At 43.5% G+C, this 72,089-nt stretch overlaps 1 protein-coding gene, 3 non-coding genes and 2 pseudogenes across 4 annotated transcripts; 5 read left to right on the top strand and 1 right to left on the bottom strand.

Moving 5' to 3' along the window:
- Nucleotides 1-5,269: 5,269 nt before the first annotated feature.
- On the top strand, nucleotides 5,270-6,594 carry LOC120268540 (annotated as a pseudogene).
- A 22,253-nt stretch (nucleotides 6,595-28,847) lies between these two features.
- Nucleotides 28,848-28,954, bottom strand: LOC120269779. The gene has a single exon (XR_005539414.1). It is a non-coding gene; the product is annotated as a small nucleolar RNA R71 (small nucleolar RNA).
- Nucleotides 28,955-33,105: 4,151 nt separating this feature from the next.
- LOC120268538 lies at nucleotides 33,106-55,659 on the top strand. Its single transcript, XM_039275892.1, has 7 exons — nucleotides 33,106-33,276; nucleotides 43,757-43,848; nucleotides 44,288-44,459; nucleotides 44,577-44,860; nucleotides 45,132-45,205; nucleotides 45,839-45,984; nucleotides 54,571-55,659. Exons 1-7 carry the CDS (start codon nucleotides 33,106-33,108, stop codon nucleotides 55,657-55,659), a joined length of 2,028 nt encoding a protein of 675 aa, XP_039131826.1.
- Nucleotides 47,102-47,175, top strand: TRNAW-CCA. Its single transcript has one exon. It is a non-coding gene; the product is annotated as a tRNA-Trp (tRNA).
- Nucleotides 55,660-58,398: 2,739 nt separating the features above from the next.
- LOC120269647 lies at nucleotides 58,399-58,505 on the top strand. Its single transcript, XR_005539291.1, has one exon. It is a non-coding gene; the product is annotated as a small nucleolar RNA R71 (small nucleolar RNA).
- Nucleotides 58,506-66,600: 8,095 nt separating this feature from the next.
- LOC120268536 lies at nucleotides 66,601-70,393 on the top strand (annotated as a pseudogene).
- The last annotated feature ends 1,696 nt before the right edge of the window (nucleotides 70,394-72,089 follow it).

The following is a 72,089-nucleotide window of genomic DNA, read 5'->3' as shown; positions in this document are numbered from 1 at the left end:
ACCGTTGTATATGGATGAGCTCACGGTGTTTAGGTAGAGACTGACGTATGCAAGAGTTTAGGTTGAGATTGGTGTGTATGGGAATTCTTACCAGCAGGCCATCCAATAGGAGTGGAGGCCTGACTCTTGTCTAGGGTGTAACTCGTTTGGTTATGACAAAGATCAATGCCCGAAATTTGTTGCTCTGACCTTCCTGTAACCTGAGCCCTCCTAAAAATACATGGGTGAAAAAAGGGAGAAAGAAAGAGGCTGGTGATAGAAAGCAGAAAGAGAAGCCACCGGCTGAAGACGCAACCACTTTTTTATACTTGATAAAATGTTGCTCAATCTGCCTGCCCCTGCCCTTGTTCATGCAACCTCTGTGGTACCTAGTCCATGCCCCGGAAGATGATACAAGCACAGGGGCTGATGCTGCTGCAGCCATAGAAAGAAGATTTAAAGTCCCTCGAACTGAAAGATCATCGATTGGATACTAGGTCATTCTTTCGGTCAGGTTGACTCAATAATAAAATGGCAATTCCAGCTACCCGATTGATTAAGCACCCACAACGGGAAGAAGTTACTCACCTCATCTCCATATTTTTTTAGGTTCTGTCACCCTTATTCCTTCCACTGGTGCGATGATGGAGGAGTAAGAGCAATACGATATTCTTACCATTCCATTCCAGCTGGCTTCAAAGTTCGGGTAGGCAATGGGATGCAAGATTCGAAGATGAATAAGTGAATGGGACAAGAAAGGAATCTTCCCCTACCTCGCGTAGAATCAATCGATGAGAAAGAGCTCTTCGTCGTTACCAGCCGGCGTAGATAACAATGGATGGGAATTCCAGCTACTCGTTGAGCTTCTCGACCCAGTTTTGATGGGAAGGGGGAGTTGGGGAATTTTGAGCTAGAGTTTCCAACAATTTTTTTTAATGATGGAGGTAAGGGAGAGAACTGCTTCTAAGGCTGGAGATTTACGAGGGATCATTTCTTTTGAAATATTTAGGCCAGATTTTACTACACAGGCCACTGATCTGAATCATTTTTGTAGGACCTCTCACGTTTGAAGACCGTTGGCTGTTTTGAAAGTGATCATCTTTAGGGGCCTATCACTAATCAGTTGGTGGAGATCACAAAAGGCTTTCTTCGATGAGTGTAGTGAGCAAACTAGGTAGATGGTCAGGTCGGTGGTCTATAGGTCAAGCACTTTGACTGTCTACGAGATCTAGGCAGGATCAAATAGTAGTTTTCGCTGTGAGACTGTGGTAAGGTCAAAAAAACTATGATTTGCCTTAACTTTTCTTTCATATCGGCATTGAGAGATAGGCTTGACGATTTGGTAGGCGGCCTATTTTAAGACTGTCGAACTTGGAGATGATGTGAACCTCGAGACATGCCTATCTTTTCGAAAGCTTTGTGTTTCGGTTCTATGTCTCATTATAAGGAGATAAAATCAAGTCAGAGATGAGGCTACGTGATCCCGAGTTCCAATCCCTACTACCTTGAGTTGGAGGATGAAAGATCTCACAATGACATAAAGAAAGAAAGTTATCCTTTTGCACGCGTAACATAACATAAGTCCAAGCGCCACTTTGTATAGTTTGCACTTAGAAAGAGAGATAAGTTAGGCCAATCTCAACCACCCGAAAGTTTGAGCGCTATGGTTGATTGATCTCAAATGGCACTTAGAACAAGAGATTTCACTCACCTTTCCTTCTTCGTTATCTTAGGTAGGAAGAGCATGAAGGGAGGGAGGCTATGGAATAAGATCAACACTATGTCTTGCCTTGCTGCTACTCCGTCTCAGTCGGTATCGACAAGGGTTTTTGCCAGTGAGCTTTGCGTCTAGAACATTGACTATAAACCTCTTATTAGGGATTTGGAAAAGTCCAACTACTTCGATTATGATGATTGATTCGATATAACTGTTTAGATTCATGTCCAACTTCAGCACTGAGCCAGAGTCAACAACAGAGATGCCAAACAGACCAAAGTATGGAACTCACAATAGGTAAGGAGTGACTGTGTTGAAGCTTCAACCGTAGAGCTCGCGAAAACTTCGAGCGAACTCCACGAGTGTGCCGGAAAAGACTACAAAGAATCTTTGAGTTGTAAGCGCAGTAAATCGCAATTCTTTGTTTTGTGTGTGTCGGGTAGCGCGCGTTAAGGTTAAGATGGCTTCGTCGCATGATTGTACGGGCGAGGTATAAAGCCAAAACCTGTTGGAGTTCCCCGCCATCGCCTCGTCTAGATCCGGGGGTTTGTACCCTAAAGTAGCATAGATGCAAGTTGCAGAGACAAGTTCCCGCCAAGATGGGAGATCCATCATATCTATATGAACAAACCAGCACAGGTAGCAGTGGTTGATTGATGGCTCGAGTTATCCTTTTTTAACTATCTCGCCCAGTATATCTGTCGGGAGCAAGAGCATATCCCAGTCCCATATTCAATTGATTGAGATCTAGCGGTACTCACTACCGGGGCGAAGGAAGGTCTTCTTTGTTGTTGATTTGTGTTTTCGAAGAAGAATCTTTACTAATATAAGAAAAAAAGAGATAATTATATATCTTATCTTCTTCTTCTATCTTTTTTCACCGGGCTCTTCTTATTTATATTGTTGCTCGGAAGATTGCGAGTAGCAATGATAGTAGCGAGCATCATCTTAGCCGGATCGATAGATAGATTCCTTTGAAAGCCCGGCTTATTACTAGCTCGAGTTGGCTTGTCTTTCTTCTAGTCGCTTCGAGGTCAGTAAGCGAAGGCTTTGGCTTTGGACACGGCTACATTGAACTTTTGTTTTAGGCTTACGCCTTTTTCTTTTCATCGCCGGTGCCTTTTACTTATGGATGGCATAACCGAGTCGACTCGGCAAGCTGTAGTCTTGGAGCTCCGTTCGGCATCTCGGTTGAGTCAGGGTGGCTCACTGCGATCTTGGTACCACCGCTCGCCCCTTAGCTCGCTCGACTTTTTGTACCTATGCTCGTTTTTTGTCAGCTCAGTTGTTTATATATTTTTCTTTCCATAGTGTTAATACGCTAAAGCTCATGCTACTTATTTGTTTGGATTCGGTTTCTTTTTGATATGAGAATTGGATTGATATCACCAAATTTTTTGGTATTAGTCCTCTGAGACTGCCAGATCTCTTTCTTATATAAGGGTGTGTTGACCCTCATCACTAATCCGGAGTAAGAATGGAACTGATCTCAAGAGCGGCATGTCTTTGAAGAAGAAGAAGAGATCGATCGCGTACCACTTACTGGGATTAACGAGTAAAGACTACCTCACTTACCAAAGCGAAGAGACGGGCGACTTACTTGACTAAGCCTAAGCGGCTTACGAGACTTGCTTGACTACACTAGCGGGTAGACGGACTAGACTACCTTAGCGAAGAAAGAGACTACCGAGCGCAAGAAGTGGTATCATATATAAGAAAAGCTGAAGGCTCGAGTGCTTACGGACTCTTGAGTTACTCGGCTGTATCACAAAAGTCAATTCGAGTAAGAGATTTTGGATAAGAAACATATGCTTAACACATGCTTCCGAACTCCATTTTCGGGTAGGGAGGCGATGAAAGTGGTTCGAGTAGCTCAGCGAGTTAGAGCAAAGGGGTCGAAAAATCCTTGTGTCAGTGGTTCAAATCCACTTCTGAGCGGGCTTTTGGTCCAAAAGACACGTAGGCGAGAGCAAGCCTGATGAAGGAAGAATTCAAGTAAAAGAGGCTGATCGGCAGATTTCCAAAAAGTGGTGGTTCTCTTATCCGTGTACCCAAAGCGGGGTTGGTGAGTTCGGTTCGAGTGTTTATAGATCGGGTGGATCTATATGTTACGGGGGATCTGAAGTGTAGCGCATCTGAGTCGAGCATCTGTTTTGGAGTCTGAGGGCCATAGGTTCAAATCCTGTCACCTTGATGTTCTGTTTAGTCAGCTACAATGAGACCGCTGATTATATAAAAAGATATGCTGGACCTTTCTCGATGCTTTTGGGTGACTCACCAACCGATCTGGCAGTGATCGATGACAGAATGGTACGAACAAATCAAAGGATTTTGATGTTCTCCATTGACTTCTCTCTTTGCCCATCAAAGGCCTTAGCATATGTTCCGTCATGGGTGTGCACCTTTTTCCGGGACAGGAACCGGCCTCCTACTCTCTTATGCAGCATTTATTAGCTTAGCGGGTGGATCGTGCAATAAGCCTCTCTCGACCCTCCCTTTCTCATACGTCTTTATGAAAGCCTCTCGTCTTTCGAGATCCGGTCCATCATTAACTCGATCGGATCTTCTTGTTTGCCCCGCTTTGATTAGGCATCCTTTAACATCTTTGATCATCATTTTGTGCCCTGCATCCCTCTGATTCGACCTTTTATCATCTGGGCTGGTTGGGTAGTGTAGTTGTTGTAAGGTTAGAGGCTCGGGAAAGGTGTTAAAAAGCTCTTTGACAACGAAAATGAGAAAATCGAGTCCAAAAATAAAACCAAGTGAATATAGACTTAAAGGCTTTTAACAAAAAAACAAAAAAATGTAGTTGTGGATGGAGTGAAAGAAAGTAATCCGGTTCAATCAAGTTTGTTGAGAAAAAGGAATTACACAACCGAAGTCCGAGGGCCAAAAAAAGATATATCCACCCGATATTTCACACCTTTGGATGAGCCACTAAAAGATGTCCTGAGTTTATTGGACCAAGCCGGATCAGATATCCATGTATTAGATCATGGAGTAATGGTCGGGAAAAGTGAAAGTGGTCTAACGAAAATCAAGATTGTGCATTTACTTTCATAAAACGTTTTGTTGTTAGTTTGTGGTGGAGCTAGCGACTCAGAACATGAGCTTTTGCTTATAACTGCACTGCCGAGATCATCGTTGATTGGAAGATCGAAACCTTTTACACTTAGGCCCCTATCTCTGATGCCCGGGCTTTTGTCTCTGCATAACACCAGGGAGGGGCGTCGGAACATGGAGGGATACTAGGCAAAGGTAAGCCGGATATGCTATGAAGAATGATACTCGAGCCTACCTACTGCTACTAATGCGCCTACTATGAGACCACTACTACTAAAATTCCATCCCGGTGCATCAACCGCAGACAGGTCAACCTACTCTCTCACTCAAATATGGATCTAGAACATCTTCTTCAAACCTTGCTTCGACTCTCGAACAGCAAGGCAAGATCCCTCGAGCGAAGAATGGCATGGATAGTGACTGGCATTTTTTTAGATAGTGACTGGCATTTTTTTAGATATGCATCACACACCTCATGTGGATCTAGCTTTCAATAGTGTAGAACACGTTATGAGAGATGTTGAAGGGGCTGGTTGCTCCATTATATGCATGCTAATGGGGCAAGTATGTTTCTCATTGTGGTTCACCTTCATATTTTTCGTGGTCTATATTATGCGAGTTATAGCAGTCCTAGGGAATTTGTTCGGTGTCTCGGAGTTGTCATATTCCTTTTAATGATTGTGACAGCTTTTATAGGATACGTACCACCTTGGGGTCAGATGAGCTTTTGGGGAGCTACAGTAATTACAAGCTTAGCTAGCGCCATACCTGTAGTAGGAGATACCATAGTGACTTGGCTTTGGGGTGGTTTCTCCGTGGACAATGCCACCTTAAATCGTTTTTTTAGTCTTCATCATTTACTCCCCTTATTTTTAGTAGGCGCCAGTCTTCTTCATCTGGCCGCATTGCATCAATATGGATCAAATAATCCATTGGGTGTACATTCAGAGATGGATAAAATTGCTTCTTACCCTTATTTTTATGTAAAGGATCTAGTAGGTTGGGTAGCTTTTGCTATCTTTTCTTCCATTTGGATTTTTTATGCTCCTAATGTTTTGGGGCATCCCGACAATTATATACCTGCTAATCCGATGCCCACCCCTGCCTCATATTGTGCCAGAATGGTATTTCCTACCGATCCATGCCATTCTTTGCAGTATACCTGACAAATCGGGAGGTGTAGCCGTAATAGCACCAGTTTCTATATCTCTGTTGGCTTTACCTTCTATTCATCGACAATATTTTTCATTTCATCCAAGAAGGATCAGAAGTATCCACCTTATTGGGGAGAAGTGGGTTATCAACTCACCATTTGGAAACAAATAGGTTCTTTGCAAGAAAGAATGACTTCTACCAAAGAGGGATCTATAACTTTGATCCAAGCAGTTTATGTACCTACGGATGATTTGACCGACCCTGCTCCTGCCACGACATTTGCAAATTTAGATGCTACTACCAAACTATCAAGAGGATAGCTGCCAAAGGTATTTATCCAGCGGTAGATCCTTTAGATTCAACGTCAACTATGTTACAGCCTGGCATCGTTGGCGAGGAACATTATAAAACTGCGCAAGCAAAAAGTTAAGCAAAATTCACAACGTTACAAAGAACTTCAGGACATTATATTTATCCTTTGGTTGGACGAATTATCTGAAGAAGATCGTTTAACCGTAGCAAGAGCACGAAAAATTATTCATTTCTTATCACAACCTTTCTTCATGGCAGAAGTATTTACGGGTTCTCTAGGGAAATATGTTGTTCTCGCAGAAACAATTAGGGGGTTTCAACTCATTCTTTCTAGAGAATCAGATAGTCTTCCCTTCAGGAGCCCGTGAAGCATTAGATGAAATTCTCCCAAACTAAGTCTTCCTTCAAGTATTTAGATCTGATCCAATCAGCCCTAAGATCATTCTTACCACTAGCTACTTCCCAGAATAATCTATCCTGACTAGTAGTGTTCCAGTCTTTCAAACTTTAAATTTACAAACCACCCTCTGTTTTTTTGGTCTCTGAGACAAGTTCCCATCTCACCGCCTTTGCATTTTTTTGAGGGAGGGCGAGCAATTCATTCGGAGTAATGAGAGAATGGATTTAGATTGATATGCATAGAAGGTAGGCTGGGTTCGCCATCAACGGTGAGAAGCTTAAACGCATTCTTGGGAACCTGGTGTCGAACTTATAAAGCCTATCAAACTGCCGTTTAAGGGCCTGGTATTGAATGCGCTGATCATGAGACCAATCTAACCTATTAAAGTATGTAACCAAGTGGTCTATGGCATGTTGTTGGCTCTCGTCTAAGAGTGAAAGCCGTGTAAGCATTCAACATGCTGCTAATTCTCAAAAGTTGAGAAATAGTTGGCGGATATCTATCTCAGCCTCTGTCCTGTAGACCAAGGAAGATAGAGTTTGGGTACAAAATGTTGTGCGATAAACGCGTGTAGTATATAGTTTCAAATGTCAATCCTTATTTTTTTCCTTAGCTTAGGATACTAAGCGTGGTCTTGTTTGTGGCCTTAGCTTGACCGTAGGGGTGCTTAAATGATTAGTAATCCTAAACTCCGGTTGCATATATTCCCCCAGTTTGGGTACCGTTATCTAAGACTATAGACTTAGGAAAACCGATTCAATAAAGAAGATGAGTGCATATTAAGCATGTCACGCCACGCCTTTCCAATCGATTAAAGCCATTTGTCTTATTTCAACCCACTTGGTGAAGTAGTCTGTAGCGGTGATAATAAAATAGTGACCATGACTAGAGGAAGAATTAGACGGTCGAAACCGGGTGTGAAAGAAAGACGTTGAAGGGGCATGGATGAAATCTCCATGTAAAATCCTTACACCTACGCATAAACTCTATGCTGTCCTTCCCCCCAGTAAGCCAGCCAATAGTACCCTAAAGAAGTTCTCTTAGCTAGCGCATGTCTATTAATGTGACCATCGCATGCTCCTGCATGAGTTTAATGAATGGTTTGTTGAGCCGTGTCGTCACATCTAAGACAGGCATTGGAAGTCTTTTGCCTTACACCTATAATGCAAATCATCATTGAAAGACAACATGGATGTCTTGGCTACTGCCGGTATGAATCATTCTTCAAAGGAATGTTTGGCGAATGGATTTGAGATGCCTTACCATAAAAAAGAAAAGAGAAAGCACAGGGAATTAAGTAAGCTTGTATGTGCCCTATTGAGTAATGGCCAAGAACTTTACTTTCTCGACTCATATCGAGAATGCTACGAAGTTCTTGCATAAGAGGACATCGATATGGAAAGAATTAGTGAGGTGCATAAGGTCTTCTTTGTGCTTGGTTACCCGAAGCAAAGAACTCTCCCTTTTGTGATGATTGCATGAAAGGTGAAATGCATTGGTCCTCTGACAAGGTCCCCTTGCATATATCCCGCAAGTGCACGGGTTTTTCAAAGTAATAATCCCGGATGAGCGGGTATCGAATCCACAGGGAGTAGGGAATAAAAACACTTAATCCGCTTCTTAGCTATGTGAAAAATCAGTAGTGATAAGTGTGATAATCATTCAATTCCAAAAGTAAAAACAACAAGTAAGAGAGCACGAGTAAAGGAGGAGGTAAGGCAATCGATAAAGATGGGATACTCGGATAATGCTCCGCCTAGGACAATTGTTTCAAGTGCAAGAACCCTCTATTATGCTTCCTAATCAATGCAATGGTGAGTCGTGGAAATCCTTAAATACATAGTCCCAAATCTAAGGTCAACTATGCCTAACTCTATACATGTCCCGGAGGAGAGATTAGATAACCTCTCAACCTCGCACTCGAATAGAGTTGCAATGAGCTCTAGGGATTCCAAATGATAAATATCTTCCTAATTATAGACCTAACCCTTTGGTCGAGGTGGAAGGTCCCTAACCACGATTAAGCCCTAGTTACTAAGATCACCTCAACGCTTCACTCTGTAGCACGCGTAACTAAGCCCCAGAGGAGGGTCATCCCTTAGACCATTCACTCTATTATGGGCGCAAAGAACTCGAGGAATGGAGGTAGAATCTATCACGTCGGAGGGGAAAGGGGACGCTCATGTACCTCTCGACTCACCCTCTCAACCCCCTCCAACCTAGCTTTGTCTAATGCTTGTGGTGTGTCACTCACTCACAAGGTTACTAACAAGAACTCTTAACCCTAGCGTCACTCTAGGGGAAATGTTCATACAATCAAGCATTCAAGGTTGGAACTCACAACAAACATCAATTAATTGAAGCATAATAAAGAGATTCAATGAAACAAATACATCCTAGGGTTCACAAATACCCAAGTACCCACTAGGGGTTTAGCTATCCATGGAGCTAAGTACAATCAAAGAAATAGAATGTAAAAGCAATGAATCCATAGAGAAACCCCCTCGATAAACCCTTGTCCAGTATAGGAAACGCCTCAACGGAAGCTCCCATACCAACCTTCTTCCAAAGAGATGACGATGTTGGAGCCGTAGAACCTGTCCAAAACCCTAGCCAATACCTGTCAAAACCCTAGCCGAAACCCTCTCTCAAGTTGGGGAAAAGATGGAGAAAAGAATACTGAAATCGGGGCTGAATTGGCTTTAAATAGGGCTGGAATCGGGGATCCACACGCCACTGTGGACGCCCCTATGGATTTTTCACATAAGCGTGTGGAATTTCCACAAGCCCGTGTACATTCTCTGTTCAGTAGTTTTCTCGCGGCTGTGAACATTGTTGCTACAGTACTTTGCTAAAGTGTTCTGCTACAGTATCCAGCCTGAAATACTTCTCAAATCCATACTTTCATCGAGGTAACGGAAATGGGTACAGATTCACATTGTGGATCGCTTTGCTTCTTCAACGATGGAAAAGTTGGTGGAGATCTTGTTCTATATGCATAAGTCCAAATGCTTGAGTATGACTGCCCTTGTACCCCTCTAAATGGTTGTGCTAACTCAAATACGAGGAGGTTGGCACACACTCTAACATCTCACACCCGACCTATGTCTTTGCGTTTGAACCTTAACAAGATTTCCTCCAAAATTGGTGCATTATGATCCACATTGGTTTTTTTCCTTCATAATTGGCCTCACAACCCTACCTGCATAAAAGTAACATAAAAACACACATATTAGTGTAAAAACTCGAGAAAGGTATTGCTGCTTTGCATTCATATCGCACAAGCACTTATCACTTTTACAAGGGGAAGGGTTGACTTCCACTTCCAAGCGTTGCGAAGGATTTTGACTTCCGAGCAAGGTTCAGTAGGCCTGGTTTTTAGTTTTCAATAGGTGGTTCTAGAGAATATGCATGGGTGGGACTAAGAGAGGCAAGCTTGAACGAGGTTGGGCAATGTCTCCCGCTTATGCTGCCTTTTTCCTTAGATCAGGTTAGCACTTATGCTGCTTGACGCAACTACCACTGGAAAGCATCCAACAAGCAAGAGTTCCACGCGCTTATTCACCGACTAAGCGTTATCGACTTTCACCAGCTAGCCTTCGCACTAGCTTATAGCTAGACTTGGACCCTAAACTAGCTGCTTTAACTTGCACCAGCAATGGACTTGATTGAATGTATCATGTGCCGACTACTTCATCTTTTGACTTTGACCAGCCATAGTGAACAAGCCCCTCGACCTCGCATAGAGAGCCAATTTCGTGCTGAGAAAGCCAACCCTCTACTTATGGCTCTTAAACCAACCAGACTTATGGCTCAATTTGAACCTGCGACGGACGAGAGATAGGTTGATGAGTTGACAAAAGACCGAATAACTGGACGTCAGTGCTTTTTGTTGCTAGAGAATATGTTGTTGTCCGCATAACCAATGCAGTTAGCTCAAAAGGGAGTTCAGTCACTTCCAGATCCGGATTCAATGATTGTTGAGTGAACGAAGCCAAGTCAGTAGCCAACCAGGGCTTGAGAGATGCAAAACCTTAAGTGGCCAAGAAAGGGATGAGTGTCGCTTAACTGATTTAGGACTGAAAGAAGGCATCGGCTAACACCTTTCTTCTTGCTTTAATTCCATCCTGAAAGTCAGTCAAAGTCTTTTGGCACTTGACCATGCTTCCTCAGAAAAGGAGAAAGAATTGGCTGAGTAGGCTTGTCTCAGATGGGCATAGTTTGAATAGCTTGTCATAAAGGATTTTTTCGCAGTGGTCTCATAGTTTGGGAGGCTTGTTGTGGGGTAGGGTTCCATCTATCAATCAGAGTAGAAAGAACGAGGAAGGTCCTCTTTTATTTCAAATATAGGAAATGGAAGCTATGGCTAGAATCTCAATTTCTTAACTAGAACCAGTGTGCTTCCGCTGACTCTGATGCGTACTTCACTTCATCAATGTAGGAGTGTGATGCTATGCCAAAAAGACCTCTTGGTCCACCAACTATAGCATGTGTTTTCGGTTACCAGAAAAATAAAAGAAAGCAAGATTGATTACGGGATAGCGCTTTCTCTAGTTTTCAAAAGAGAAGAATCCTTTGGCTTTCATGACTCACTAAACGGCTTGGGTGGGGAAGTCCATTAGACAAAAGATAGGAACTCGCTTCAAAGATTAGGGGATCTAGCTAGAACCAAAATAAGAGACTTTTGGTCCGGTACGGAATTCATTTCCATATCTAGCATATGGAGAGGAAAGGCCGGCCCTTCTTCTATAGACCTGGGGAAAGGCAGAGACCGGTGCTGAAAAGAAAAGGAAGCCCCTTTCTAATTAATGAAGGGTTTTCAATCCCATACTCGGGAATGAGTTTCTAAATCTTAAGTATGACACTGGGGCTAAACGTAAGTAACAGGTTTATCATAATCCGAATAACATCCACGCATAAGCATAGGATTGAATCTTTGCTCCTGCTGGGCATTCAAAGTCTCACTTATTATCTAAGAAAAGGAGCTCCTAGCATGAGTTTTTACCGTTGAATGTGGTCGACCATTAGGCTTGGTCTTCAATGGCGGTCCTAACTAAAGAAAGAGCAATCCGCTGCGCTAGTGAGACTGATCGGGAAGTACTTGACGATCTAGTTTGAGCCTGTGCTTTGTCACTTGAATTCTCTACTTCTGCACTGGGACTTTATTCTATTCTAGGCTAGAGCCCCTTGTATACTAAGGGTAGCCGAGTACTGAAGCGAGGGGAGTGTACAGAACGAACAAGCGTAGCAAACCTTTGGTTGGGGAAGAAGACCTCACAGAATCATTGACTCCCAACCTCACATGTGCACAGAAGACAATAGCATTTTCGCTACCGAACTATGGTTGGACCTTTCTTTGTCCTCCACCTCCCCTGCGGCTTCTAGCGCAGAATCCTTCTTTTTCTCTTAGGCAGCCTCTAACGGGCCATCACCACATGAAAAAGGGGTCCTCATGGGCTGTCCATTAGGCTTCTCTTAACATGCGTTGCCTCACCTTGACCTTTTTTCTTTTCTTATCCTGTCTCTATCTCTTTATATGTGTTAACCTTACCTTACCAAAAAAAAAAGGTACCATCAACATAGCAAAAGAAAAAACTTTCCATTTTTCATAGGGTCCAACTATCTATATCTAGAAAAAGAAAGGGAAGAAGAATAACAAATACCTCTAAAATCTAAAAATCTTAAGAAGCAAGGCACTTTTAAGCCCTCTGTATAGTTGACTTGAGGTCAGGTTCCTATTCCAGTGAAAATGAAACTTTAAGTTGAGAGACTCAAAGGATAAGCAAGGACCTCTCCTCTAGTACCGGGTCAGAAAGGATATGCATTTAAAAAGGGGCCCTCTGGCACACCGCTTATGAAGATGGAGCTTGCACTAAAAGCGGACTCCATAGCTTTTACCTCAGCCTACACAATGAATAAGAATCATGGTGCTCTCCTATTCTCTATGTTGATCACCACTCGCTATCGCTGCCTTTTATATATTACAAGTGGTATACCTAAAGAAAGTATTCCAAGAGCCCTGCCTAAGAGACACAGATTGACGCTATGCTTCTGCGTACTCAAAAATGGGAGTCCCTCACTACACTCACCTTAAAAATACCTAAGGGATTACATTACAAAAGGTCCCCCAGTGCTCCATTCTCAAGAGGGAACGAACTACAAACAGGGAACTAAAACAAAGGAAGTCTACTACAGCTAACCGCTTGAGAATTGTTCTCAATACATACATTAACTGGTCCTTCAGTGTTTATTCCAAAGAGGTGGGGGAAAGAGATTATAAAAAACAAAGGAGATAGTCAACAGCTCCCCCCTCACAATTTAGCTCTTTTTACAAAAGGATCCGCCTCGAATAGGAAGAAGCAAGCTGAGGAAAGGGGGGTTCCTTGTCTGTCGGTCCAAGAAGGCAACAAGTGGAAGCAACTGATGCTTTGGTCATTCGACTCCTTGATGCCAGTCTGTGCTTGCTGTCATGCTGGCAAAAAGTGGGTGTTTCGGCCGGGTTTACCTACTATTAGATTTGAACCAATGACTCTTGTCGTATGAAAGCGATACTCTAACCGCTGAATCAAGTAGGTCAAGATAAGTCAAGTTAGAGAAAATAGACTATAAGAGAAAGCCAACCAAAATGCAACCAGAGTTCTCCGCAGGGTCGAGCACTAAGAAAGAGAAACCGTTATCGCTATACGAAATGAAGCAGTGGCTAGCAAGCTAAGAAAAACCAATGTTCGACCGAAGGCGTCGCCGATCGTCTGTCTTAATTCATGTTGTAATGCGGTTGTTTTCTTTTTCTACTGCATTGGTGTTTTCACTCCCCATCATAACAAAATTCTTCTACCATATCTTAGATCTCAGGAGTAGTCAAAAGAAGTACGGCGGGCATTCTTTATTTCCCGTTTTTGGGGCCCCGGGTTGGCACGCGAGGAAACCGGACAAGTAATTCTATCCCCTTCACCAGTCTCAAACCTCGCTATCGCTACTCGGAAAGATATTCTCTATCCCTAGAAAGAGATCCGATCTACAAAGCTGGCTTTATAGAAAAAAATAGTACATGGTATGGTAGGCTTCCCGCAACAAGAAGGGGGAGTTTTTGTCGCTTCACTCTCTATAGGCCTAAACCACTTACTCACTCTCTTTGAGAAATGATGTGTGCTACACCGCTAGCCTTATTCCATACAGCCCATCGAATATCTCGCTACCAGTGCAGTATGCCCTTTCTTCTTTTAAGTTTAATAAGATTCGGGATTTTGAACTAATGCGTTGACTTCAGAACTTTGGATTTGAATAAAAAATTATGTCCCCATCATCTTTAGGCCTTAGCTCCAAGATCTCAGTTTGCATCAGGATTTCAGTTCTCACCAGGATCTACTTGTTTAGCCTCGTACAACAGAAAAATATGGTGTGATAAAGAGAAGAGAGTGGTGGCTTTACTGCTTTCTACAACTAGCCATTAGTCTACGATGAGCTCTTTATGTGAACCATCGAGGAAGGACCACCCTTTCCATATGGATTCTACCGCTGGACTTCCTCCATAGGTTCAGTGGTCACCAATAGCCTATTATCTTTGACGGTGATCAAAGATCATCATGGACCTACACAAGTCCAGCACGGACCTCCCCGCTAACCTACTTCTCATATAGGGTTCCATGGTCAACAAGAGAAGGAGATAGATCATCGGAAGATGGAAAAGAAAGATGTCAATGATAAATGGATTCATTCATTCGTAAGCGTGATCTCATCAGAATCGAATCTTTTTACATAATAAATGATGTTCTTCGATGCGCAGTAGTATACATAGACCCGCCTCTTTTCGGGTCTCTCTTTTATGGCATGCTCTTAGAGCAGGATAATTTTTACTCTATTTCTTTATAGGATTATCTGTAACAAAGCCTGACTTATTTTTCTATTATGCTATTTGATCGATTTTGGCTGCCGTGCATGTCCGCTCTATGGGCAAGTCTTCGGATTCGGCCTACTTATTGGGTGGGAATCTTCCCGATAGCATGCCTTTTTACCAAAGTGGTGGATTCATTTCAAGGTCACCGAAACAAGAGTCTCATGATAGTAGTGATCGCCTCGAGCCAATTCTTTTCATTGGATGAGAGTGCGGTAAACTCCGGTTTCAAAGCAACTTTCTCGTCCCTCGATCTAAGCACCATCTCTTTATCGTCAAAGAGTAAAAATAGCTTTTGGATCCCGAAAGCGAGATATAGTTATCTATCTTACCAGCAATTGGTAAATGTTGAAAAAAGAAAATCAAGAAGACCTTCACCTCACCTCGAAAGGACACTTCTTTTTGAGCGATCTTGTTCTTGGTCCCAAGGGTGATGAAAAGGAGCAACTGCCGCTTCACCACCTTGCGTGGGTTAGTCTTATAGTGCTAGCTCCTGCTCCTTGGCTATGCCAATCAATCCCATCAGACTTTTTGTTGGAAAAACCAAGGCCAAGTCCATTCAAGTCTCTATATTGATTTTTCGCGAGCAGAGCAGAATGGAATGGAAATTCAAATGATTGTTATAGAATTAGAATGGAGATTCCTCATAATCACTCTTTGTGATGCTGCGAAACCATGGCAATTAGGATCTCAAGACGTAGCAACACCTATTATGCAAGGAATCATTAACTTACATCACGATATCTTTTTCTTCCTCATTCTTATTTTGGTTTTCATATCACGGATACTGGTACACGCTTTATGGCATTTCAAAAAGAAAACTCATGTGCTTCTCTAGCGTATAATGTAAATCCCATAGTGGATCAATTCCAACGAGCATTTCAAACTAGTACTTTTTGTAATCGACTCTATTGCTTCTTCAATAAACGCTGGTTCTTCGATCAAGTTTGGAATGACTTTCTTGTCAGATCGTTCCTGCATTTCGGATATTTAGTCTCATTCAAAGCTTTAGACAAGGGTGATATTAAGATATTGGGCCCTTATGGTATCTCGTACACATTCCTACGATTGGTCGAGCGAATAAGTCAACTTCAAAATGGATCTATTGTGCGAAGAGTGCGTTATGAACCGTGGCCGCCAGCTTGGTTTGGTTGGTAGAGTCGGCTCCCCCGTTGTGGGTAAACGGGAAACCTGACTCTATGAACTCGAGGAAAGGCTGCATAGCAGTAATAAGGGCGTTAAGACCGGAGTTTTTTGTAGTGCTAGCAGGAATGCAAGTGAATGAATCCCATCCCCTAGCGAGCTTTAAAGTCAGCGAGGGCCCCTTATTCTTATTGAAGTAGGGCGCATACGACAACACAGATCGACGGGTGGGGCTTGTCGTGATACTTCATGAGCCTTCACCGCCTCCATTCAGAATCTCCTTCTTTCGTCCGTCCACGAGATAATCAAAAGAAAGAGAGAAAGGGGCGGCTATAATGCAGGAGTCGTGGCGGTTGTATGCCATCAACATAAGCCACATGAGTGAGGGTCCTGTTGTCTTGATCAATCTTGATTTCTCTTATGAGCTTTGTCTGACTGGCCTTAACTTAAAAAGGAGATCCAAAAGAACTTAACTATGTAAAAGGACGGGGACAAAGGATCGCCTTGTCTAATTCCCCGTTTAGGAGTAAGCCATCGAGTCATACAACCATTGATAAGAAAGGAGTAACGAACAGTGGAGATGCAAGTATAAATCCAGTTGCAAAAAAAAGGATGAAAACCATAGCCCAGCATTTACCAATCTCTTTACTATACTATTGAGGTAGCGAATGAAAGAGCGGCATGCAAGCATTTCAAATAAAGTGACGCTAAAAAGAACTCAGCAAGCAAGAGCGCACCACAGCGCGCAAGCAAGGCATTAAGCCGCCAATGTCACCGAAGTTACTAATATTGGATCTATACTAATCCAATGCCAAAACATCAAGTGGGACAAGTCACCACTCAGAGACCTATACCGGTACAAACTAATACAGGACCTTATGCCAGTGCTTACACCATCCGAGCTTGCCCTGCTGCTCGAAGAGAGATGCCTATGAGACCCATAAAATCAAAGAAATAGGTAATTTTATTTCAACACTCCGTAGTCACTTTCTTTGTCCACAGGAATCGAAGTTCCAAAAGCAGACGAAATCACTATCGAACTGGACCTCCTCGCTGCCGCTGAAAAGCTATCAACGATTTAGTAGTATGACATTACTACTGAACGAAACCAACCATACTAATAGGACTTCTAAAAGAAGTACTAATAGAAGAGAGGAGAAAGACCTTCGGGGGTCAAAACTTCTAATCTAGGTCTGCTTTATCTAGTGAATTATGAACGCATTGGCATACTGACCTGCAGGAATTATATAAGGAGCCATTCTTCTCGGTGGTTGCTTGTACGGCTTGAAACCCTCCTTGATGGGAAGCCTATGCTCTATCAATTTCCTATCCAAGCTGGGCATCTCGTCGTAATCCCACGCGAAAGAGTCCCTGAACTCCTTAAGCAATGAGACAATCTGGTTCTGCTGTTCTTCTGAGAGGAGCTTACTAATGAAAGTAGGCTGTGACTCTGTTCCATCTCAGAGATTGACTTCAAGGAGTGGATCTTGAACTTCTTCCATCTTTTTAGGTGCTGGTGGAAGAGAAGAAAACTTATAGGCCTGTAAATTCTGTATATGGCTCTCATCTTCAAGGACACAGTCAGCCGTGGTAGCCAGGCGGTGGAGCCATACTTGCCTTTCTGTAGTATATATTGTGATTCTTTGTAATAGGGCCATGACTTCCGCCCTTTGAGCCTTTGTGAGAGGCTTAGTCATCGTTACCATATGGATCTGGTTCCAAGCCATACAGTCAAATTACTGACGGCCTATACATCTCTAACATGGTTTCTAAAGTGGGTGTCTTAACCTCATTGATGATTGGACTGGATCTCGTCGGTCTTCCTTCACCATCTGGCTGTAGGAGTCTCAAAGTTCCAACATTCATGTGATAAAGTTGCGCCTCTGCTAAGTTAGCATTTACTGTGAAGGGCCTATTATCTGCCAAAACAATTTCGATCTTGTTCTTGTCATTCTAGAATACTAGGAACTGGTGAAGTGAAGAGGGGATGCACCAATTTGAATGGATCCAATCTCTACCCAGTAAGGCGTTATATGCCACTGTTCCATCTACCACAAAGAAGGCGCTGACTTTAGTGGTGTTACCCACCGTCAGATCCACCGGAATGATCCCTTTTGTTTGAGCCACGCCGCCATCAAAGCTGGTAACTGAGACTTCGGAAGGGATAAAATTTTGCTCGAACTTGGACAGCCTCCTAACCATTCTGAGTTACAGTATATTCACTGCGGGTCCATTTTCCACCAAGACTCTAGACACCGGCTTTCCATCGATGTGAGCTCTGATGTATAGAGTCCTTAAATGCTTGGTCATTTCGTCTAGTAGCTTCTCAAAAATCAGTCTACTGGCTCTGGTCTATTGAAGAGACGAAGTCTGACCTTTAGAACTTTCTCTGCTTTCTCCCATTACTGATTGTCTTTTGGCACGACAGCCTTAAATCGTAATCACGGTTGTGTCTGTAATAAAAAAACCAGGGTCCCTACTCACCTCTAATCTATCTGTTGGCTCCAGATCAGAATCAACCTCTGCAATCTCTGCAACTGGAGTAAAGTCATTTTATTCCACATCCTCATCCAGTTCCTCGGGTTGATTCTCCTTCGATCCAAAAGACACGGGGTAAGACATAGTTTACCGCAACCTTTGTAGGAAGACTCCCAAACTTGAGGGCCACCTTCTTTGATAGATCATCATCCCCATCATTTGAATCTTCCTTCCTGTCAAAGCAAAGTGTTGTTTTTCCTCTAACTTAAAAGTCCCAGAGTCTTTCATATCTACATCCTGGGTCTGTTGTTTCTCTGGCTCCTTTTCCCGAGGCTGTTTCTTAGTGTCAGTGTTTTGCCACTTTCCAATCAGCCATGTTGACTCAGAGTACTCAACCTTCATTCTCCGAGCTATCAAATTCCTCCTTTGCCATCTTTGCTTCTGACTCCGTGTCATTTGATCTCGAAGAACTGATTTTGGAGCAGGGAATTGAGGACCATTTCTTGGTCTGTGCTTAAACCATTGACTCACTGAGGATTTGGTGGCTTGAATTTGGGGTGACCTCTGAACTGAGCTTGACTCATCATCATTTGAACCATGTTTGCCGGGAGGATGTAGGTAACTCCTTTCTGATCACTTGTTGTCTGGAGTGGTATTCCTCCAAGCCCTTTTCATTTGTTTTAATCCAGGGGCATCTCTGCATCCTCTACTTGATGCTAGAAACTGGGGTACCGTGGCTTCGGAACCCCTTTACCCGGAGGGAGCGGTAGAGGTTTTGAAACTAAGGATGGAAACTTCCTAGCTTTGACAGTTAGATCGACTGATGTCCTAAGTCACTATCAGACTCTCTCCCCTGATTCAGTTTCCTAATCAAACCCGCCAGGGCGATATCCGTAGGCCTGGGCAGAGGGTAAAGCGGCGGCCAATCCTTCCGAACTTGGCTTATATATATGAATGAATTCCCTTTGTCATCATGATCGGGAGAGCTCTTCTCTTCGACCTGCTCAAACAAAGGCTGGATCGGCTCATGTACCACCCAAACAAAGTTTTGAGCTTCATCGATCGAACGCACAAATCTGCCATGGCGCTCTGCGCAGTGTGACCCAAGCGGGATGGCAATCTAAGTCTTTGAATGCACCAGCCCTAGCGAGAGGGTGTCATAGCCCCACAGAAGTGAAAAAGCATGGAACCAAAGTGGTCACCCTCCCTAGCTCTCATAGTCGAGTAGAAAGCGTAGCCATATCAGCCCAAAGAACTCATAGATAAAGGCGTATGTAGCCCTAGTGAAAAAAATGAGCGTAAAGTAGTCCAAGCGAGAAAGTGAGATAAGAAAGCGTGTCAGTAAGCTCTAGGCAAGGATCCCGAATAAAAGATAAGCAATTGTACCGAAATGCAAATAGTCATAGCAGCACAAGCTGAAAGCAAGGGTCCGAAGGTGCGAAGAATCACCGAGGTTGCTTGCAAAAGGTGCCATTCGATCGGATATAGGGAGACTCCCAACTCTTTCCTTAGATAGCCCAAGGTAGGGGAACTCACTTCTGAAGTAACCAGACTAGGGTATGGGCATGTAACCAGACTAGGGTATGGGCGTTGGGAGTGGATGTCAATACATTCTTCTTTAACAAAAGAAAAAGATATGACCAGGGAACAAAGGCTAGGCTAACTCAACTCTCTTGAAAGAGGGGATATTCATACATTACTAAAATGAAAGGTCAGCTCGTGTCCTCACGTAGGTTGTTATTAGCATATGGATTAGTTAAGGGTAGCTTACAAGAAAGTTAGTCTTGTAAATAACTATATAAGATTAGTTAAGGGTATAGCCGGGCCCATCGTAAATGTGAATTCCTCCCCAGAAGACCGCATAATGGTTAAGGAAATTGTGAACTTTCCGTAACCAGATAAGGATGAATAAGCAAACTGGTTTAAGAGATCCATGGTAGCAAGACTGAGGAGCTCATCCTCCCCAATAAAAGGGTAAGGTTCGGTGAAGTTATGTGTAGCAATTATTAAACCAGGATACGGCTCTTTCAGTTCATTTCCTTCAATCTTTTGATACAAGTGATTCAATACCTGTTCCCTCAATAACGCTCCTGTTGTTGTGCTGCCTGTTAAATAATTAATTATCATCATCTTCAATAGTGTACACAGAATGAGGGGTTTCCGCCTAAAACACCTTTCCTAAAAGCATGCCACTTATACTCATGATTTCGCTAAAAATCCACCCCCCCATCTCGCATCTATGACATTGATTTTGGATACTATATCAATATATAACTCGTAATTATGTGCTATAGCAATGATCTTTTTTTCCCAAGTTGCTTTCATACTCTTGCTTAGATTCTCAGGTATACTAGCCATTAACTTAGATTTGAGTTATTTTACGTAGATTATATTATCATTGGCATACCCCTTGGTTTGATAATCTTCTAAATTGGAACTACTAATGTTGTATGGTTTAATGAGATTAAGATAGATGAACTCACTAATGATAGAAAGCGGGTGGCCCATCTCACAAAATGCCTCGCTATACATCTTAGATATTGTATTGCTATTCAAAATAGTGGTTATAATATTATCATGAACAGTGTAAATTTCTCCTCCCATATTTAGCATTTTTTCTACTACTTTCATTGTAATATAGGCATCTTTCTGATGGATAAAGTTGACAAAGGAAGTGATATGGCTTTTCCTACGATCTCTATTATCAGAAGGTACTCTGAGAATGACTTTTCGTCTTTCTTATGAAGTCAATCATATAAATATATAGATATTGATTGCATCCATTATCATATAATCCTTCACAGTGGTAAAGTAGGGAACTTTATAGAAAACAGGGTGTTCCCTAGCAGACACTACCCAGCCTATATCACGGATCAAGTTGATTAGACAATTCATTCAACGCATTCTTCATGTGTGATATAGTGAGAGAGATGGGATTTTAGATCATCGATTGTGCTTTTCAAAGTTTTACCATAAATTAATGGCATATAGATGCCTTTCACTATCTTATGATTTAGGAGATTGCAAACAACTGTTGAGAGATTCTTCTCCAGCACATCTGAAAAAAAAACTCTTTTAGCTCCTCAAGGAAAAAAGTATAAACATCTTGAATTTCATTGGACTCAAATCTAATGAGATTGGTTCTTTTAGCCATCTTATCATCCAGTAAAAAATAACTCATAGTTTGAAAGGCACTGGCCGACGCATCTTGGGTAATAGGAAATCTCACAACACGTGCTGACGATAGCCATGCAGCACCTGTATGAAAGTCAGTACCATCCCATTAAGGACAGGTTTTGTTGTTTATATGTCAAGGGCTGGTAAGGTTTTGCGCGTTGTATCGAATTAAACCACATGCTCCACTGCTTGTGTAGGCCCCCGTCAATTCCTTTGAGTTTCGTTCTTGCGACTGACAAGGTCCCCTTGCGTATATCCCGCAAGTGCACGGGTTTGTCGAAGTAATAATCCCGGATGAGTGGGTATCGTATCCACAGGGAGTAGGGAATAAAAACACTTAATTTGTTTCTTAGCTATGTGAAAGATGAATAGTGATATGTGTGACAATGATTCAGTTCTCAACATTAAAAACAACAAGTAAGAGAGCACAAGTAAAGGAGAAGGTAAGGCAATCGATAAAGATGGGGTACTTGGATATTGCTCCACCTAGGACAATCATTTCAAGTGCAAGAACCCTATATTATGCTCCCTAATCAATACAAGTGAGTCATGGAAATCCTTAATTACATAGTCCCAAATCTAAGGTTAACTATGCCTAACTCTATACATGTCCCAGAGGAGAGATTGAATAACCTCTCAACCTCAAACTCGCATAGAATTACAATAAGTTCTAGGGATTAGAAGTGATAAATCTCTTCCTAATTATAGACCTAACCCTTTGGTCCAGGTGGAAGGCCCCAACCATAATTTAGCCCTAGATACTAAGATCACTCAAGCTTCACTCCGCTGCACCCGTAACTAAACCCCCAGATGAAAGGTCATCCCTTAGACAATTCACTCTATTGTAGCCGCAAAGAACTCGAGGAACGGAGATAGAATCTAACACATCGGAGGAGGGAAAGGGGACGCCCTGCACCTCCTCGACTCACCCTCTCAACCCTCTCCAACGTAGCTTTGTCTAACACTTGTGGTGTGTCACTCACTCACCAGGTTACCAACAAGAACTCTCAACCCTAGTGTCACTCTAGGGGAGTAGTCACACAATCAAGCATTCAAGTTTGGAACTCACAATAAATATCAATTAATTGAAAGCATAATAAAGAGGTTCAAAGAAATGAATACATCCTAGGGTTCACAAATACCCAATTACCCACTAGGGGTTTAGCTCTCCATCGACCTAAGTACAATCAAAGAAATAGAATGTATAAGCAATGAATCCATAGAAAATCCCCTCGATAGTCGTGTTGATGGTCTTGTGCAAAGTCCTCTACTCGTCGTCCAAAGATCCCCTTGTCCGGTATAGGATATGCCTCTACGGAAGCTTCATTGCCAACCTTCTTCCAAAGAGATGATGTCAGAGCCGTAGAACCTCTCCAAAACCCTTTCTCAAGTTGGGGAAAAGATCGAGAAAAGAATCTTGAAATCGAGGCTGAATTGGCTTTAAATAGGGCTGGAATCGGGGATCCATACCCCCCTGTGGACGCCCTTGTGGATTTTTCACACGGGCGTCTGGAATTTCGACACGCCCGTGTGGATTCTCTGTTCTGTAGTTTCCTCGGCCGGCTGTGAACAGTGCTGCTACAATACTTTGCCACAGTGTTGCTGTAGTGCTTTGCTACAGTATCCGGCCTAAAATACTTCCCGAATACATACTTTCATCGAGGTAACGCAAACGGGCACACGTTCACGTCGTTGATCGCTTTGCTTCTTCAATGATGGAAACTGACAAGTACCCCTTGCTTATATCCCGCAAGTGCACGGGCTTGTCGAAGTAATAATCCCGGGTGAGCGGGGTCGAATCCATAGGGAGTAGGGAGTGAAAATACTTAATTTGATTCTTAGCTATGTGGAAGATCAATTGTGATAGGTGTGAAATTGATTCAATTCTCAACAATAAAATCAACAAGGAAAGAGCAAAAAGTAAGAAGAGGGTAAGGCAATCGAGAAAGATGGGGTACTCGGATAATGCTTCACCTAGGATAATCGCTTCAAGTGCAAGAACTCTCTATTATGCTTCCTAATCAATGCAATGGTGAGTTGTGGAAATCCTTACATACATAGTCCCAAATCTAAGGTCAACTATGCCTAACTCTATACATGTCCCGGAGGAGAAATCAAACAATCTCAACACCTCTTACTCGCATAGAGTTGCAATGAACTCTAGGGATTCCAAGTGATAAATCTCTTCCTAAATATAGACCTAACCCTTTGGTCCAGGTGGAAGGTCCCTAGCCACAATTAAGCCCCTAGATACTAAGATCCTCTCAACGCTTCACTCCATTGCACGCGCAACTAGGCCCCCAGCCGAGGTTCATCCCTTAGACCACTCACTCTATTATGGCCGCAAAGAACTCAAGGAACGGAGGTAGAATCTATCACGCCGGAGGGTAAAGGGGACGCTCCTGCACCTCTCGACTCACCCTCTCAACCCTCTCCAACCTAGCTTTGTCTAACGCCCGTGGTGTGTCACTCACTCACAAGGTTACCAACAAGAACTCTCAACCCTAGTGTCACTCTAGGGAAATGTTCATACAATCAAGCATTCAAGGTTAGAACTCACAATAAACATCAATTTATTGAAAGCATAATAAAAGAAGTTCAATGAAATGAATACATCCTAGGGTTCACAATCATCCAAGTACCCACTAGGGGTTTAGCTCTCTATGGAGCTTAATACAATCAAAGAAATTGAATGTAAAAGCAATGAATCCATAAAGATACCCCCTCGATGGTCGTGTCGATGGTCTTGTGGAGAGTCCTCTACTGTCAGTCCAAAGATTCCTTCATCCGGTATAGGATACGACTCGATCGAAGCTCCCCTACTAACCTTCTTCCTAATGGAATCACGATGTTGGAGCCATAGAACTTCTCCAAAACCTTGGCCAATACCCTCGAAACCCTAGCCAAGTCCTCTCACAAGTTGGGGAAAAGATGGAGAAAAAGAATACCAAAAATCGAGGGTGAAATCGGCTTTAAATAGGGCTGGAATCAGGCGATCTGCACGGGCGTATGATGTCACACACCGTGGAATTTCCACACGGGCATGGATAATTTCCACACGCCCTGCGTGGATTCTCTGCTTTCTCCGATTTCTCGGCGGGCTGCTATAGTACTTGCTACGTTGTTTTACCACAAGCACTGCTACATAGATTCTATGCCAAAAAAATACTCCTGAATTCCATACTTTCATTGGGGTAACGCAAACAGGCACACGTTTACATCGTGAATCACTTGCCTCTTACATGATGTGCACGTTGGTGGATCTCTTGTTCTTATATGCATAAATCAGAATGTTCAAGTGTGACCCGCCTTTGCGCCTCCAAAATGAATGTGCTCACTCGAATACGAGGAGGTTGGCACACACTCTAGCATCTCACACCTGACTTGTGTCTTCGCGTTTAAACCTTAGAAAGATCTCCTCTAAAATAGGTGCATTATGATCCACATTGGCCTATTTCCTTCATACTCGGCCTCACAACCCTACCTGCATAAAAGAAACATAAAAACACACATATTAATGTAAAAACCTGAGAAAAGTAATGCTCAACATAAGGAATGAACGCTTCGCATTCATATCGCACAAGAACTTATCAGAAACGTTGGTGGAGATCTTGTTCTATATGCATAAGTAGGAATGCTTGAGTATGACTGCCCCTGTGCCACTCCAAATGGTTGTACTAACTCAAATACGAGGAGGTTGGCACACACTCTAGCATCTCACACCCGACCTATGTCTTCGCGTTTGAACCTTAGCAAGATTTCCTGCAAAATCGGTGCATTATGAGCCACATTGGCTTCTTTCCTTCATAATCGGCCTCACAACCCTACCTGCATAAAAGTAACATAAAAGCACACATATTAGTGTAAAAACCCGAGAAAGTTAATGCTTAACATAATGAAAGAATGCTTTGCATTCATATCGCACAAGCACTTTTCAAACTCTCCTACACTTAAGCTTTTGCTTGTCCTCAAGCAAAAATTAAACATTCTATGCATAGATGAAGGAAATATTGGAAATGCTTGGCCTTAGGTTCACCAAAGTATATGAAGAAAGCATTCTACAAGTAAGCGAAATATCTACACTAAACATGAAAATCGAAGCTCTAGCTAAAAACTTGAATCAAAAAGGACAACAAACCCGAAATCGTGAAAATGTGTGGACCCACTCAACTCAACCCAAAGTATACTCCTCAAAGCTCTAAGTATAAGGGACTTATTTATCTACGACAAGAAAGCAACACCAATTTCAAAGAGGGTAGTAGCTTCACACATTCTCTAAGGTAGCCCTTTCCCAAGCGGCCGCTAAGGTGGCTTTCACACTTTCGAGGTGGTAGCTCTTTCTCTCTTTGTGGGCGGACTGCCACATTGCATTTTAGCTTTTCTAGCTATAAGATGTTTACTTTTTTTTTTTTTTAATACTCTAACCGCTTAGTTGTAAGTAAGGAAAGGAATCCAGCCTAGCCGGAACGAAGTCGTACTATTCTTGTTCAATCCATAAACTGGTCACACCAGCAGGGCATTTGCCCACTCGCCCGATCGACTAAAACCAATTCTGATTGGAAAAGGTCGATCGATGAGTTCTTTCTTCTCCCGCAGTCTCCTTCATCGCAATGATTCTTCACCATTCAAGAATCACTGTTTTCGTGATCGAATGACGAAATAGATATACGAACTGTATAGGATCATTCGCTGGAATGGGAGAAGTAATTCTTTTATAGGACCCCAATGGCATCGTATAATCAACTAAGGATACAACAGGTAGAGGTGTCTGTTGCTTTTCTTTTCTGGAGTGGGGATCCAAGAGGTTGGTCATTTAACCAAAGAAAGAATCGAGAACTAAATACCAAAAGTTAGAGTGATCATCAGAGTGAGTTGTGAATCAATCCAATCATCCAGCATTTCACACTCCGTCGTTGAAAATAGGGATAATCTCAATAGGGGCTTTGATGGAACGTGTTTTAAGCAAGGAGTACAGTCAACCGCCTCCCATCGATTTATTCCTTGGCGGCTGGTTTTTGCTTGGAAAAAATCTTTTTATCTAGAAGAATCGATATATCTCTCTGATAAGTGCTTGTGTGATATGAATGCGAAGCATTCTTTCCTTATGTTGAGCATTACTCTTCTTGGGTTTTTACACTAACATGTGTGTTTTTATGTTACCTTCGTGCAGGTAGGGTTGTGAGGCCGAGTATGAAGGAAAGAAGCCAATGTGGATCATAATGTACCGATTTCGGAGAAAATCTTGCTAAGGTTCAAACGCGAAGACATAGGTCGGGTGCGAGATGCTAGAGTGTGTGCCAACCTCCTCGTATTTGAGTTAGCACAACCATTTGGAAGTGCACAAGGGCAGTCACACTCAAGTATTTCGGGTTATGCACATAGAACAAGATCTCCACCAACTTTTCCATCATTAAACAAGCAAAGCGATCCATGACGTGAATGTGTGCCTGTTTGTATCACCTGGATGAAAGTATGGACTCGGGAAGTATTTTTAGGCCGTGCATCGTGAGCGAACACTCGAGAGAAAGTAGTGTAGCAGCACTGTTCACAACCGGCCGAGAAAACTGGAATTCAGAGAATCCACACGGGCGTGTTGAAATTATACATAACCGTGTGGAAATTCCACATGGCCGTGTGAAAAATCCACAGGCCAATGTGGTCGCCCGATTCCACCCCTATTTAAAGCCTATTCAGCCATGATTTTAGTATTCTTTTCTCCATCTTTTCCCCAACTTGAGAGAGGGTTTCGGCTAGTGTTTTGAGAGGTATTGGCTAGGGTTTTGGAGAGGTTCTACGGCTCCGACATTGCCATTCCTTAGGAAGAAAGTTGGTAGGGGAGCTTCCATCGAGGCGTATCCTATACCGGACATGGGAATCTTTGGACGACGAGTAGAGGACTTTCCACAAGACCATCGACACGACTATCGAGGGGGTGTCTCTATGGATTCATTACTTTTATAATCTATTACTTTGGTTGTACTTAGCTCCATGGAGAGCTAAACCCATAGTGGGTACTTGGGTTTTTGTGAACCCTAGGATGTATTTGTTTCATTGAATCTCTTTATTATGCTTTCAATTAATTGATGTTTATTGTGAGTTCCAACCTTGAATGCTTGATTGTATGAACATTTCCCCTACAGTGACACTGGGGTTGATAGTTCTTGTTGGTAACCTTGTAAGTGAGTGACACACCACGAGCGTTAGACAAAGCTAGGTTGGAGAGGGTTGAGAGGGTGAGTCGAGAGGTATAGGAGTGTCCCCTTTCCCCTCTTACGTGATAGATTCTACCTCCGTTCCTCGAGTTCTTTGCGGCCATAATAGAGTGAATAGTATCTAGGGCTTAATTGCGGTTAGGGACCTTTCATCTGGACTAAAGTGTTAGGTCTATAATTAGGAAGAGATTTGTCACTTGGAATCCCTAGAACTCATTGCAACTCTATTCGAGTGCGAGGTTGAGAGGTTATTTAATCTCTCCTCCGGGACATATATAGAGTTAGGCATAGTTGAACTTAGATTTGGGACTATGTATTTAAGGATTTCCACGACTCACCATTGCATTAATTAGGAAGCATAATAGAGGGTTCTTGCACTTGAAACGATTATCGTAGGCGGAGCATTATCTGAGTACCCCATCTTTATCGATTGCCTTACCTCCCTCTTTACTCGTACTCTCTTACTTGTTGTTTTTAATTTTGAGAATTGAATCATTGTCACACTTATCACTACTAATCTTTCACATAGCTAAGAAGTGGATTAAGTGTTTTTATTCCCTATTCCCTGTTGATTCAATACCCGCTCATCCGGGATTATTACTTCGACAAACCCGTGCACTTGCGGTATATACGCAAGGGGACCTTGTCAAGTTTTTGGCGCTGTTTCCGGGGAATAGGTGTTTAGAGATACTTTGCACTTTGTTTTCTTAGCTATTTCACCATATATTCTATTTCATATCTTCTTATTCTATCATCGTTCTGATTACTTTTTCTTTCTTTTTGGGTGTAGCTCCAAGTTATGACCCGATGGAATCCCTTAATATTGATTGAAGGAGATCCTGAGCTTGAACATACACTTAGAAGAAAAGGGAAAGAGCCTGTGTAAGAACAGTCTAATTTAGCTGATTTGAAAGTGGAAAGATCTGAAAACATGGGAGAATCGAACGAGCAAAAGTGGACATTATCTGATTACGCCAGACCTCAGTGTTGGGGACACAATCGAGCATTGTGCATCTCCCGATTACAGCTCAGAACTTTGAGTTGAAGCTGGCATTCATCCACATGTTGCAGCAATCCACACAGTTCAACGGTTTGGCCAATGAAGATCTAAACAGTCATATAGAGAGTTTTCTGGAGGTGTGTGATATGCTGAAGATAAACGGAGTGACGGATGATGCCATCAAGTTGAGAGCCTTCCTATTTTCACTAAAGGGTAGAGCGAAGCAGTGGCTAGACTCATTACATAGAGCATCAATTACCACATGGGAGGAGATGGTAGAAGCTTTTCTTGCCCGTTATTTCCCTCCTGGAAAATCTGCAAAGTTGAGGAATGAGATCTCATCCTTTATTCGATTGGAATTGGAGTCTCTATTTGAGACATGGGAAAGGTTCAAGGAACTCCAGAGAAAGTGCCCGCAACACGGATTTCCGGAGTGGATGATTGTTCAGACCTTTTACAACGGTTTGAATTCGAGTACAAGGCAACTCTTGGATGCGGCAGCAGGAGGTACCTTAGGTTGCAAGACCCTAGATAAGGCCCGTCAGTTAATTAAAGAAATGGGGCTAAACAGCTACCATTGGAATGCTAGGGAGAAGAAAAAGGTGGCCGGTCTCTATGAAATAGATGTGGTAACTTCATTGGCGGCTCAAGTGCAAAATTTGAGTAAGAAGTTAGATCTTCTAACTTCAAATAGAGTGGCGGCCATGACTAATTACACCGGGTGTGGTGGAGGACATGCTTCCTCCGATTGCCCGATCTCTATCGGTGATGTTTCTTTGGTGGAGAACGTTGATTTTGTAGGTAATGGCATGAGACCTCAAGGAAACCCATATAGCAATACCAACAATTCTGGTTGGAAGAATCATCCCAATTTCTCATGGAGTAATCAGGGTCCACAAAAGGCCATGGGGCCACCGGGTTTCCAACAACAACAACAAGCCCCTCAGGTGGAAAACAGAGTATCAGGTTTGGAAACCCGAATGAATGACTTAGAGAAGCACTTGACTAGATTTGTGCAATATGCAAATACAAGGTTTGAATCAGTCGAGGCTATACTTCGCAACCACACCGCCTCTTTGCATAACCTTGAAAATCGAGTGGGGCAAATTGCGAAGTCTCTCTCTGAAAGGCCACATGGAAGCTTACCGAGCAATACAAAAACCAACCCTACAGAGCACGTGAAGGTGATCACTTTGAGAAGTGGTCATGAGGTTCAAGGTAGGCTTCCAAGTGAGAAGCCAAAAGAACACGCCCCCGAGGTTATAGAGGTGGAAGAGGGAACAAGCAAAGAGAAAAAGGTGGCACCCCCACCTTTCAAGCCAAGAATCCCTTATCCCTCTAGATTGAAAAATGACCAAGGGGATGAATAGTACAACAAGTTCCTAAGTTTGTTCAAGCAACTCCACATCAATATTCCTTTTGTTGAGGCATTGGCCTAAATGCCTAAGTATGTGAAGTTCTTGAAAGACTTGTTGACTAACAAGAGAAAATTGGAGGAAAGTGCTTCAGTGATTTTAGATGCTTCATGCTCAGCGGTATTGCATAAGAACATGCCGAACAAGAAGAAAGACCCGGGAAGCTTCATCATTCCGTGTAATATTGGCAATCTAGGTGAGAAAATGGCATTGGCAGACTGAAGGGCCAGTATCAACGTTACGCCATACACCTTCTTTCAAAAGCTAGGCTTGGGTGAGCCTAGGCCTACTCGGATGACTTTGCAACTAGCGGATCGAATAGTATGACATCTGAGAGGCATCATTTAAGACGTGCTTGTTAAGATGGACAAGTACATTTTTCCAGTTGACTTTATAGTGCTAGACGTCGATGAGGATGCGGATGTACCTTTGATACTTGGGAGACCGTTCTTGTGGATTTCCAAGGAATTGATTGACATGGACGGCGGAGAGCAAACTTTGAGGGTTGGAGATGACAAGCTCACATACCGCCTTGCTGAAGCCATGCGGCATTCTCTTGATTTCGATGATACTTTATACTTTCTAGACACTACTGATGAGATTGTTGATGAATACATGCAGGAAATGTTCAATCCAGACCCATACGAGGGTTTGTTGGACCAAGAGCAGGATTATGAAGAAGTAATGATGCTTGGTCCGACGGAAGAAGTACCATCTATCTCGGGGATCTTGAAGAAGGTGCTCCAGAAAATGAAGAGGGCTAGGAGATACCACTGGAAACACTCCAGGTCTGTTGGAGACGCACGTAAACCGAAGAAGTTGGACGAATCATTGTTAGGTGGTCTGAAGCCCGATAATTCACCTTCTACCCTCAAGAGACTTTGCACATCATGCTTTCAAGCCATGGGTAAGAGGGCAACTTCCATTCATGAACCCCCGTGAGGTAAGACAAGGTATGTCAAGCTTAGTGACATTAAACAAGCGCTTCTTGGGAGGCAACCCAAGTGTTTACTATTTTCTTATCTTCTAGTTTAGTTAGTTTGCATGAATAAATTGTTAAGTGTTGGTGTCTTGATTTTTAGATGCTTGTGCTGAGATTTTCTTGTGAACTTTGAATATTCATCGTGTGTTTTCATGTGGAATTGGTGAAGTTATGTCCTTAGAGCTATATTCCATGTTTTTCGCTGGTAAAACTCACATACTAGGGCAGGCTCTGAGTTTGTAAACATGTTCAGAAACATTCTGCAGAGCCTGCAGGTTTTTCTAAGTCATCCAGTGCAGACGTACGGGCATGTGGAATTTCCGCACGCCCGTAAATTTGTATTGAGAGCTCATCCAGATAAGGCACAGGGGTGTGCGGCTGCCCCTGTGAATGACCATGCGAATATCACACGCCCGTGGGTAATTTCCGCACGGGCGTGTGAATTCCTGCAGAGTTTGGCCGATTATCCCTAGAGCACACAGGGGCGTGAACTCGCCCCTGTGGGCGACCTTGTGACAAGCGCATGGGCGTGGGTAATTTCAACACGCCCTGTGTGAAACTCTGCAAAGGAGCCCTTTTCATCCCGAGAAGACACAGGGGCGTGTGGGTGCCCTTGTGAGTTGGGCATGTGAATGTCTACACCCTTGTGCAATTTCCGCACGGGCGTGTGGGACACTTAGCAATTTTTCTCGGATGTCCAGAGAAGCCACAGGGGCGTGTGGCTGCCCCTGTGGGAAGGGAGCACGGGCGTGGGTATTTTTCGCACGCCCGTGGGAGGGTGTTCAGAGACAATGAGGTGTTTTCCCGAGAGCGCACATGGGCATGTGTATGCCCCTGTTGCTCTCTCGTAATGAGGCACATAGGTGTGGGTAATTTCCGCACGCCCGTGTGGATGCACAGAACAATAAGGGGCACGATTTCTTTTTAAAGAAGAATAGTTTCTCTCTTTCTTCACGGTTTCAAGTCATCTAAAAACACTCTCACATCATTTCCCGACTTCATAGCGCCAATTTGGTGGGATTTTTGCGAGGTTTTCTGGCCGGTTCTTGATTTTCTCTTCCCATATCGTCGGTAAGCCCTATTTATGATTTTCTTCGCAAATTCATGGTTTCCATCGATGAATTTAGAGAAAAATGCTTCATTTATCCAATTAGAAAGATTATTTATATTTTAGAACAAAGAAGAGGTAAATTCACGGTGTATTTTTTGAGTTTTAAGGCGCGGTCATGCAGCTTTCACGCACCACGGATCCACACGAGCGTGTGGAAATTCCACACGACCGTGTGGATTTCTGAAGCGTTAGTTAACAACTTGTTTGATTGATTTTGTTTCAAATTTTGCAGATTATGGCACCTCGGTCGAAGAAGCAAGCTGATAAGAGGCCTCGTGAGTCATCCCCTGAGCCTGAGGGTATGAGTTTCGCGATTCTAGAGCATCAGGTTCGCTATGAGCGCATGTTGAGACTCCGGTTCGGACAGACTCGATTCCTAGATATGAGTATACTGAGAGATCTACAGTAGGGAGATGAGCTCGCTGATGAGGTCGAGGATCTCATTTCAGCAGGTGGTTGGAGGCAGTTATTGACAATTAGAGAGCCAGCCATCCGAGAATTTGCACTAGAGGTGCTGTCATCATTCGAGTTTGATAGATCTTACGCGAGCTTTGACAGTTTGGACACCATTCAGTTTAGAGCACTTGGACACCACCATAGCTTGAGCGTCACTCAGTTTTCAGCTCTACTTGGCTTGTATGAGGAGGCATTCATAGACACTGAGGAGTACACTCAATTACCGACTGATTACCCTGGAGCCTTGACCCCGCAGAGAGCTTACAGAGTACTATATGGTCAGGGTCAGTACGTGTCGAGGGTGTCCAAGGCCACGTGCCTTTCTCGACCTGCATACAGATATTTACATGCCATCATGAGTAGGTCGGTGAATGGCCGTGGTGATAGCATTGGTGTTCTGAACCGGCAGGAGCTTCTATACTTGTACTTGATTCACTTAGAACACATCATGGCAGAGTACATCAGACATCAGGGGCATTATGCTAGACTGGGAGCGATATTCTCGGGCCCCTACATCACGAGATTAGTATTGAGCATGGGTTTCTTGGATTCTATTCGTGGGGCTGAGAAGACGAGTATACCTAACTCCCCTGAGTTTAGAGATATTGAGATTGATGGGCATGGTCCGCAGAGTTCGGATAGGGGTTTATACTTTGGTGCTACCAGCTCTAGAGATAGCTGAGGATGAGGGTGATCATGCTAAGGCTTCCCAGCCTACCCCCGAGGATCAGCCAGCACCGATGGAGACTGAGGCACCTCCGGTGGCAGAGGACGCACCCCCGTGCGTATGTTTTTACCATCTCGAGCCCATGATCACTTTGAGATGCTCGAGAATGCCGTGGGAGTGATACGGGCAGAGGTGGCTGAGGCTCGAGCAGAGATTACTGAGATTAGGGTTATGCAGGTCACTCATTATACAGAGTTCATGGTACGTTTTGACGTATTACAACAGATCTTAGAGCGAGATGTCGCCTCATCATTTGTATTGCGTCCGAGGACTCCTCGTGCTCCCCTCAGCACCTCCAAAGATCCCCATCACCTATTCTCGCACCACAAGACCCACCGTGTGTGTCTTCACTAGTAGCAGCACCGGAGCCTGAGGGTGACACCGACACTTGACTTTACTTTATTTTACCTTTATCCACTTTATTTTTTTAGATTTTGTTCACTCGTAAAGCGATTCTCCTTCCCGAGTTTATTTTTCATTTTGCATCTCGAGTTGTATTCATTGCTTTATATTTTATATACTCGAGTTATTTTTTTGTTTTTTTCTTGTGCTTCACCGAACCCCCTTGTGTATGCGTGCATGGTCTTGTCATCTTCGAATTGAGACTTTGTAAACATGGGCACGGCCAAAGTGCTTTTGGCACTTGGCCGTGGAGCTTCACAACTCGTCGGAACATTACTCCCAAGGACTTAGCTCCATCAAACGCGACACTAGGAGTCATGGAAGTATTGTTTTGATTGCTTCTCCCACATATATTCTTCATTAATATATATTTTGAGTGAGCTTGAATATGTACATTGAGGATAATGTACAACTTAAGTGTGGGGGGGAGTTTCATAGTGCACACATCCTTTTTTATTGTTCTTGATTGATATACATGCTCACATAGGCAATGGTAGTTCACCTTAGATTCAATGATTGTATTCTTGAGTTTAGGAGAAATTTTAACATTGAATGTTTTCATGCTCTAGTTCTTGCTTGAATTTCTAGGAATTTTTACCCGATTTACACTCAGTGCACTCCTCACTCTTTAAACTCTATTGGAAACTCATGTTCGATGTTAAAGGGACTAGTTATAATTGTTTCTTGTGTTAAATTCTAGAAAAAATAATGGAAAATGAAAAGAAAGAACAAAATAGTTTTATTGTTTATTTGTGCTTGTTGGGTGGAAAGAGCTACCACCTATGAAGTATGAAGCTACTCTCATAAGTCGGATACTAGCTATGCCCTAATGAGAGAAAGAGCTATCTCATAGGATGAGTGAAAGCCACCACTCCGATAGAAAGAGCTACCACCTCGAAAGTGTAAAAGCCACTTTAGCGGCCGCTTTGGAAAGGGCTACCTTAGAGGATGTGTGAAGCTACTACCATCTTTGAAATTGTTATCACTTTTGTAGATAAATAAGTCCCTTGTACTTAGAACTTTGAGGAGTATACCTTGGGTTATTTTGAGTGAGTTCACAAACGTACACGAGTTCGGGTTTGTTGTCCTTTTTGATTCAAGTTTTTAGCTAGAGCTTTGATTTTATGTATTTAATGTTGAAATTTCCCTTACTTGTAGAATGCACTTTCTGTACACTTTGGTGAACCTAAGGTCAAGCATTTCCAATATTTCCTTCATCTATGCGCAGAATGTTTAATTTTTGCTTGAGGACAAGCAAAAGTTTAAGTGTGGGGGAGTTTGATAAGTGCTTGTGTGATATGAATGCGAAGCATTCTTTCCTTGTGTTGAGCATTACTTTTCTCGGGTTTTTACACTAACATGTGTGTTTTTATGTTACCTTCCTGCAGGTAGGGTTGTGAGGCCGAGTATGAAAGACAGAAGCCAATGTGGATCATAATGCACCAATTTTGGAGAAAATCTTGCTAAGGTTCAAATGCGAAGACATAGGTCGGGTGCGAGATGCTAGAGTGTGTGCCAACCTCCTCGTATTTGAGGTAGCACAACCATTTGGAGGGGCACAAGGGCAGTCACACTCAAACATTCTGAGTTATGCACATAGAACAAGATCTCCACAAACTTGTCCGTCATTAAAGAAGCAAAGCGATCCACGACGTGAACGTGTGCCTGTTTGTATCACCTCGATGAAAGTATGGACTCGGGAAGTATTTTAGGCCAGGTACTGTAGCGGAACATTGTAGGGAAAGTAGTGTAGCAGTACTGTTCACAACCGGCCGAGAAAACTGGAATTCAGAGAATCCACACGGGCGTGTTGAAATTATACACGACCATGTGGAAATTCCACATAGCCATGTGAAAAATCCACAGGCCCGTGTGGTCACCCGATTGCAGCGCTATTTAAAGCCGATTCAGCCATGATTTTAGTATTCTTTTCTCCATCTTTTCACCAACTTGAGAGAGGGTTTCGGCTAGGGTTTTGAGAGGTATTGGCTAGGGTTTTGGAGAGGTTCTACGGCTCCGACATCGCCATTCCTTAGGAAGAAAGTTGGTAGGGGAGCTTCCATCGAGGCGTATCCTATACCGGATAAGGGAATCTTTGGATGACGAGTAGAGGACTTTCCACAACACCATCGACATGACTATCGAGGGGGTTTCTCTATGGATTCATTGCTTTTACATTCTATTTCTTTGATTGTACTTAGCTCCATGGAGAGCTAAACCCCTAGTGGGCACTTGGGTTTTTGTGAACCCTAGGATGTATTTGTTTCATTGAATCTCTTTATTATGATTTCAATTAATTGATGTTTATTATGAGTTCCAACCTTGAATGCTTGATTGTATGAACATTTTCCCTTGAGTGACACTATGGTTGAGAGTTCATATTGGTAACCTTGTGAGTGAGTGATACACAATGAGCGTTAGACAAAGCTAGGTTGGAGAGGGTTGAGAGGTTGAGTCGAGAGGTACAGGAGCGTCCCCCTTCCCCTCCGACGTGATAGATTCTACCTCCGTTCCTCGAGTTCTTTGCGGCCATAATAGAGTGAATGGTCTAAGAGATAACCCTCCGCTGGGGCTTAGTTGCGCATGCAATGGAGTGAAGCGTTGAGGTAGAAGAGGGAACAAGAAAAGAGAAAGAGGTGGCACCCACACCTTTCAAGCCAAGAATCCCTTATCCCTCTAGATTGAAAAATGACCAAGGGGATGAACAGTACAACAAGTTCCTAAGTTTGTTCAAGCAACTCCACATCAATATTCCTTTTGTTGAGCCATTAGCCCAAATGACTAAGTATGCGAAGTTCTTGAAAAACTTGTTGACTAACAAGAGGAAGTTGGAGGAAAGTGCTTCAATGATTTTAGATGCTTCATGCTCAACGGTATTGTAAAAGAATATGCCGAACAAGAAGAAAAACCAGGGAAGCTTCATCATTCTATTTAATATTGGCAATCTAGGTGAGGAAATGGCATTGGCGGACTCAGGGGCCAGTACCAATGTTATGCCATACACCTTCTTTCAAAAGCTAGGCTTAGGCGAGCCTAGGCCTACCCGGATTACTTTGCAACTAGCAGACCGAACAGTGCGACATCCGAGAGGTATCATTGAAGACGTGCTTGTCAAGGTTGACAAGTACATTTTTCTGATTAACTTTGTAGTGCTAGACATCAATGAGGATACGGATGTACCTTTGATACTTGGGAGACCGTTCTTGCGGACTTCCAAGGCATTAATTAACATGGACGGCAGAGAGCTAACTTTGAGGGTTGGAGATGACAAGCTCACATACCGCCTTGCTGAAGCCATGCGGCATTCCCTTGATTTTGATGATACTTTATACTTCCTAGACACTACTGATGAGATTGTTGATGAATACATGCAGGAAATGTTCAATCTGGACCGATACCAGGGTTTGTTCGACCAAGAGGAGGATTATGAAGAAGTAATGATGCTTGGTTTGACGGAAGAAGTACCATCTTCCCCGGGGATCTTGAAGAAGATGCTCCGGAAAATGAAGAAGGCTAGGAGACACCACTGGAAACACTCCAAGGCTATCGAAGACGTCCGTAAACTGAAGGAGTTGGATGAACCATTGTTAGGTGGTCCGAAGCCTGATAAGTCAACTTCTACACTCAATAGACTTTGCACATCATGCTTTCGAGCCATGGGTAAGAGGGCAACTTTCATTCATGAACCACCGTGAGGTAGGACAAGGTACGTCAAGCTTAGTGACATTAAATAAGCGCTTCTTGGGAGCAAACCAAGTGTTTACTGTTTTCTTATTTTCTAGTCTAGTTTGTTTGCATGAATAATTTGTTAAGTGTTTGTACCTTGATTTTTAGATGCTTGTGCTAAGATTTTCTTGTGAGCTTTGAATATTCATCATGTGTTTTCATGTGGAATTGGCGAAGTTCTGTCGTTTGAGCTTTATTCCATGTTTTTCGCTGGTGAGACTTGCATACTAGGGCAGGCTCTGAGTGTGTAAACATGTTCAGAAACTTTCTGCAGAGCCTGTAGGTTTTTCTAAGGCATCCAGTGAAAACGCATGGGCATGTGGAATTTCCACACACCCGTGTATTTGTATTGCGAGCTCATCTAGAGAAGGCATAGGGGCGTGCACCTGCCCCTGTGAACGACCATGCGAATATCGCATGCCCTTGGGTAATTTCCGCACGGGCGTGTGAATTCGTGCAGAGTTTGGCCAATTATCCCGAAAGCACACAAGGGCGTGAACTCGCCCCTGTGGGCGACCTTGTGACAAGTGCACGGGCATGGGTAATTTCCGCATGCCCATGTGAAACTCTGCAGAGGAGCCCTCTTCATCCCGAGAAGACACAGGGGCGTGTGGGTGCCCTTCTGAGTTTGGCATGTTAATGTCCACGCCCGTGTGGAATTTCTGCACGGGCGTGTGGAACACTTAGCAATTTTTCTCGGATGTACAGAGAAGCCACAAGGGCGAGCGGCTGCCCCTATGGGTCGGGCGCACGGGCGTGGGTATTTTTCGCACGCCCGTGTACGAGCATTCAGAGTCAGTGAGAATTTTTCCTGAGAGCACCCAAGGGCGTGCACTTGCCCCTATGGGTCTCTCCTATGGGGGCGCACGGGCGTGGGTAATTTCCGCACGCCCGTGTGGATGTATAGAATCCCAAGAGGCGCGAGTTCTTTTTAAAGAATAGTTGTTTCTCTTCTCTCTCACACCCTCCATTCGTCTGGGAGCACTTTCACATCAACCCCTGACCTCCTAGCACCGATTTGGTAGGATTGTTGCAAGGTTTTCTGGCCGATTCATAGTTCTTTCATTTTAACTCGTCGGTAAGCCCTATTTATGATTTCCTTCATCAATTCATGATTTTCATAGATGAATCTGGTTAATAACCTTCATTTCTTCAATTAGAAAGATGATTTATGTTTAAAACGAAGTTAGAAGTAATTTTAAGTTGTATTTTTGGATTCTTGTGGCGCGGCAGTGCGGCTTTCACACCCCGTGGATCCACATGGGCGAGCAGAAATTCCACACGACCGTGTGGATTTCTGCAGTGTTAGTTTATCAACTTGTTTGATCGATTTTGTGTCAAATTTTGCAGATTATGGCACCTCGGTCGAAGAAGCAAGCTGATAAGAGGCCGTGTGTGTCATCCCGTGAGTCATCCCTTGAGCCTGGGGGCATGAGTTTCGCGATTCTAGAGCATCAAGTTCGCTATGAGCACTTAACGAGACTCCGGTTCAGACAGACTCGATTCCTAGACACGAGTATACTGGGAGATCTACAGCAGGGAGATGAGTTTGCTGATGAGGTCGAGGATCTCGTTTCAGTAGGTGGGTGGCTGCAGTTATTGATGATTAGAGAGCTAGCCATCCGAGAGTTTGCACTGGAGGTGCTATCATCATTCGAGTTTGATAGATCGTATGCGAGCTTTGACAGTTTGGACACCATTCAGTTTAGAGCACTTGGACAACACCATAGTTTTCAGTTCTGCTTGGCTTGTATGAGGAGGCATTCATAGACACTGAGGAGTACTCTCAGTTGCCAAATGATTATCCCGGAGCTTTGACCCCGCAGAGGGCTTATAGGGTGCTATGTGGTCAGGGTCAGTACGAGCCGGGGGTGTCCAAGGCCACGTGCCTTTCCTGACCTGCATACCGATACTTACATGCCATCATGAGCAGATCGGTGAATGGTCGTGGTGATAGCACTGGCGTTCTGAGCTGGCAGGAGCTTCTATACTTGTACTCGATGGTGCAACGCGTACCGATTCACTTAGGACACATCATGGCAGAGTACATCAGACATCAGGGGCATTATGCTAGACTAGGAACGATCTTCTCGGGCCCCTACATTATGAGATTAGTGCTGGGCATGGGTCTCTTGGATTAGATTCGTGGGCTGAGAAGACGAGTATACCTACCCCCCTGAGTTTAGAGACACTGAGATTGATGGGCATGGTCTGTAAAGTTTGGACAAGGGTTTATGCATTGGTGCTACCAGCTCCAGAGATAGCTGAGGGTGAGGGTGATCATACCGAAGCTTCACAGCCTGCCCCTTAGCCTCAGGCAGCACCGCTGGAGACCGAGGCACCTTTGGCGGTAGAGGACGCTTCCCCTGTACGTATGTTTTCATCATCTCGAGCCCATGATCACTTCAAGAGGCTCGAGAGTGCGGTGGGAGTAATATGGATAGAGGTGGCTGAGGCTCGAGCAGAGATTGCTGAGATTAGGGCTACACAAGTTACTCAGTACACAGAGTTCATGGCATGTTTCGACGTATTACAGTAGATCTTAGAGCAATACGTCGCCTCCTCATTTGTTTTGCGACCAAGGACTCCTAAGACCCCCTCGGCCTCTCCTGCACCGCCATCTCCTATACCAGCACCGGTGGATCCACCTTATATTTCCCCACCACCGGCAGTAGTAGAGGAGACGACAGAGCGTGACTTTATTTTTCTGCATTTTCTTTCTTTTGCATTTTATTTTAGACTTGTTCACTCAGAAAGGATTCTCCTCTCGAGTTTATTTTTCATTTTGCATCTCGAGTTGTATTCATTATCTATCTTTTATATATACTCGAGTTGTTTTTGTTTTATTGAGCTTCACTGAACCCCTCATGTATGCATGCAGATAGTCTTGTCATCATGGGAATTGAGACTCTGTCATGGGCACGGCCAAGGTGCTTCGGCACTTGCCCGTGTGAGCTTCATAACCCGTCGGAACATTACTCCCAAGGACTTAGCTCCATCAAACGCGACACTAGGAATCAGGGGAGTATTGTTTTGATTGCTTCTCCCACATGTATTCTTCATTGATATACATTATGAGTGAGCTTGCATGTGTACACTGGGGATAATGTACAACTTAAGTGTGGGGGGGAGTTTCATAGTGCACATATCTTTTGTGTTAGTTTTGATTGTTATACATGCTCATACAGCCAATGGCGGTTCACCATAGTTGCAATGATTGTATTCTTGAGTTTAGGAGAATTTTTAACATTGAATGTTTTCATGCTTTAGTTCTTGCTTGAATTTCTAGGAATTTTTACCCGATTTACACTCAGTGCACTACTCACTCTTTAAACTCTATTGAAAACTCATGTTCGATGTTAAAGGGACTAGTTATAGTTGTTTCTTGTGTTAAATTCTAAAAAAAATGATGAAAAGAATGAACAAAATAGTTTTCTTGTTTGTTTTGTATTTTGGGTGGAAAGAGCTACCACCTATGTAGTATGAAGCAATTCTCATAAGTCGGATACTAGCTATGCCCTAATGAGAGAAAGAGCTATCTCATAGGATGAGTGAAAGCTACCACTCTGGTAGAAAGAGCTACCACCTCGAATGTGTGAAAGCCACCTTAGCGGCCGCTTTGGAAAGGGCTACCTTAGAGGATGTGTAAAGCTACTACCATCTTTGAAATTGTTGTCACTATTGTAGATAAATAAGTCCCTTGTACTTAGAACTTTGAGGAGTATACCTTGGGTTGTTTTGAGTGAGTTCACACACATACACGATTTTGGGTTTGTTGTCCTTTTGATTGAAGTTTTTAGCTAGAGCTTTAATTTTTTTTGTATTTAATGTTGAAATTTCCCTTACTTGTAGAATGCTCTTTCTGTACACTTTGGTGAACCTAAGGCCAAGCACTTCCAATATTTCTTCATCTATGCACAGAATGTTTAATTTTTGCTTGAGGACAAGCAAAAGCTTAAGTGTGGGGGAGTTTGATAAGTGCTTGTGTGATATGAATGCGAAGCATTCTTTCCTTATGTTGAGCATTACTTTTCTCGGGTTTTTTTACACTAATACGTGTGTTTTTATGTTACTTTCGTGCAGGTAGGGTTGTGAGGCTGAGTATGAAGGAAAGAAACCAATGTGGATCATAATGTACCGATTTTGGAGGAAATCTTGCTAAGGTTCAAACGCGAAGACATAGGTCGGGTGTGAGATGCTAGAGTGTGTGCCAACCTCCTCGTATTTGAGTTAGCACAACCACTTGGAGGGGCACAAAGGCAGTCACACTCAAGCGTTTTGAATTATGCACATAGAACAAGATCTCCACGACGTGAACGTGTGTCCGTTTGCGTCACCTCAATGAAAGTATGGACTCAGAAGTATTTTTAGGCCGTGCACGAGAGCGCATCACTATAGCGAAAAATACTATAGCAACACATGCTCACCGCCGCGAGAAAAACTGAATTGGAGAATCCACTGTGGGGTGTGTAAAATCCAGAGGGGCGTATGTAAAATCCACAGGCTCGTGTGGTAGCCCGATTCCAGCCCTATTTAAAGCCGATTCAGCCCTGATTTCAGCATTCTTTTCTCCATCTTTTCCCCAACATGAGAGAGGGTTTTGGCTAGGATTTTGAGAGGTATTGGCTAAGGTTTTGGAGAGGTTCTACGGTTCTGACATCGTCATTCCTTAGGAAGAAGGTTGGTAGGGGAGCTTCCATCGAGGCGTATCATATACCGGACAAGGGAATCTTTGGACGACGAGTAGAGGACTTTCCACAAGACCATCGACATGACTATCGGGGGGGTTTCTCTATGGATTCATTGCTTTTACATTCTATTTCTTTGATTGTACTTAGCTCCATGGAGAGCTAAACCCCTAGTGGGTACTTGGGTATTTGTGAACCCTAGGATGTATTTGTTTCATTGAATCTCTTTATTATGCTTTCAATTAATTGATGTTTGTTGTGAGTTCCAACCTTGAATGCTTGATTGTATGAACATTTCCCCTAGAGTGACACTAGGTTTGAGAGCTCTTGTTGGTAACCTCGTGAGTGAGTGACACACCACGACCGTTAGACAAAGCTAGGTTGGAGAGGGTTTAGAGGGTGAGTCAAGAGGTACAGGAGCGTCCCCTTTCCCCTCCGCTGTGATAGATTCTACCTCCATTCCTTGAGTTCTTTGCGGCCATAATAGAGTGAATGGTCTAAAGAATGACCCTCCGCTGGGGCTTAGTTGCGCGTGCAACGGAGTGAAGCGTTGAGGTGATCTTAGTATCTAGGGCTTAATTGTGGTTAGCGACCTTCCACCTAGACCAAAGGGTTAGGTCTATAATTAGGAAGAGATTTATCACTTGGAATCCCTAGAGCCCATTGCAACTCTATTCCAGTGCGAGGTTGAGAGGTTATCTAATCTCTCCTCCGGGACATGTATAGAGTTAGGCATAGTTGATCTTAGATTTGGGACTATATATTTAAAGATTTCCACGACTCACCATTGCATTGATTAGGAAGCATAATAGAGGGTTCTTGCACTTGAAACGATTGTCCTAGGCGGAGCATTATCCGAGTACCCCATCTTTATCGATTGCCTTACCTCCTCCTTTACTCGTGCTTTCTTACTTGTTGTTTTTACTTTTGAGAATTGAATCATTGTCACACTTATCACTACTGATCTTTCACATAGCTAAGAAGTGGATTATGTGTTTTTATTCCCTACTCCATGTGGATTCGATACCCGCTCATCCGGGATTATTACTTCGACAAACCTGTGCACTTGTGGGATATACGCAAGGGGACCTTGTCAATCCCCTAACCTAAGGAAAGCCCCTGTGTGATTTCTCAATCTTCCTCCTTCCCCGGCAGGTCCTGGGTTCCCCCTTTAAGAGAAGAGCCATCGGAGCAACATCCAGCTGGGGACCACTGGACTTTTCTTTCTAGTCTTCCAGACTTTCTTTCATCAACGATGTTGGTGTTGGGGCGAAGGAGAATGCTAAGAATGGAATTGCCAGATTTTCGAGAAGAAGAACTCTAGTCTAGCTGCTCTGGAGTCTTTCTTTTTTTCTTAAATTAATTTTTCTTTCCTTATTAGAGAGGGGCCCCTTTGTGAGCGGGTCTAAAAAACACAAAAACAGAATGAGGGCTCTAAAAAAAACTGACTATCCAATCTTTCTTGACGTGGTCTCGAAATATAACGCTTCCTGAACAATTTTCTTTTCCCATCTACAAAGGGAAAGGGCTAGGTTGATCAACTGAAGCATGAAAGGGGATGCAAAGAACAGAGGCAAGCTTAGAAAGAGAGGTCCTCCCAAGTTCATAAGGCTCTTCTACCATACGCATATCGAAAGCCGTAAGTCAGTTGAAAGTCACTCCGACTTGCAGCTCCACTTTACACTTTTTGATCCTGGTTTTATGGTCCACCTGTTGAAGTAGCTTGGCTGGCTTGAACGCAACGCTTGGATAATTTGGCTTGTTAGCTTGGATAGACTGACTGCTCGATTGGATTGGCTTAGCTTGCCGATCGTGTAGTGTAGGACTTCAACAACTGGAATTTCAAGCTTGACTTGTTAGCTAGTAGCCCTTACGCTTAGTAGCTTACTTTCAGATGGTTCCGCTATGAGCTACTGTCGCTCATGGAGACTTGTTCTTGTACACTAAGAAAGGAAGGCGAGATTGCCGGCACTTACTCTGATCCATCCAAATAGCGCGGGCTAGCTAGGTTGTATTAAGTAGTTTGTTTCTTACACTACATTGTGTATTGGATGGCGCACAAAGGGTTAAGGCAAAGTGTGATTGCTCACTTCTCTGCGCTAAGTGAGTTTAGCCTATGAGAAAGACTGCCTAAGCGAACGAGAGCGGAGGTAATGAAAAGCGTCAATCGTCGGATCCGAAATCACCTATGCTCATCTCCTGGACATGGCCTTTTCTGGTAACCTCTGAATGAATGTAGTCCTATTGGGCTAGTCTGATCCTATCCCAATCCTTTGGCTTGGTCTATCTTAGGCCACCCACCACCTTAGCTCGAGAAGCCTACGCTCCAGAAAGGGGAGTCAATCTTCGAAATAAGACGAATAGCTCTTCATTGGGATGCCGAGTTCTAAGCTGGTCGTCTCTTGCCTTCCAACTTCCTTGTGCGGTTGGTAACCATTCGTTGGCTTTCTCTATTTACCCAGGGCCGACATTTGCTGACCTAGCTGGATGGTCGGTCTTTAGCTTAGTTATGAGATGGCCATTTCTGTGATTTGATGAATAGGGCAATCGAATCGGGATCGGAGGAGCCAGTGCTCTTAGGTGTAAGGCCTTTGCGACCAAGCCAATGAGATGGCTGCCAATTTTGTTCAGAAACAGCAACTTCCCAGCTGAAACCAGCTTTGAAGAGATGATGCAGGCCCGAGTCCCTGTATCATTCCACTATACAACCGGCTGGGGTATGGATGAGTATCACATTTGTTTCCATCTTCAAGACAGACATCATTCTGATTTATCCAAGCTTGTTGATCATGCCGAAACAAAAAATGATGTTGTTTATGTCATTCAGTCTGTGAAAGGGAGGATAGGAAAGTGTCAGGCCAAGGAAATAATTTTTTTTACTAAGACAAGACGCAACATTGACAATATCGGGAATTAGAGTTTTCATAGATTTGGTGTTCCGGCCAAACCAACCCACAGAAAGACGACCTCTCTGAGATATACGGTTTATGCCAGAAAGGTACGAAGTTGGACTAATTTGTTTGGAAAAGAAAGGAAGTTGCTTTGTTGGAAAGATTGGGCCATTGACTTTACGCTTTTTGTATCAAATCAATGGTAGGGTAGGTCAGCCGGAGGGGACCCCGGTGGTTAGAGTAACTCGCCGAGAAGGTTCCTACTTTTGTGAAGTGACAGGTATGCTTAAACAAAGTAGGAGAGGGCACGTGGAGGCGAGCGGAGCGAAAGCAAAACAAGCTCTTAGTGGTGGGGTGCCTTCCTTCCTGGTCCCACTTTAGTCTTTTTCATCGACATAGTGTCTATATCAATGGATCTTGCAAAAAGCACAAGCGAAGGACCTTAGTCAGCAGAAGTCAAGTAGTATATATAACAAGTTTTTGGTTAAACGAGCGGAGTTTTTCACTAAAAACCTCTTTCTTAGTCCCTTGGTCTAAGGTAAGCAAGCGTAGGCTTGGGTACTCGAGAAGGAAGTAATAATATATATATATATTATTGCTTTTTTTGATATTCGTTATTACATACAACATAACGCAAGGATGTGATCCTAGTCTATTGAAAGAAAGATCCATCCTAACTCTCAGTCAACCATCTATCTAATGACATGAGGGTCGCCGGCTTCACAGAGAGAATCAGTCCCAGTCCTCCCCACTGGGAAAGACAACGGATCCTCAGCCATTCACACCAAGTCATACAACTTTCATAACACACCGTATCGAAAAATCATTATTTTCTTTCGAGAATGGCTATACCCAAGGGTACGACTGGCGGTTTCAGTAAAGACTCATCTACGACTGTAATCGAACTGCACAGAATCTACACCGGCACAACCGCCGGAAAGCCCATCACAAGAAGCACGAAGGGGCACAGAAGCAATAGGTACTCACAAGTATAGTTGTAGGAGTGAGCAGGAGCTCTTGAGTTGGCTTGGCTTTCGAAGGCAAGGCTCAGGAGAGGAGGTTAGGCATTAAAATAAGAAATAGAAGGTGCAGGAGATGGAAAGGGAAGCTCAAAAAAGAAAGAAGCGAACGGTAAGGATGTAAATAATCCAAGACTCATCGGTCGGGAAAAAGATCGACGTAATTCAGCGACTTAGCGCTCCGCGAAATAAGATAATGCCACGATAACTATCGCCAAGATACCAACCCTTGATCCTAACCCGTATATTCGCAAAGGAAATGGAGTTGGGACATCAGCAGGAGATGATCTAGCACAGCACATCGGCTGGGGGGAATAAATGAATTAGGTTATCAATTCCTATGCTTGCAAGCTACCTATGATTTTCTTCGTCACCAACCATTTCCGGTGACTCAAGCATAGCATCTTTCCCCAAGCCCTTGTCATTTCCAGGATCGGTGTTCCATCCCCTACATCCAGTTCTTCTTCGTATCCCATCGATACCTCAGGCAGGGCATAGGGAGAGCAATCGATTAGCCCAATCATCGGAGCGGGAGCAAACGTAGCTGGGTCGGATTACTCCTATCTCTCCCTGTATATATAACGCATGAAGTAATTATTAAACACTCGGATCAGGACCTTCTTGAATGGGTGGAAGCTGGCGGCGGGGCTTGCTTAACCGGATACACGGAATTGGGATCTCTCTCGCATGCAAATCTTTCTATCGGGAAACCCTCGAAACTTCTATCTTCCTTGGTAGGAGCGGCGGGATCGGGATGATGAGTATTCATTGATTATAGAATATGAATATAAAGAAAAATATATATATATTGATACCAAAAAGAAAAAATGGCAAGAAAATTATATATAATATAGATGGAGGATAAAATAACGATGTGGAAAACAAGACAGGGATTTTGTACAATGACACTGTACAACAATTTTTTTAAAAAGGGATGTAGCGCAGCTTGGTAGCGCCTTTGATTGGGGTCAAAAATAGAACTAAGGTTAAAATCCTGTCATCCCTACCCATTACTTATCCTATGGGCAGTAACGAGGGATCAATTGAGATCGATTCAAATTGGACTTGGACAAAATTTGTAGTTTTCTTATACAACAATATGCATGCGGTACAAAAATCATCCTTTTCTTTACAGCTTGATCTCCTGTTGTAAGAAAGCGCTCTTAGTTCAGTTCGGTAGAACGTGGGTCTCCAAAACCCGATGTCGTAGGTTCAAATCCTACAGAGCGTGATTCCGTTTATGTTATGTCGAATCACAATAAAAAAAACTTAACTTAACAAAGTTAAATTACAATTAAAATTTTACCTACGATACGAGGTCAATTCAATAAAAAAAAGAAAGATTACTCAATAAAATAAAAGGTCCAACTGATCACCGCGTCTGTATTGTAAATATGCAGTTACGAATAATCCTGCCAAAGTAATAGGAATTAGACCTAAGACGATTCAAAATATAAAAACTCAAATTTTTTCTTTTTTTTTTAATACTAAACTACTTGACTTTAGTATTATATTATAGTATGACCAACCAATTACTTGAATTGAAATAAAAGGATTCAAACAAAAAACTTTTAACCCTAAAGTAAAGGGCTTTTATTATTTCACATTATATAGTTATTTATAATAAAATAATTATTTGCAGATAATATATAATGAATTATTTTTCCCATTGATTCACACTTCACCATAATCTTTTTTTTTCTATTACGAAGCCAATAATGGAACCCTTTTGAGGTTTGGAATTTTCTATTGGTCTATTGAATAACATTGACAAGGTCCCCTTGCGTATATCCCGCAAGTGCACGGGTTTGTCGAAGTAATAATCCCGGATGAGCGGGTATCGAATCCACAAGGAATAGGGAATAAAAACACTTAATCCGCTTCTTAGCTATGTGAAAGATCAGTAGTGATAAATGTGACAATGATTCAATTCTCAAAAGTAAAAACAACAAGTAAGAGAGTACGAGTAAAGAGTGAGGTAAGGCAATTGATAAAGATGGGGTACTCGGATAATGCTCTGCCTAGGACAATCGTTTCAAGTGAAAGAACCCTCTATTATGCTTCCTAATCAATGCAATGGTGAGTCATGGAAATCCATAAATACATAGTCCCAAATCTAAGGTCAACTATGCCTAACTCTATACATGTTCCGGAGGAGAGATTAGATAACCTCTCAACCTCGCACTCGCATAGAGTTGCAATGAGCTCTAGGGATTCCAAGTGATAAATCTCTTCCTAATTATAGATCTAACCCTTTGGTCCAGGTGGAAGGTCCTTAACCACAATTAAGCCCTAGATACTAAGATCATCTCAACACTTCACTCCGTTGCACGTGCAACTAAGCCCCAGCGGAGGATCATTTCTTAGACCATTCACTCTATTATAGCCGCAAAGAACTCGAGGAACGGAGGTAGAATCTATCACGTCGGAGGGAAAAGGGGACGCTCCTGTACCTCTCGACTCATCCTCTTAACCCTCTCCAACCTAGCTTTGTCTAACGCTCGTGGTGTGTCACTCACTCACAAGTTTACCAACAAGAACTCTCAACCCTAGTGTCACTCTAAGGGAAATGTTCATATAATCAAGCATTCAAGGTTGGAACTCACAATAAACATCAATTAATTGAAAGCATAATAAAGAGATTAAATTAAACAAATATATCCTAGGGTTCACAAATACCCAAGTACCCACTAGGGGTTTAGCTCTCCATGGAGCTAAGTACAATAAAAGAAATAGAATGTAAAAGCAATGAATCCATAGAAAAACCCCCTCGATAGTCGTGTTGATGGTCTTGTGGGAAGTCCTCTACTTGTCGTCCAAAGATTCCCTTGTCTGGTATAGGATACGCCTCGACGGAAGCTGCCCTACCAACCTTATTCCTAAGGAATGACGATGTCAGAGCCGTAGAACCTCTCCAAAACCTTAGCCAATACCTCTCAAAATCCTAGCCGAAACCCTCTCTCAAGTTGGGGAAAAGATGGACAAAAGAATGCTGAAATCGGGGTTGAATCGGCTTTAAATAGGGCTAGAATCGGGCGACCACACGGGCCTGTGGATTTTACACACGCCCTTGTGAAAATTTCCACATGCCTGTGTGGATTCTCTGAATTCCTGTTTTCTCGGTCGGCTGTCAACAGTGCTGCTACACTACTTTCACTATAGTGTTCTGCTATAGTACCTGGCCTAAAATACTTTCTGAGTCCATACTTTCATCGAGGTGACGCAAACAGGCACATGTTCATGTCGTGGATCGCTTTTCTTCTTTAATGACGGACAAGTTGGTGGAGATCTTGTTCTATGTGCATAAGTCGGAATGCTTGAGTCTGACTGCCCTTGTGCCCCTCCAAATGTTGTGCTAACTCAAATACGAGGAGGTTGGCACACACTCTAGCATCTCGCACCCGATCTATGTCTTTGCGTTTGAACCTTAGCAAGATTTCCTCCAAAAATCGGTGCATTATGATCCACATTGGCTTCTTTCCTTCGTACTCGGCCTCACAACCCTATCTGCACAAAAGTAACATAAAAACACACATATTTGTGTAAAAACCCGAGAAGAGTAATGCTTAACATAAGGAAAGAATGCTTCGCATTAATAACACACAAGCACTTATCAAACATACAGTTATGCATAGACAAGAAAGAGTATAAAGGAATTATATAGCGTTTTGGGATACTGCCTTTGTCGTCTTGGGAGGAAGGATAGCTATACTAATTTAGTATACTCTAAAGACACCCCTTTAGTATAGTAAGAAATTTTTTATCTCACAAACAAAGATGAAATATCAATTGTTTTCTATTTATCGATCCCATCTTTAACTCGAATCGATTCCCCTTTTTATTGCAAAAAGAATTTTTTTTGAGCTCGAGCATGTCTGGAAGCATGGGGAGAATGTTCTTTTGTCTGATATTATTACCGATGATTCGATCATCTGGGTCATTTCCGACATTCAATCTTTCATCCACCGCTCTAGGTGGCAAAAAAATGTCTTCCAAAAATACATACCATACTCTCGATTTGCTCTATGCCCCGATTCCCTCTAGTGCATCTTTTGCTCTTGGCAATGATTTCCTTCATTTATGAATCTTTAGCGTATCATATTAGGGTATTTTTCGCATATTTCCTAGTGAGGTTACTAGATAGCTTATTGCTTAAATATCATTTGTACCAAGAAGATTTTTCTATAGCGGTACATACAAGGCGAGGGCTCTCTTTGTTTAAGGCAAAGGAAATATGTTTCCATAAAGCCTTTTTAAGTTAAGAAAGTTTTTCATATGAAAGGGAATTTGAAAGCCATCTCTTAAAAGAGAGTTCATTTTAACACCTTTCTTTACGATGAGAAACGGGAAAGCAAGCGAGGGATAAAGTAGAGATAGAGCTTTTCAAGGGGCGGAATAAAGCTTTCGATGGCGGGGCCCTGTGATGTGTACTAAGTTTATGTCAGTGCATAGTATATAATACAATATTGGAGGCCTTTTTCCTTTGACTGTGAGCAATCAAAATTTACTATTTCAATTTAAGTAGGTAGTGGGGAATAGGGCACAATCTATCCTGTGAGAAAGCCTTTGATTTGAAGAAAAGCCCAGCTTAGATATGTATTTATAGTTAGCTTTTATCAAGCTTTTTAAAAATACCTGTAGCAAGCCTATTTTTGAAGAAGTCTTTCAAAGGGCGGGAGTATCTCCAGCTCTATCGAATAAGGTAGTAGTAGGGAGAGCTGGGTTCTAGGTCAACGATTATAGGGCTAGTCCGTTAGTAAGCAATTTTGAGCCCTGCTCCCTTGGATCCAATTTCATTACCGCTATTATCCATTCGAGTTGGTAGTATTGAGACTCTCGAGTGCCCCTATAGCCTATTCGAGTTCTAGAAACTATATGTATCAAAACCTGTTGAAAGCTCGACGTTAAAATAAAACCAATCGCCTACTACTTCAAAAAATCTAGAAACGGCCTTAGTGTCGCACTCATCCACTTTGCTCCTCCGAGTTAAATTTTTTTCATAACCTCGCACCGTGTCGAAAATTTCAACCTTTTGAATCGCAAGCTAGTACGACTGATCACTCTATCGAAACTCTAAACTTTCATGTGATAGAAGTAGCAAGTTGCTTCAACCCCGTGACCGAGCCTAAGAAGGCGCTACTGGGCGAGATCTACTTTGTTATCTTGGCTACCTTATTCATATGGCCGAGAGAGTGAAGCAACTTGGGATCGTAAATGGATTCGGGTACCATTCTGATCGTTTCTTTCATGATCTTATCTACACAATGCGTAAAAACTCGTGATTGGTGTGGAGGGGAGGATCTGCTTATGAAATAGTTCAAGAGAGAGCTGTATCATTTCCTTACTTCTTCGTTCTTTCAAATTCATTCACTGAGGGGCCTGCCGGTTCTGAACGCCTCGTAACGTCATCTTCTTCAACCAACTTTCACCGCCATTTACACTGAGGGGCCTGCCTGCGGCCACTAAAGAAATGCTTATACACTAAACAGCTGCTTATATATGCTTACTTGCTCCCCGTGATGTGACTTTCAATTTCGAGTGACTAAACGGACCATAGAAGAGACGAGAGAGCAATGCTTTCAAATCCTTAATAGTATGAATCGGGAATGCAATTCATTTCTCTCCTACCACCCTTGCTGTTTTTCTGCCAGCTTTCCGCTTTGCCTTTGCGTTGCCGAATGAGAAGAGAAGTAGTGTGGACTTTAGCTTTTGCTGAAAAATCTTTCAATGGATAGTTGAAGCACTCATTGGAACCTATTGACCTATCCTTCCCTTTCCAACCAATAGTAAGCCATTTCTGTTATCTTTACTATAATATTAAATATTCTAGTTTAGGCCCTCACTGATGAGCACCACACACGCCGGCGTCTACCTCTTCCATAACTTGCCGAGCTTCTTTATGTTTATGCGAGAGACAGATTAGGAAGAGATGATTAATGGATCTCTGGTTGAGGGTGTTGATGATGTAAGCATATCGAACAACACTCCTCTTTATCTCCACCCTATTGGAAGCTTCATCGTGCAACCTCCCGTTTCTAAGATATTCTATAATATAAAAGGCTCTCACCAGTCCGCATCTTTTTCAGGATCGTGTGGACCCTCAATTTCATTTACCGCCTCGAAGGGGTTCGCCTAGTAAACACGGGTCCCTCAGGCCGAAAACAAAATCTAATATTATTATCTTAAGAAATTGACAGAGATGACCAGCTTCGTAGATGAGAAAGAAAAGAATCAAGGGCATGCCCGACCCGAGCTACTAGGCCAGGGCCAGAGGAGAGGAACTCTTTCAAGCAAGGATGCCATGACCTCAGACTTGAGACCGATTGAAAGATATAGGAATGAATGAATCCAATGTAATCTATACCTTGTTTTTGGGATGTAATAATGTGACAGTTTTGACTTCCATCGGTTGACTTCTATCATTTCTGTCTATTCCGTTTAGGGAATGGACTATTTCATTCTGATTTCTGTAAATATTTTTTTTGTAAACCCCCAGCCTCTGTCTAAAAAGCTCCTACACTTCTTGCCGGCTCTCAGTGATCAAATCTAGTTTTTTGAGTTGCCGGTGCGAATACCTTTTCTTTGCTTTGTTGAATAATTAGCTCATGCCTTGTTGCTTCGTCATGTGCTCACTGCGAATCCCGTTCCTTCATCCAAGATGGAAGTTTCACTCCGAAAAGGGAATGATCTTTAGGAAAACCCGTTGGAACCATCTTTTTGGCCATAATAAATAGGACCAAGAGTGTCTCGTTCTCTGAGTGGTCTCATCACTCTCTTCATATGGTGTGGTTCTCTCCCATGAATCTTCTTGAAGAGAAAAATAGGCCCACTAGCATGGTTTAGTCAATTCAACGTCCAGCGACATCAGATCTCAATCACTAAACCCCATGGATGCACAAGCCTTACACATACAATTCACCTATACTATCTAAGATGGCGCCTATACGATCATCAGCATGATAGCCCATAAGAGGTAGAGTATTTTTGCTTTTAGATTTCTTTTCTTTTATAAGTCTTTGAGAATTAAACTTCCTTTTCCGGGTTCTATACTATTTTCTACTTGAGGAATTTCCCATTGTCTGTAGTAGTACGCTCTGGCTAGTGTCAAAAATGTCGATTGTGAATGAGCTGAGTCATTCCGGTACTATGATTCTCCTACTTCATATGTGGGCTTACCGGGCTAAGCTAATCATTGGATGCTCCAAACTAAGCCACTTTTTTGTTATCGGGAAATCGACACACATTGATATATGATGTTGAGCTTGCCTATCCCCGATTGACAGAAAGTCCCACTATTGACACTTGAAAAAGCAGCTTTCAAGGTCTCGTCGCTTCGGTAAATCACTTGAGCCCTAAGACATTTTCGGTACCATGGAGCTAGACCAGTGAGCTATTACGCTTTCTTTAAAGGATTGCTGCTTCCAAGCCCACATCCTGGTTATCAACGCCCGATCACTTTCTTTTCCACTAAGTTCTTGGTTAGGGACCTTAGCGTACGATCTGGGCTGTTTCCCTCTTAACTTTGGATCTTAGCACCCAATCAGTCTATCTGTACAAACAAAGACGATCTGTATTCGGAGTATCCTTGGGGTTGGTCAAGCAAAATAGGGGCCACCCTAGCCCATTGAGTGCTCTACCTCGGGCCATCAACATCATACGCTCTACTAAAATAGATTTCATGGAAAACAAGCTATATCCGAGCTTGGTTGCCCTTTCACCCCGAGCCACAAGTCATCCCCGTATTTTGCCACATACGTGGGTTCGGTCATCCAAGACATGTTAGAGCTCTCTTTAACCTGCTCATGTCTAGATTGATCAGTTTTGGGTCAAATAGGAAGAACTAGAATCTTCCACCTCTGCAAAAGCGCCTACACCTAATGGCTTAAGCTGTTGTTCCCATTTCATCGCTGACCCATCATGCGAAAGGTACGCAATTAGAGTGAGTGCGCCCAAGCTCCGCTCCTTCGACTGATTGTTCACATCTGATATCAGGATCTCTATTTCACTCCCCGATGGGGGTTCTTGAGGAATACTTCGCTATCGGTCATTGAGGAATACTTAGGCTTAAAGGGTGGTCCCCCTTTCTCACGTAAAAGCGATCATCATTCGAACACGCCATGTTTTACAGGGAATGATCGAACCATGGGAACGAATTCACAGGGCTTTCATCTTCTTTGGTCTTGATAAAGATGTATACGATAAGTCATACACCTTGGGTCACAGAGGTGCTGAATCGTGAAAGGGAGATTCTCCTTCTGCCCCTTCTTCCATATCATAACCTAATTCATCTACATGATTCTGGTTCGGGATAAGCCCTAGCAGTTCTTCATAACCTTCCTCTTCAACGAGATATTCATCTTGCTTGATTGAGCCCCTCACGCCTTTTGTCGGGCTTGAGTCTTAGATCGCGCTCTCCGACCGATGACTAGTATCGCCTCCCCGCCCGACTCTATCTGCAAGGGCCCCTTCTTTTGCAATATTTAATAAGGTCTCTCCTGGCCAAATTCTTATTAAAGCCTTCTCTATCATAGAATTCGCCTTTGGGGTCAACCCGTGGCTTCTATGAGCAAGGCGGCGGAAAGGAGGCTCGAGGGCTTGTTAAGGAAAACGGCAAGGGCCATTGAAGGGGGGAAAACAAAAGGCCTTTTATGGTTCCCCCTTCACGCGGGGGGGTGCTTGTGGGGGAGGGGGGTGTGCCGTAAAGCTTCTCATAGAAATACAAAAATGTATCACCAACTTCCAACAATCCGGCCTGAACCTTTGGGTAGGCTCTGCAGAATCAACAACTATAGCTACACGGAGTACGGTAGAATTCCCTGGTATGGTCATTCGGGAAGCCCCTCTGGGGACGACCCCCATACAATTCTTGCGAGAGCTGGAGAAGCGTCTACGGGTAAAGCACCGTATCCATATAACTTCTTGCCACCTACTCTCCGCCATCCATTACAAGTTTAGGGACCCAGGTTATAGTATACCGATAAAAGAGCTGACAAAGGGGATGAGCGGAAGAGGTCGTCTACTGGACGTTGTTCACCAAGCGGAGACTCTTGGAATATCTGGAGTAAGAAATCCCCAAGTTAGCGTATTATGGGGGGCCATCAAGCACATCCGGCAAGAATCAAAGGGGATCTCATTCTTGCATAGATCAGGTCAGAGCAACGTCCCATTGGATGTTCAACAGGCAATCTCACGGTCAGGCATGAGCAAGGTTTCATTGTATACTCCTGTAGGTCAGAAGATGATGGGGGATGGAGGGAGACACTGGGCGGGATCTTTCAGCAGCGAATTCCCCATACAGATAGAGGCGCCTATCAAAAAGACACTTAGAAGGCTTCGGGATCGAGGTCTCATTAGCCGAAGAAGACCCAGTCTAATCCACGTGACCCCTTTGACGAACATCAGCGACAGAGACATAGTAAATCGGTCCGCGGGCATCGCGATAAGTCCTATGTCCTACTACAGGTGCCGTGACAACCTTTGCCAAGTCCGAACGATTGTCGACCACCAGATTCGCTGGTCTGCTATATTCACCACCGCCCACAAGCACAAATCTTCCGTGTTGAATATAATCCCAAAGTACCCCAAACACTCAAATTCAAATATAGTAAATCAAGAAGGTAGTAAGACCCTTGCGGAGTTCCCAAACAACATAGAGCATGGGAAGCTCAGACCCGGTCAAGACCCGAATAAGGACAAAGAACTCAACTACATTTAATTTAATAAGTAGTTGTCTTTTTCTATTAGTTTAGTTGTGAACAGGCATTTATATGAGATTATTTGAGTAGGCTTGCATTAGTTGTTTGATATAGGATAGCTAGTTGTAGGGCTTTCAAAAACTGAAGGCTTGGCTTTGCTATCGCTCATTACTTGTATTGTAATCCTAGTCTTGTAGTTGGCCTTCCATGCCTCTTTAGTCTTTTTAATGAGGAGGTGACAAGATGCCCTTGCGTATATCCCCCAAGTGCACGGGTTTGTTGAATTAATAATCCTGGGTGAGCGGGGTCGAATCCTTACATACATAGTCCCAAATCTAAGGTCAACTATGCCTAACTCTATTCATGTCCCGGAGGAGAGATTAAATAACCTCTCAACCTCGCACTCGAATAAAGTTGCAATGAGCTCTAGGGATTCCAAGTGATAAATCGCTTCCTAATTATAGACCTAACCCTTTGGTCCAGGAGGAAGGTCCCCAGGCACAATTAAGCCCTAGATACTAAGATCCACTCAACGCTTCACTCCATTGCACGCGCAACTAGGCCCCAGCAGAGGTTCATCCCTTAGACCATTCACTCTATTATGGCCGCAAAGAACTAAAGGAACGGAGGTAGAATCTATCATGTCGGAGGGGAAAGGGGACGCTCCTGTACCTCTAGACTCACCCTCTCAACCCTCTCCAACCTACCTTTGTCTAACGCTCGTGGTGTGTCACTCACTCACAAGGTTACCAACAAGAACTCTCAACCCTACTGTCATTCTAGGGGAAATGTTCATACAATCAAGCATTCAAGGTTGGAACTCACAATAAACATCAATTTATTGAAAGCATAATAAAGAAGTTCAATGAAACGAATACATCCTAGGGGGTTCATAAATGAAGGTTGCCCTCTTACCCATGGCTTGAAAGCATGATGAGCAAAGTCTCTTGAGGATAGAGGGTGTACTCTCGGGCTTCGGACCACCTAGTAATGGTTCGTCCAACTTCCTTAGCTCATGTACGTCTCCAACAATCTTGGAGTATTTTCGGTGGCGTCTCCGAGCCCTCTTCATTTTCCGGAGCACCTTCTTCAAGATCCCCGGGGTAGATCTTACTTCTTCAGTCGAACCAAGCATCATTACTTCTTCATTGCTCTCCTCTTGGTCGAACAATCCTTCATACGGATCCGGGTTGAATGTTTCCTGCATATATTCATCAATAATTTCATCAGTAGTATCTAGAAAGTATAGAGTATCATCAAAATCGAGAGAATGCCACATGGCTTCAGCAAGGCGGTATGTGAGCTTATCGTCTCCAACTTTCAATGTGAGCTCCCCGCCGTCCATGTCAATCAATTCTTTAGAAGTCCACAAGAATGGTCTCCCAAGTATCAAGGGTACATCTGCATCCTCATCGACATCTAGCACTACAAAGTCAACCCGAAAAATGTACTTGTCCACCTTGACAAGCACGTCTTCAATGATGTCTCTCGGATGTCGCACCATTCGGTCCGCCAATTGTAAAGTCATCCGAGTAGGCCTAGGCTCACCCAAGCCTAGCTTTTGGAAGAAAGTATATAGCATGACGTTGATGCTCGCCCCTGAATCCGCCAATGCCATTTCCTCACCTAAGTTGCCGATGTTACATGGAATGATGAAGCTTCCCAGGTCTTTCTTCTTGTTTGGCATGTTCTTTTGCAACACCGCCGAGCATGAAGCATCAAGCACCACTGAAGCACTCTCCTCCAATTTCCTATTGTTGGTCAATAGGTCTTTCAGGAACTTCGCATGCTTGAAAAAACTCAAGAACTTCTTATACTGTTCATCCCCTTGGTCATTCTTCAATCTAGAGGGATAAGGGATTCTTGGCTTGAAAGGTGGGGTTACCACCTCTTTCTCTTTGTGTGCTCCCTCCTCAACCTCTACAACCTCGGGTGCGTGTTTTTTCGGCTTCTCACTCGGAAGCCTCCCTTCAATCTCATGACCACTTCTCAAAGTGATCGCCTTCACATGTTCTCTAGGGTTGGTTTCCGTGTTGCTTGGTAAACTTCCATGTGGCCTTTCGGAGAGAGACTTCGCAATTTGCCCCACTTGATTTTCAAGATTGTGCAAGGAGGCGGTGTGATTGAGAAGTGTAGCCTAGACTGATTCAAACCTTGTATTTGCCGATTGAAAAAATTTAGCCAAGTGCTTCTCCAAATCCGTCATTCAGGTTTCCAAGCCTGAAATTCTGTTTTCCACTTGAGGGGCTTGTTGTTGTTGTTGGAAACCCGATGGCCCCATGGTCTTCTGTGGTCCTTGATTACTCCATGAAAAGTTGGGATGATTCTTCCAACATGAATTATAGGTTTTGCTGTATGGATTCCCTTGAGGTCTCATTCCATTACCTACAAAGTCAACGTTCTCAATTGAAGAAACATCACCAATGACGATTGGGTAATTGGAGGGAGCATGTCCTCCACCACAACCAGTGTAATTGGTCACGGCCGCAACTCTATTCGAAGCTATAAGATCTAGCTTCTTACTCAAACTCTCCCCTTTGGACGCCAATGAAGTTACCGTATAAATTTCATGGAGACCGGCCACCTTTTTCTTCTCCCTAGCATTCCACTGGTAGCTATTTAACCCCATTTCCTCAATCAATTGATGAGCCTCATTGGGGATCTTGCTACCTAAGGTACCTCCTGCCGCCGCATCCAAGAGTTGCCTTGTACTCGGGTTCATACCATTGTAGAAGGTTTGAACAATCATCCACTCTGGGAATCCGTGTTGCGGACAATTTCGCAGGAGTTCCTTGAACCTTTCCCATGTCTCACATAGAGACTCCAATTCCAACTGCACAAAGGATGAGATCTCATTCCTAAACTTTGCTGATTTTTCGGGAGTGAAATAACGGGCTAGAAAAGCTACTACCATCTCCTCCCATGTAGTGATGGATGCTCTAGGTAATGAGTGTAGCTACTGCTTTGCTCTCCCCTTTAAGCAAAATGGGAAGGCTCTCAATTTAATGGCATCATCCATCACACCATTTATCTTCAGCATGTCACACACCTCGAGGAAGCTCTCTATGTGACTGGTTCGATCCTCATTGGCATAACAGTTGAATTGTGCGGACTGTTGCAGCATATGGATGAATGCCGGCTTTAGCTCGAAGTTCTAAGCTATAATTGGGGGACGCACAATACTCGATTGTGTCCCCAACACTGAAGGTCTGGCATAATCGGATAGTGTTCGTTGTTGCTCATTTTGTTATGCCATGTTTTCAGATCCTTCTACTTCCAAATCAGCTGGATTATGCTATTCTTGCACAGGTTCTTTCCCTTTTCTTCTAAGTGTATGTTCAAGCTCAAGGTCTCCTTCAATCAATATTGATGGATTCCCTATGGTCATAACCTGGAGCCACACCAAAAATAAAGAAAAAGACAATCAGAACGATGATACAATAAGAAGATATGAATTAGAATGTGTGGTGAAATAGCTAAGAAAACAAAGTGCAAAGTATCTCTAAACGCCTAGCTCCCCAGCAACGGCGCCAAAAACTTCACAAGATCCCCTTGTGTATATCCCGTAAGTGCATGGGTTTGTCGAAGAAATAATCCCGGGTGAGCGGGGTCGAATCCACAGGGAGTAGGTAGTAGAGACACTTAATTCAATTCTTAGCTATGTGGAGTATCAACAATGATAAGTGTGATAATGATTCAATTCTCAACAATTAAAAGCAACAAGTAAGAGAGCAAAAGTAAGGAGGAGGTAAGGCAATAGATAAAGATGGGGTACTCAGATGATGCTTCCCCTAGGATAATCGCTTCAAGTGCAAGAACTCACTATTATGCTTCGTAATCAATGCAATGGTAAGTCGTGGAAATCCATACATACATAGTTCCAAATCTAAGGTCAACTATGCCTAACTCTATTCATGTCCCGGATGAGAGATTAAATAACCTCTCAACCTCGCACTCGAATAAAGTTGCAATGAGCTCTAGGGATTCCAAGTGATAAATCGCTTCCTAATTATAGACCTAACCCTTTGGTCCGAGCGGAAGGTCCCTAGCCACAATTATGCCCTAGATACTAAGATCCCCTCAACGCTTCACTCCATTGCACGCGCAACTAGGCCCCAGTGGAGATTCATCCCTTAGACCATTCACTCTACTATGGCCGCAAAGAACTCAAGGAACGGAGGTAGAATCTATCACGTCGGAGGGGAAAGGGGACACTCCTGTACCTCTCGACTCACCCTCTCAACCCTCTCCAACATACCTTTGTCTAACGCTTGTGGTGTGTCACTCACTCACAAGGTTACCAACAAGAACTCTCAACCCTAGTGTCACTCTAGGGGAAATGTTCATACAATTAAGCATTCAAGGTTGGAACTCACAATAAACATCAATTTATTGAAAACATAATAAAGAAGTTCAATGAAACGAATACATCCTAGGGCTCACAATCACCCAAGTACTCACTAGGGGTTTAGCTCTCCATGGACATAAGTACAATCAAAGAAATCAAATGTAAAAGCAATAAATCCATAAAGAAACCCCCTTGATGGTCGTGTCAATGGTCTTGCAGAGAGTCCTCTACTCGTCGTCCAAGGATTCCCTCGTCCGGCATAGGATACGCCTCGACGGAAGCTCCCCTACCAACCTTCTTCCTCAGGAATGACGATGTCGGAGCCATAGAACCTCTCCAATAGCTTGGCCAATACCCCTCAAAACCTTAGCCGAAGCCCTCTCACAAGTTGGGGAAAAGATGGAGAAAAGAATACCAAAATCGGGGCTGAATCGGCTTTAAATAGGGCTGAAATCAGGCAACTCCACGGGCGTGGACGCTACACGCGCCCGTGCGGAATTTCCACACGGGCGTGGATAATTTCCACACGCCAGTGTTGCTACAGTGCTCTGCTATAGTCTTCGACCTAAATAACTTCCCAATTCCATACTTTCATAGGGGTAATGCAAACGGGCACACGTTCACGTCGTGAATCACTTGCTTCTTCAATGATATATATGTTGGTGGAGCTCTTGTTCTTATATGCATAAGATGGAATGCTCGAGTGTGAGTGCCTTTGTGCCCCTCCAAATAGATGTGCTCACTCGAATGCGAGGAGGTTGGCACACACTCTAGCATCTCACACCTGTTCTATGTCTTCGCGTTTGAACCTTAGCAAGATATCCTCCAAAATAGGTGCATTATGATCCACATTGGCCTATTTCCTTCATACTCAGCCTCACTACCATACCTGCATAAAAGTAACATAAAAACACACATATTAATGTAAAAACCCCGAGAAAAGTAATGCTCAACATAAGGAATGAACACTTCGCATTCATATCGCACAAGCACTTATCAGGAGGCCTTCTTCCTTCATTCATTTTGCGGTAGCTTCCACGCCAGAAAAAAGGCCTTCTTCCTGGCCCGAAACATCGCTTCGCTTCTGGCGACTAGCTTCTACCACTTCAATCAATGGCTAAAGCTATCTTGAATCAATGAATTCATTCATTCTTTGTAGGTTCGAGGACCCGTTGGTCAAATGAAAGGGGGGTCCAGATTCCGGGACGGAGCCGTATGACACGAGAGTCTCACGTATGGTTCTGTTGAGAAGGGTGTGACACCACCACCTATCAGGCCCGACGAGCGGTCCACAGAGCTGCATCCCTACTCACCCGGTCCATGCACATCGCTCTCTCCAGGAGGTTGGCCGCTTATCCTAGATCTTTCCATGTCCAAGAAGATCCCGAGATCGATCAGGTTTAGTATCAAGGTGATTCCTTTTCTATTCCTATATATATGGGTCCGTGCAGCATTTCCACGATATCGTTATGATCAATTAATGGGACCTGGCCGGAAAGTGTTCGTGCCTCTATCATTAGCTCGGGTAGTCCCCGCTTTCGGTGTTTCGATCACCTTTCGATGGCTTCCCTAAATCTGTATGTCAGGAAGTTTCTGAAGAAGCGGGCTATTCCCTGAAAATACCCCACCCCTTTGTCGTTGGGGATTCATTGCTAGTTCTGCGGTAATCAGTAAGGTGGCAAGCCTAATTTAATTTTTTAATTTAATTGAAATTTCTAATTTATAGAAGAGGGCTTTGTTTGTGCAATCTTGCTCACAAGACCCTCTCCTCTAGCGAACCTATGATCACCATCTCTAACTGAATGCTCAACTGAGGTCGTGTAGAACAACCTTAAGCGCACAAGCCTGGGCTGGGTCTACCCCCATCCCTAGAGGAGCCGTATGAGGTGGAAGCTCCACGTACGGTTTTGAAGCCGAGCCTTTCCAGCAATTGGGCCTAGGGACCAATATGATGATTGCTTTAGGTAGGCCGGCCGGCCTACCTACTATGGGCACCTGTAGGCATTAGTGCGTGAGACCGATGTCCACAACAAACAGACGCATGGGACTCACCCTTAACTTGGGAATGGAGAAGGGAAACATAGCATGTCAAAAGAGTGAGGCGAGGAGGAGATTCCCTACAGCGAGAGGGACGCCTCACGAGCCGGGCTATGGAGATGAGGCCTTTTGGCAAAGCCAAGTCAATTTCGGGCTACCAAACCCTCATGAATCGATGAGAAGATTGGGGAAGCGTGTACATTGTCACACTCCCTGCCTTCCAAAGGTGCCTAAATGACGGGCCAGATGCAGCAGAGCGACGACCCGGGAGTGGATTACCCACCAGCAGGGGGACAAGAGACGGCTATCTCGAGGCACATCATGACCTACAGGCAAGACCGGTGAGACCCGGGAAGGCAACCCGATTGGGAGTTAGAGCATCCATAGTACCTGCAACCTTATATTCATCATTTTTTTAAGCGGGGGTAAGGGATCTCTTTTCTACAACGGAAAAATATAAGAAGAGCAGATTTGACTTGGGACAACCTAACAATACATCCAATACCAATGATCTGTGCCTACCGATACTCGACTCCTTTCAGATATCATACTCTTACTAGATAAAGAGCTAGTATAAAAAGGCTAATTACAAAAAAGAGTGAATCTCCTTTCCCCCTCTAGCGGGAAGTATGTATATATATGGTTCCCTTTCAACCATTTTAGCAAAGGAAAGACCTAAAGAATGAACATCCGAAGGCAAGATCAAAAAAATTTAAATTAGGGCTCGAGCCTCTATCAAGGAGGTCTTGTACGAGACTTCTAGTCTATGGCGTGAGTCAGTGATTTGAAAACTTCCTTCACTTAATCTTGATTCATGTAGAAATAAATGAATTCTTATACCGGCGAAACTGGAGAGACCCGAATTCCCATGGCACGGATATCACCTAATCTAATTTATTAGTTTAGATAGCGTATGAGTAAGCCCGACAAAACCCCGGTACTGTTCTACATAAAAAGAAATATCACCAATGGTGGTTCGAATGTATGGCCTTCTGTTTCAATGTTATGAGAAAGAGAGATCAAGGCATTGCATAAAAGGATCTTGATCAAGATGCCATGGAGACGCGATCTAAGACTCAAGCCGGCAAAGGCGTAGAGGGCTCCAATCAAGCAAGATGAATATCCCGTTGAAGAGGAAGGTTATGAAGAACTGCCGGGGCTTATCCAGAACCAGAATCATGTAGATGAATTAGGTTATGATATGGAAGAAGGGGCAGAAGGAGGATCTCTCTTTCAACATTCAGCACCTCTGTGACCCAAGGCGTATGACTTATCGTATGGCCGAAGCAAGAAGGTCAGAAAGTGCCCTTCGTCTAAGGAATGAGTTTGAAAGCAGCCACCGTTGGATCGATGATTTCACTGCTCAGGTTGAAAGATTGTTTATAGCAGCACAACAACCGATCTCCGTCTCACCCTCTCCAGTTCAGAATGAGGTCTCTGCGCCTCAGGCTCCGTTCGTCCCTCCACCCATTGCTAATCTTGGGGACATAATTATACCTTTGTATATATAGCAGTTGCTTTCTAAAATTCTCCGGAATCTCAACACAGGTAGCACCAGCTCTATTACGAGGTACGAGAGACTATACCCTGCATATCATGATGCTGTCCCCTTTCCTCCAGGATAGGCACGCCATGCTATACTGCGACGCTGGCTCCATACGCGGAGCATCACTGAGCTTACCAAGATTAAACAGGAGCCCGGCGAATCTGCTGCAGATTTTCTCACCCGGTGGCGAAATGCAAGTGTTTACAGTGTCCAGTCCAATCTGAAGGGGTAAAGATCTGCATGGCTAACCTACAATCCACGGGTAGATAAGCAGATACACGGTCTTGCGCTTCGCAAACATTTTAAGAACTATCTTTTCGCGCCACCCTCTACCTCAAGTCCTTGGATAGTACTAGGCCCCCGAAGAACAAGAGAGAGTAGGGAAGGCGTACCGAAGCTGTCAAGGTTGCTGCTGCCACGACTGTGAGATGTTAAGGCAGAAAGAGGGATTCATTAATGTCTGACTCTCCTAAGCCTGAGAAGCTATTTCTGTCTGGAACCTCATACATAATACATATAAGTAAGGATGTCGGGTTGAAGGGGGCAGTCAGCTTGCTGCTTCTTGGCCACGCCCCCCTGCTTATAGATACGAGATACTTGATCTACATTCTCAAGTAGGAAATTTCTTACCATTAGCTAATATACATATGGGAACATGGGTACATGATATTGAATGTCATCCAGGTCAAGGCACAAAGCTGGCTCGAGCCGCAGGAACTTATCCAAAAATAATTAAGGAGCCAACCCAAAAATGTCTTGTGCGGCTACCTTCGGGTCTTGAAAAACTCATAGATTCCCGATGCCGAGCTACTATTGGTATAGTTTCCAATCCCAACCATGGTGCACGTAAGCTTAGAAAAGCAGGACAAAGCCAGTGGTTAGGAAGACACCCCATTGTTCGTGGTGTTGCAATAAATCCAGTGGATCATCCTCATGGAGGAGGTGAGGGGTGCACTAAAGGAGGTAGACCTTTGGTGTCACCTTGGCGGAAGCCCACCAAAGCAGGATTTCGGGCAGTAGTGGGCGTGGGGAAAGGCAAAATTTAGTTCATGCCAGGACGATCTATATGGAAGGGAAGTTTTGTTGATGCTTTCCTGTTTAGAATGAAGAAGAACGGAGAAAGTCTTTTTAGCAGAAAAATTTGGTCACGTAAATCTTCTATTTCATCAGAATTTGTTGATTGCTCCGTACTCATTTACAATGGAAAAACTCCTGTTCGTTGTAAGATCACTGAAGGAAAGGTTGGTCATAAATTTTGAGAGTTTGCTTTTACACAGAGACGAAGACCTTCGAGAACAAATAAAGGAAAAGGAAAGGGGAAAAAGGGGATAAAGTAAAGTCAAAGCGCCATATGGCACGAAAAGGAAATCCGATTTAGGTAAGACTTGATCTGAATCGTAGTTCAGATCCCAGTTGGTTCAATTAGGGCGACCACAAAAGTCACCGAAAGGACCCGGTCCGCCTTTTCCTGATCTTTGTCCCATATTTCTTAAAATAAAAAGGCGTGGGAGGACATTGCAGATGTCTGGGATGGACACGACTTCTTCTAATGCTAGAAGACCACAGGAAGATACCCGGGACCAGTGCATGTCGGGAAAGACGCACACTGGGCGGGCGTGCTTCGACCGTGTCTCTGGGACACAGTTGAATGTAGATATCATGAACGCGAGGTGCAAGATACCAGGCCGAGAAACCCGGGCAAGCAGTCCCCTAATGTGCCGATCGCTAGCCATAAGGAATGAGTTGGAGAGGCCAGGCCGTCACTGATCTGAGAAATGAGTACGTCTCCGGTTTGGATAGACTGATTCTGCGAGCGCCTAGCCCTAAGAAAACAAGTGCTAAGTTCATTTCAGATCAGTGAATAAACCAAAAGAAGAGACCTTTCTCGCTCGGCGCTGCACTATGCTCCGCTTCAACAAATGAAAGTTTTCGGTTGAACCGGTGAACCACGCGAGCTGGTTAGATGCGTGGGACAGAGGGCTCGTAGTACCTGATAGCGCAGCTATGCAGTGGAAGGGAAGGAGCCTAAATCAACCCCCTTTCTTTTATATTCAAAGACACAAAAGCACAGTACAAAGAGATTGGACTCTCGGATGAGACCTTGCAGCTACCGTTCCGACGCACCCCTGACCCTATCTTGAATAAGACCGAAAACCCTATCCAAAGTAGAGCCTAGTTGAAGATATCATTTAAATCACAGAATAGGAAAAAAAATAAACTTTTAGGGATATTAGATAGAGTCTCACTCAGTAAAGAGAGTTGTAGATTTGTAGAAGAGAATCAGAGTATACGCTCAACAAAATACAGCCAGCCAGTTCAAGTTAGTGGAAAGAATATAGTACTTGAGTACTCGACCCCTCCAGCCCCCGGTTTCTTTGGCGCGCCCCATCCCCGTCGAGTCCCCTGTGTTGCCCTACGCTTCTGCTTGCATCATGGATTCTTTAGATCTAAAGAATCCATGCTTTCCCCGTAGCGAGACTCTATCCAGATCTCAAACAATAACGAGCTAGGTGGCCGGCGGGCAAAGAAAAGTGGCCGGACGTCCGGTCAGGGCCTTGGCAATATGTTCTTCTTTCGAAGCGTTTTGCCAATAGAGCAGGGCGTCCATCTGGGGTGTGGCCTTGACTTTCAAATAACAACCGCCTGTTCCTGCAGCGAGGGCCTTTAACGAAACCAAACCACACCCCCCCCCGATTAAGTACCAGTTTCTTTGTAGGTTGGGCCATTTAGGTTAGGGGAGCATTGTCCCTCAGTTCTTACCAACGTCAGGTATGTAATCGACATCTAGCTTATTATCGGTAAAGTTTCATGCAAGCCTGACCTCAGTTATCCATTTCTTATTCATTTAGGGTGCCCCTAGTGGACTTGGCGGTGCTCTTTTCTCAAACCAGAACAACTCTGAATGTTAGGGAAGACCACCTAGTCAAACCGACCGAAGGCACTTTCTTCTTACTTATCCGAACCGAACGTTTGCGGCTTCAACTAAGAGCAGCGTCACTGCTTGATCGGTGGGGAGGAGCATCTCAAAGTATGGGGCAAAGGATCAAGTGCTTTTACTTTGCCCCCCGGGATCCACCACAGGTTGGGTTTGAGGGTCGTGTGATGGGTGACTATCCAGCACGGTTCGGAGAGCACTTGTATGTAGTCTGCGCTGGTGAATGGAAGCCTCCGCCACAAGAAAAAAGCGGCTCTTCCCACGGCTCCATCACTATTGACTCTCTTTATTATTATGGTAAATCCATCTATCAAGATGTCAATCTGAGATCTTATTTCGGTTCGATACGTTCACCTACGATACTCACCTTTGGCTTTCATCTCGGTAGGTGTATTATTCTACATTTTCCAAAAAGGACATTCATTCATTCATTTCTTTCTTCCCCGTCGACCACTATGACTGAAATGACGCGACAAATCAAGACCCGGAAAGGAGAAGTGCCGGTGGTGGGCATTTGGGAAAGTCATGCCGATCGGGTATCTTCATTTAAGCGACGGTACAGAGGAAGAACAAAATGAAGTGAGAGGCCGGGGGGAAAGGAAAAGAGTCGAGTCGATCAAGCTCGACGACCTAGAGAAGCAAAACAAAAGAAGGATTTGGCTGAAAAAGATGCAACGCTACACCAGTCCACGACTACCATTTGTCACTTACCTTCTCTGATCCCTGTCTACTTCGTAAACTTTTCAGACTTCAGGAGCATTTAGAAAAAGATGGATTGTATGGTAATCACTTTGGTTAAACTTGGAAAGGAAAGCCAGTTTTTTTCTTCACTCTGGGTTTACAAAAAAAAAAATTGGACCATATATAAAAGAAAGTCAAGTCTGGATGGAATTGAGAATGATAAAAAAGGGTTTTCAATTGGCTTATTCTACCTTAGAAAGAAACATTCTTTTCTATATGCTATTATTAGTAATTCGAGAAAGGAATCTAAAAAGGCTGAAGGTCTGGATGGATAGCCTTCCTTTTCATTTCGGATAAGGAATCATTTTAATCCTATTTTGTAGTAATGTATATCAATAAAGAAAACAATAAATAACATAGAAAATTCTTTCTTGAAGAAGATAGCAGAGGTTACATCACTCTTGAATACACCATGGTGAATGATTCAACAAAGATGATGCTCCACAAAAGAAATGGCAAAAGAACTCAGTATTGGCCTACGAAAAAGGTATGGTATAAGGTTGGATGGAATTTTTTTTTCATTTTGTTAACTCCTTTACCTTTACCTTGCGGTAAAAGAAAAGAGACATGAAATGGGAAATTACCTATACCTAATGAATATCTATTCATCTAGATTCGATGGTTTAAGATCTGTTTTGGTGCTTTTTTGATGTTAGTTATTACATACAACATAACACAAGAATATGATCCTAGTCTATTGAAAGAAAGATCCATCCTAACTCTCAGTCAACCATCTATCTAATGACATGAGGATCACCGGCTTCACAGAGAGAATCAGTCCCAGTCCTCCCCACTGGGAAAGACAACGGATCCTCAGCCATTCGCACCAAGTCATACAACTTTCATAACACACCGTATCGAAAAATCATTATTTTCTTTCGAGAACGATTATACCCAAGGGTACGACTGGGGATTTCAGTAAAGACTCATCTGTGACTATAATCGAACTGCACAGAATCTACACCGGCACACCCGCCGGAATGCCCATCGCAAGAAGCACGAAGGGGAACAGAAGCAATAGGCACTCGCGAGTATAGTTGTAGGAGCGAGCAGGAGCTCTTGAGTTGGCTTGGCTTTCGAAGGCAAGGCTCAGGAGAGGAGGTTAGGCATTAAAATAAGAAATAGAAGGTGCAGGAGATGGAAAGGGAAGCTCAAAAAAGAAAGAAGCAAACGGTAAGGATGTAAATAATCCAAGACTCATCGGTTCGGAAAAAGATCGATGTAATTCAGCGACTTAGCGCTCCGCAAAATAAGATAATGCTGGCTAGAAAAGGAGTTGGGACATCAGCAGGAGATGATCTAGCACATTGGCTGGGGGGAATAAATGAATTAGGTTATCAATTCCTATGCTTGCAAGCTACCTATGATTTTCTTCATCAACAACCATTTCCGATGACTCAAGCATAGCATCTTTCCCCAAGCCCTTGTCATTTCCAGGATCGGTGTTCCATCCCTTACATCCAGTTCTTCTTCGTATCCCATCGATACCTCAGGCAGGCATAGGAGAGCAATTGATTAGCCCAATCATCGGAGCGGGAGCAAACGTAGCTGGGTCGGATTACTCCTATCTCTCCCTGTATATATAACACATGAAGTAATTATTCAACACTCGGATAAGGACCTTCTTGAATGGGTGGAAGCTGGCGGTAGGGCTTGCTTAACTGGATACATGGAATTGGGATCTCTCTTGTATGCAAATCTTTCTATCGGGAAACCCTCAAAACTTCTATCTTCCTTGGTAGGAGCGGCGGGATCGGGATGATGAGTATTTATTGATTATAGAATATGAATATAAAGAAATATATATATATATATATATTGATACCAAAAAGAAAAAATGGCAAGAAAATTATATATAATATAGATGGAGGATAAAATAACGATGTGGAAAATAAGACATGGATTTTGTACAATGACACTGTACAACAATTTTTTAAAAAAGGGATGTAGCGCAGCTTGGTAGCGCCTTTGATTGGGGTCAAAAATAAAACTAAGGTTAAAATCCTGTCATCCCTACCCATCACTCTATCTAGCCGTTTGATAAGCCTAGGTTCTTTTGCTAAACCCTTCCTTGACCTGGCGATGGGGATAGGAGAGTTCCACATTTCACAATTCTCATTAGGATGATCAGAGGGGCTCGAATGAAGGTACTAGCGCCAATCCCAGGCCCTCCTTGGGTTATATCCCGCAAGGAAGTGGTACCACGAAGAAAAGACTCAGTAAAAGAAGGCTGACTAGGAGGAGGATGTCATCTGATGAAGCGAAACACAGAGCAGAGTTATGGAAGGTCCAAAGGAGGAAGAAGGACTAAAAAAGGGAATGGGTTGGCTACTTAGAGCCGTGATACGGGGTTCCTTATGATAGGTTACGGGATTCCTCTTCTGGGACATAGGACGGTCTTGTCTGGGTACCTACAATGCTTTCGGAAAGTACTAGCAATCAATGTGATGGCGGTGATATCTCCTACTCAAATAGAATAGACTAAAAAAGTCTTCCTCATCGTCATAACTTCTAAGGGACTCGGTTGACTCATACGAGGAACTAAAAGGGGACTGACTCTTCAATGACAAAGTTCACAGGCTCCCTATAGAAAGTGGTACTATCGTCCGTAGATGAGAGGTGCATATGAGGGTCAGCACATGTAGATTCTCGGGAAAGAAAGACGGGTACACCCATACCCCCCAAAAGTGATAATTGGGATGAAAGTTCGGGCACGAAAGGAGGTGCCTCAGAGGAAAGGCTCCCGACCTCCGTCTTCTTTCCCCTTACCAAGTCAAGCCTGTGGAGGCCTCCCAGCCGTGGTCAAAAGGAAGCCAGCAAGTGCTAAGGACCTACACCAGGTCTTGTCTAGCCGGTGCCCCTGGAGCCATCCAAAACTCAAGACCTACAAAAATTCATAATCAACAAAGGGAGTCAAGCTCCTAAAATAAAAGAGGAATGTAAGGAACTCTTTCGTTTTTGGATCAAACCACCGTCAAATCCTTTCACATCTCTCAGAGATGGAATGTTCCCGTCACCTTGAAGATCGGTGACCAGGTGATTCATCTCACTGCATGCGTCGACTCCGCTTCAGACCTCTGGCAAGATTGTTTCTCCCCAAAAAGATGGACAAATTACACTGAAAAGGCATTCATTCGCAGTGAATAGATCACCACTCCAGATTCCTGATATGGTGCCGGCACATGTGCAAGAAAAGGATCCGCCAACAGCTTGACTTTATCCTGATTCAAAACCTTTAGAATGAGTGCCTCTTGGGGACTCTGTTCCTATAAGCATTAGACAGAATGGAAGTAATAAGAGGAGAGAAGGGTGGAATCAAGGGGCTTCCATGAGAGGAGTATCTTATTCCCATTCCCTAATCCTCCTCGTGTAGCGAGGATACAGCTCAAGGAAGAGGCCAAGAATGAGGTGTTGGCCCGAATGAGGGAGAGCCAAGCCAGAGGATAAGCTACGTCTTTTAAAGATGGATGGAGGGGTGGGATCCTGTGTGACCATGAAAATAGTTGTCATTCAAGTACATAGAAAGATGATGGGAGTCATTCATAGGTGAGTTTCTTTCTCCCATTATGTCAATGCCTCATTAGAATAGCTAAGCCCGCCTCGTTATTCTATTCGGATATATTCTCAAGTCTGCACGTCACCTTTACCCTTTCCTATTTAAGGGAATGAATGGAGGGAGTCTGGGAGCTATGAGTCGACGAGAAGGTTCTATTCCTTCTGTGTCCCAATACCTTCCACTTCCCTTTGAAAGAAAATGCTAATGCCAACTAGACTTTCTAGCTAATGTAGCTGAATGATAAAGATCAATTTTTTTTGTCTCTTCCAGCCTCTAGCCTGGCTTGCCTATTAAGTAAGTTAGTTCGAGATCGAAAGAGTCCATGAGAGAGACTAAACTTCTAGTAACAGTAGGTGCACCTTCAGTTGAGGAGAGCTATTCACAAGCAGTGGTTATGAGCTCTTTATTGTTCCGATTCAGAATAGGTCATTCCTTCACTTCAGTTGCACTAATGGATTGAATTGAATAACCTTTTTCTTTAGTGACAACAAAGTCCATGTGTTGTTGGTTAATAAAAACACGAGTAAAGATAGGCTAGAGGATAGAGACTATAAATAAGTAGGAAAAACAAACAAAGGACTTCAAAGAGATTAGCTTATCTGAGGAATCTCTTTGAAGGCATTTGTTCAAAGATTACTTCCCCAACCCGCCGCCTCGGTTCTAGGTTCGGGATGCGTCTTTGGATGCTCCTTCTCCATCCGCTCAAACGTACCTTTCTTTGGGTGAACATAACATGTATTCTTTTTCGACATAAGATAGTAGGCTGAATACCAACCGAAACGTAAAAGCGCAAGACATTAAGTCACCAAACAAGACTCAAAAACTAATCACTAAGCAAATCGAAGCTACTAAATCCTCATATTATAAGCTTACCTATGAGTGTCCTACTCTTCCAAGTCGGGCTTTCGAATCTTGACCCACGCTTGTAGTTTATGTTACAAATGGATCGGTTGGTTCGTGCTGAACAAGAGAAATCCTTTTCTCAAGTTTTTGTTGCTATTTGATCGATCGGTGCAGAGCTAGTCGCATGAAATTGCCGCCGAGATCTAGGTGCTACTTACCTACCATAGAGCATTAAGACTATCACAGTGCTAGCAGAAGAAGTCGAACCTCGTGTTTTTAATCCCCGCTACCTATAAAATATAGACTCGATCGCTCACAAACTTGCCGCCCTCCCCGCTAGCTTTTTTCTTTGTTCTTTGTTATTTTGTCCCCTCGAAGGGTGATCGGGTTGGCTCAATGGTTCGTCCATCGGTAGTTTTTGAGATTATTTCAGCTTAAGATTAC

This window comes from Dioscorea cayenensis, chromosome 9 (genome assembly GCF_009730915.1).
Source record: "Dioscorea cayenensis subsp. rotundata cultivar TDr96_F1 chromosome 9, TDr96_F1_v2_PseudoChromosome.rev07_lg8_w22 25.fasta, whole genome shotgun sequence".
NCBI lineage: Eukaryota > Viridiplantae > Streptophyta > Magnoliopsida > Dioscoreales > Dioscoreaceae > Dioscorea > Dioscorea cayenensis.
The sequence above is the reverse complement of the archived record's forward strand: the minus strand, read 5'-3'. Positions and strand labels throughout refer to the sequence as shown.

Excerpts from the sequence above, each read along its gene's own strand:
- LOC120268538 (XM_039275892.1), top strand. The coding sequence starts at position 33,106 with ATGGGCATGGTCCGCAGAGTTCGGATAGGGGTTTATACTTTGGTGCTA. Across the intron at positions 33,277-43,756 it reads CAGAGGACGCACCCCCGTGC|CTTGGCTGGCTTGAACGCAA; the intron begins GTATGTTTTTAC and ends CTGTTGAAGTAG. Across the intron at positions 44,861-45,131 it reads GATGTTGTTTATGTCATTCA|GGTAGGTCAGCCGGAGGGGA; the intron begins GTCTGTGAAAGG and ends AATCAATGGTAG.